Here is a 71397-nt window from a genome sequence, read left to right on the forward strand (position 1 = left end):
CAAGCACTGGGGTTCATGGAGCCCTGGTGGTGGCATAGTGGGGGCCCTTGGAACCATGGCTGTGGGGGAGACTCAGGTTATAGATGGGAAATGATGCCTAAGGACATGAATGGCCTTCTGTCAAGATATTACTAAACTTGACCAGGACACGGGCTTTGTTTTTATTCCTGATACAGAAGCTTAAACCATGTAATTTTGAGCCCCAGCTATGTGTGAAACTCTAGAAAACCCATAATCCTGCACTTCTGTTATTTCTTTATGCGAATTTGTAAAGCCCATAATTAATTCGGTCTTCTGTCCCTCAGGCTTTAAACAATGTACTTCTACCAAGGCAGTTTAGCACAGTAATAGTTCCTGCCCCAACATTCCAAAATACATTCCCTACTAGCACAAATTCTGTTTTTATTTTCTGTGGCCAGTTTTATAGGTCAACTGACTCCATCTCTGAGCAGACTTAAAGAGATCTCCATATGAAGCCATATGCCAAATGACCCTGATGGTGACCACAGTCAGGTCTGTTTTCCTGGGCAGTTCTGCTGAACTTACTGACACTGTAGAGTCTGTTTTTAGTTGAAAGGAGGTGCACTTGACTATCATCCTTTGGGATATTTGAGATGTTGGAAAATTGCCAGATGTGCTGTGTGACAATATTGGTTTTGATGATAAAAAATGTTGCTTTAATGATTTTACATCCTGTAGAGTAAGAATGGCTTTATTTATATGATAGTCATTATTAGAGCTGTATACTTTACTAACAAAATATTAAACAGTGTTTAATGTGGCATTAGGGTATTAATTTTGAACTTGGAGTTATTGGAACCACAGAGTACTTAGTTATGTCACTGAAATGCCTGGGAAGCAGAGTCCCCCTCTGACAGAAGGGAGAGGTATGAACTGAGTCTTGGGCACACGTGTGTGCACTCTGTTGGCTAGCCCTATTGGGCAGACATAGTTGAACCTGGAAATTCAGTGTTGCCAGTGACTTGATGCTGATAGGAAATGCATAGTAGGTATAAAGATGGGCTGAGAGATTTCATTTCCTTGGTCCAATTTCTGTAGATGCCAGCTTTGTAATCACCTCAATTTAGGTAATCCTAAATCAAGAAGTTAGTTGAGGTGGAAGAAACTTGTTCAGGTGTGAGTAAGCGTTTCACTTTCATGTGTACTTCAATATAATGTGCCTGGAAGAAGTTGGCCACTGACATTGCACACATGCCAAGCTGATTGGTTTTTTTAGTTACTGGAGTGAACTTCAGGATCCTAGGTTGTAAAGAGAAGGGAAAGACCAGTGGCTGTGTTTCAGATGATCATCCTGAAACAGGCCAGACCTGGACCCAAGACCTGGATCATAAGAAGGAGTTCCTACAGTTGAAATGAACGGCCCAAGTTTATTTTCTACATCAGTTACTATCCTGTTTCATTTTTCTTTCTCCTTCCCAAGTTTATGTAGACACAGGCACGGAATGCAGTTCTATTTCCCACCTCCCCTAGAATTGATTTTCTGATTGCTTTCCTCTCATGTTCTCTAGTGCCCACAGAACCTATTTTTTCCTGTATATGCAAATTGTATGTTTAGAAGTGAAAATGTTAATACATTAAATGATTAACCTAAAAAAAAGAAATACAGCGCAATGAGATTAGGAAAAAGATACAAGAACAAAATGAACTCTTTACAAAAGAGATTAAATAACCATTAAAAAACCAAACAGAAATCCTGAGGCTGAAGAATTCAATGAATGAGATGAAGAATGCAGTAGAGAGCCTCTGAGGTAGAGTAGAGCAGATGGAAGATAGAATAAGTGACTTGGAAGGAGAAATTTTGAAATAACAATATCAAGAAAAAGAAGAGAAAAGAATAAGAATGAGGGGTGCCTGGGTGACTCAGTCGATTAAGTGTCTGATTCTTGATTTTGACTCAGGTCATATTCTCATGGTTCATAAGATTGAGCCCCTCATCATGCTCTACCCTGACGGTGCAGGAACTGATTGGGATTCTCTCTCTCCCCCTCCTTCTCTGCTCCTCCCCGATCATGCTCTCTTTCCCTCTCTTTCTATAAGTAAGTAAGTAAATTTTAAAAAAGGATAAGAATGAGCAAATGCCTTCCCCCACAAAACCTGTGTGATCAATGAGACTCAATCAAAAAGGCAAACATTTGAATAATTGGGATTCCAGAAGGAGAAGAGAGGGAGAAGAGAGCAGAACATTTATTTAAAGAAATAATAGCTGAAAACTTCCCTGGGGAAAGAGTGAAACATCGAAGTTCAAAAAGCTAATAGGTCAAACACAGGCAGCAAATTCCTTGACCTCAGCAGGGGCAACTTCTTACTAGGCATGTCACCAAAGGCAAGGGAAACAAAAGCAAACATGAACTATTGGGACTTCATCAAGATAAAAAGCTTCTACACAGTGAAAGAAACAATCAGCAAAACTAAAAGGCAGCCTATGGAATGGGAGAAGATTTTTGCAAATGACATATATGATAAAGGGTTAGTATCCAAAATTTATAAAGAACTTATAAAATTCAACACCCCCCCAAAAAAACAACCCAGTTAAGAAATGGGCAGAAGACATGAACAGACATTTTTACAAAGAAGCATCCAGATGGCTAAGAGACATAGGAGAAGATGCTCAACATCACTCATCATCAGAGAAATAGAAATCAAAACCACAATGAAATACCACCTCTCACTGGTCACAAAGGCTAAAATTAACCACTTGGCAAACAACAGATATTGACAAGCATGTGGAGAAAGGGGAACCCTATTGCACTGTTGGTAGGAATGCAAACTGGTGCAGCCATTATGGAAAACAGTATGGAAGTTCCTCAAAAAATTAAAAATAGAACTACCTTATGACCCATCAATTGCACTACTAGGAATTTATCCAAAGGATACAAAAATTCTGTTTCAAAGGGGCACATGCACCCCAATGTTTATAGCAGTGCTGTCAACAATAGCCAAATTATGGAAAGACCCAAAATGTTAATTGTCTGATGAATGTATAAAGAAGATGTGGTATACACACACGCGCGCACGTGCACACGCACGCACACACACACACACACACACACACACACACACACACACAGTGGAATACTACTCAGTGATGAAAAAAATGAAATCTTGCCATTTGCAACAACGTGGGTGGAACTGGAGGTATGCTAAGTGAAATAAGTCAGTCAGAGAAAGACAAATATCATATGATTTAACTCGTATGTGGAATTTGAGAAATTCAACAGGTGAACATAGAGTAAGTGAAGGAACAATAATATAAAAACAGAGAGGGAGGCAAAGAGTACATTAAAATAATTCTTTTAATGTACTGTTGAATTTGATTTGCTTGAGATCTTGAGATCTTGAGATCTTGTTGAGAAATTCTGCACCCATGTTCATCAGGGATATTGGCCTGTAATTCATTTTAAAGTGGGGTCTTTGCCTGGTTTTGGAACCAAGGCAAATCTGGCTTTGTAGAATGAGTTTGGAAGTTTTCCTTCTATTTCTGTTTTTTGGAACAGTTTGAGAATAGGTATTAACTCTTCTTTAAATGTCTGGTAGAATTCCCCTGGGAAGTCATCTGGCCCAGGACTCTGGTTTCTTGGGCGATTTTTGACTACTGATTCAATTTCTTTGCCAGTTATGGAGTTTGTTCAAATTTTCTATTTCTTCCAGTTTCAATTTTGGTAGATTGTGAGTTTCTAGGAATTTGTCCATTTCTTCCATATTGCCTCGTTTGTTGGCATATAATTTTTCATAGTATTCTCTTATAATTGTTTGTATATCTGTCGTGTTGATTATGATCTCTCCTCTTTCATTCACGATTTTATCTCTTTGGGTCCTTTCTCTTCACTTTTTGGTAAGTCTGGCTAGGGGGTTATCAATTTTTTTAATTCTTTCAAAGAACCAGCTCTTAGTTTAACTGATATCTTCTACTTTTTTTTTGTTTATATATCATTTTTTTTCCTGCTCTAATCTTTATTATTTCCCTTCTTCTGCTGGCTTTATGCTTTGTTTGCTGTTCCTTATCTAGCTCCTTTATGTGTAAGGTTAGGTTGTGTATTTGGGATCGTTCTTGCTTCTTGAGATAGGCCTGAATTACAATATATTCCCTTGGGATGCCCAGGTGGCTCAGTCTGTTAAGCATCTGACTTCAGCTCAGGTCATGATCTCGTTGTTCATGAATTCGAGCCCTGTGCTGGGTTCTGTGCTGATAGTCTGCTTCAGATTTTGTGTCTCCCTCTCTCTCTGCCCCTACCCCACTCATGCTCTGGCTCTCTCTCTCTCTGAAAAATAAACATTAAAAAATTTTATACAATATATTTGTCTTAGGATTGCCTTTGCTGCATCCCAAAGGGTTTAGACTGTCGTGTTTTCATTTTCATTTGCTTCCATGTATTTTTAAAAATTTCTTTAATTTCCTGGTTAACCAATTCATTATTTAGTAGGATGTTCTTTAACCTCCATGTATTTGTGGACTTCCCAAATGTTTTCTTGTGGACTTCATGTTTCATGGTGTTATGATCTGAAAATATGAATGGTATGATCTTGGTCTTTTTGTATTTGATAAGGGCTGATTTGTAACCCAATATGTAATCTATTCAGGAGAACGTTCCATGTGCTCTTGAGAAGAATGTGTATTTTGCTGCTTTAGGATGAAATGTTTTGAATATATCTACTAAGTCCATCTATTCCGGTGTGTGATTCAAAGTCATTGTTTCCTTGATTTTCTGCTCAGATGATCCATTCCTTGTTGTAAGTGGGTGTTAAAAGTCCCCTAATACTCTGGTATTATGATGAATGAGGTTCTTTATGTTTGTTACTAATTGATTTATATATTTAGTTGTGCCAAGTTGGGGGCATAAATATTTACAATTGTCAGATCTTGATGGATAGACCCCTCAATTATGATGTAATGCCCTTCTTGTTACAATCTTTGTTTCAAAATCTAATTTTCTAATGTAAGTATGGCTACTCTGGCTTTCTTTTGATGTCTATCAGCATGATAGATGGTTCTCAATCCCTTCACTTTATATCTGCAGGTCTCTTTAGGTCTAAAGTGAGTCTTTTTTAGGTATAATATAGATGGGTATTGCTTTTTTTTATCCATTGTGATACCCTATGTCTTTTAATTAGAGCTTTTATTCCATTTACATTCAGAGTGATTAGTGAAAGATATGAATTTGGTGCCATTGTGTTAACCTATAGAGTTGGTGTTTCTGGTGATGCTCTCTGGCCCTTTATAGTCTTTGTTGCTTTGGTCTTTTTTTTTTTTTTTTCTTCACTCAAAGAGTCCCCCTGAAAATTTCTTTCAGGCCTGGTTTAGTGTTCACAAATTCCCTTAGTTTTTGTTTGTCTGGGAAACTCTTTACCTCTCCTTCTATTCTGAATGGCAGCCTTGTTGGATAAAGAATTCTTGTCTGCATATTTTTCCTTTTCAGAATATTGAATATTTCCTGGCAATCCCTTCTGGCCTGCCAAGTTTCAGTGGACAGGTCTACTGCTGACCATATGTCTAGTCTACTCTTGTTGGTTAAGGACATTTTGTCCCTAGCTGCTTTCAGAATTCTCTTTATCTTTGTATTTTGTAAGGTTTCCTGTGATATGTTTTGGTGTTGACCTGCTTTTGTTGCTTTTGAGGGGATTTCCCTGTAATTCTTGGACTTCAATGCTTTTTTTCCTTCCACAGATTAAGGAGGTTCAAATAAACCTGCTTCTTTTCCCAGCTCTTCCTCTGGGACTCTTATGCTGTAGATATTATTGTGCTTTATGTAATAGCTGGGTTCTACCTTCATGATCTAATAGTTTTTGTTCCGCCTTCTTTTCAGCTTCATTATTTTCCATAATTTTATGTTCTATCACCCATTCTCTTCTCTGCTTCTTCAATCCTTGTTGTGATTATATATCCAGTAAGCTTTGCATTTCAGTGATAGCTTTTTTTTTTTATTTAGGCCTGACTAGTTTTTAGGTCTTTTATCTCTACAGCAAAGGTTTCTCTAGTGTCTTCTATGCCTTTCTCAAGCCCAGCTAGTATTCTTATGACTGCTTTTGTAAATTTTTGTTCAGATATATTGCTTATATATGTCTTGAGCAAATCCTTGGCTGTGATTTCTTCTTGACCTTTCTTTTGGGGAGAATTCCTCTATCTTATCATTTTGGCTAAGTTTCTGTCTTTTGTGTGTTTTAAAAGCTTGTTATGTTTCCTGAATCTGAGAGTACTGCTATATTAAAAGGGGCCATACACTGCCCAGGGCCTGGTACTTCAGGAAAGTGTTTCTGGTGTATGTTGTGTGCACTTCGCTGTTGTGTTTTGGCTGCTCTTTCCCACTGGTCAGTCCTCTGCAGAGCTCCTCCTAGCTTGCAGTGGGGAGTATTTGGAACTTTAATTAGGTATGTTTTAATTTGTTTGTTAAAATAAGCCTAGAAAAAAAGGCCTGATTTCCCCACTAAAAAAAAAGAAAAAAAATAAGGAAAGGAATGAAAAAAAAACTAAACAGACTATTAAAAAAAAAACAAGTATAAACCCGATTCATAAGAAAAAGTAAGGGAAAGAAAAAGAAAAGAAAACAGAACAGAAAGAAAAAAGAGAAAAGGGGAAAAAAAGAGAAAAAAGGAAAAAAAAAGAGAAAAGGAAATGAACAAACAAAAAACTGTAAGCCTGGTTTCAAAGGGGAAAAAAAAGAAGTGGAAGAAAAGAAAAAAAATTAAGCCTTGTCCTATTTCCACCAGAACTGCAGGTGATGCTTTGAAGCACTCTATGGTAGTAGACTTGGTGCATGCAGGGTGCTGCCTGTGCTGATCTTCTGGAGAAGTCTGCTGCACTGGCTAAGAGTCAGACCTGCCCCAGTAAATATGCAGTTGCCAGGCACAGGGGTTTGGGATTTGGTGTCAGCAGGTCCCACCTCCACTGAGGGCTGCTCTGTTGCTCTCTAAAGTCCCATCATGTTGGTAGTAAGGGGGGAAATGGCTCCACCTACTCTCTCCTCCTTGGACAGAGGATCTCACACCCATTCTGTTCAGTAAGCCCTCACAGAATAGCAAGGGCAGTCAGTGTGTCCTGATCCACATATTCGGCATGGGGCTGGGATTCAAAACTTGAAATCTTTACCTGGCACCACTTGGGCCCACCCCCCTCCTCCAGAGTAGAGCCTCCCCACAATGCGTCTGATGTCCTTTGTCCAAGAAAAATGATCCCATGCCTGTGCAGTGCACAGAATCTATGGTGTAGCACAGCAAAAAGCAGCAACCAGGTTATCTGCCCTCTGCATGCCCCTCTGTCCCCTGCTGATGAAAGGCCTTTGGCTGGTGCCTGCAGGGTCTTTTGGCCTTGGAGAGGCAGTATACCCACTTCCAAAGGTACTCCAGGAAGGGAGTGCTATGCACTCTGGGGCCAGTGTCCTCCTTCTCCCCTGGAGTGCATGCCACAGCTTCACTCCAAAGTCTCACACTTCCAAAAGCTCAGAATTTGAACTCCAAACGTTGTTTGCAACGTGACACTCAGTACCTCTTGCTCCCTAGTCCGTGGTCTGGAGAGGTTTTCCTCTTGGGTGAACCCAACGCTGCACTCTCTCAACCCCTGTCTCTTTCTCTTCCTTTTGTCTCTCTATGGAATGGGTTCTCTCCCCTCCACAGTACAGCTGTTTTTCTCTCTCCCAATTCACATCCGTGTACCTCTACCTGCCATGCTGTCTCCCTCCAACTGTGGAGATCCTTCTGCCAGTCTGTAGATGGATTCCCTGGGTATTCTAGGTGGTCTGACCTCAATACTACTTTGCTTGAGGGACAAGAAAAGCCCAGGGTCTTCATACTTCTCCACCACCTTAACTCCTCTCCCTCTCCTCTTTCATTTCTGATTTCATTTATTTGGGTCTTTTCTTTTTTCTTTATGAGTACGGCTAAAGGTTCATCATTTTGTTTATCTTTTCACAGAGCCAGCTCTTTGTTTCATTCTTTTTTTTTTCTTTCCCTTTCTTTCCTTTTTTTTTTTCTTTTAGTTTGTTTGTTTGTTTGTTTTTTTCCATTTATTTCTGTTCTGGTCTTCGTTATTTAATTGTTTCCTTCCTTTACTAACTTTGAGCTTTGTTTTGTTCTTCTTTTCTAGTTTTGTTAGGTATATGGTTAGATTATTTACTTGAGATTTTCTTGTTTCTTCAGGTAGGATTTTGTCATTATAAATTTCACTCTTAGCACTACTTTCACTGTGTCCCAAAGATTTTGGACTGTTATGTTTTCATTTTCATTTGTCTCCATGTATTTTTTAAAATTTCTTCTTTAATTTCTTTGTTTACTCATTGGTTGTTTCATAGCATGTTGTTTAGCCTCCACATGTTTGTGTTTTTTTCCAGTGTTTATCTTGTAATTGATTTCTAGTTTCAAAACATTGTGGTTGGTTGGGATGAGCCCTGGGTGTTGCGTGTATGTATCACATGAATCTACTCCTGAAGCCAAGAGCACACTGTATACACTTATGTTAGCTAATTTGACAATAAATTATATTTAAAAATTAAAATAATAAACAAGGATATAGAGTCACACAAAAAAGCATTGTGGTTGGAAAAAATGCTTAATATAATTTCAACTTTCTTAAATTTATTGAGACTTGTTTTGTGGCCTAACATGTAATCTATTCTGCAAAATGTTCCATGTGCACTTGAAAAAATTATATCTTGCTGTTTTGGGATGGAATGTTCTGTATTACTTATTAGGTCCATCTGGTCTAATGTTTTGTTGAGAGGAACTGTTTCCTTATTCATTTTCTGTCTGGATGATCTATCCATTGATTTAAGTGGGGTGTTAAATTTCCCTGGTATTATTGTATAACTGTCAATTTCTCCTTTTATATCTGTTAATATTTGCTTTATATTATTTAGGGGTGCTCCCATTTTGATTGCATAGGTATTTACAATTGTTATATCCTTTTGCTAGTTTCACCTCTTTGTCATTATGTAGTGCCCTTTCTCTTGTTACAGTCTTTGTTTTAAAGTCGATTTTGTCTGATCAAATATTGCTACCAATGTTTTCTTTTTTTTTTTTTCACTTCCATTTGCAAGGAATATCTTTTTCCATCCTTTCATTTTCTGTCTATACTTGTCTTTATGTCTGAAATGAGTCTCTTGTAGGCAGCATATGGATGGGTTTTGTGTTTTTATTTTAATCTAGTCTATTACCTTATGTCTTTTGATTAGAGCATTTAGACCATGTAAATTTAAATTAATTATTGATAGTATGTACTTATTGCTATTTATTGAATTGTTTTCTGGTTGTTTTTGTAGTTCTTATTTGTTTTTTCCTTCTTCTCTTGCTCTCTTTCCTTGTGATTGATGACTTTTTAAATGTAATGCTTGGCTTTCTATTTATTTTTTGCTATCTATTGTATGATTTTGTTTTGTGGTGACCATATGGTCTATATGTAATGTCCTTAGTATATAGCAGTCTATATTAAGTTGATGGTCACTTAAGTTCAAACTCATTCTACCTTTTTTTTTTTTTAAGTAGGCTTCAAAGATAAAATAAAAAAATAATAAATAAATAAATAAATAAATAAATAAATAAATAAATAAAAATGGGCTTCACACCATGGAGCCCTATGAGGGGCTTGAACTCACAAACCTGAGATCAAGACCTGAACTGAGATAAAGAGTGAAACACCCAATCGAATGAGCCACCCAGACACACCCCAAACTCATTCTAAAAGAAGTCTTTTTTGCTCTCCTCCACATCTTATGTATATGTTATCATATTTTACATCATTTTATTTTCTGGGTCCCCTTAAGTAATTTTTTAGATATAAATGATTTTACTACTTTCATCTTGTAACCTTAATACTAGCTTCATAAGTGATTGCTTTACTACCTTTTCTGTATGTTAGCTTTTACTCATGAAATTATTTCCTTTCATAATTTTCTTCTAATTATGGCCTGTTCTTTCCACTTAGAGAATTCCATTTAACATTTCTTGTAAGGTTGGTTTAGTGGTAATTCCTTTAACTTTTGTTTGTCTGGGAAACTCTTCTTCTCTCTTTTGATTCTTAATTCTACCTTGCAAGGTAGAGTCTTCTTGGTTGTAGGTTTTTTTCTTTCAGCACTTTGAATATATAATGCCTGCAAAATTTCAGCTGAAAAATCAGCTTTAGCCTTATAAGGTTTCCCTCATAAATAAGTAGTTGCTTCTCTCTTGTTTCTTCTAAAATTCTCTCCTTATCTTTAATCTTTAACATTTTCATTGTTATGTGTCATGGTGTGGAAATCCTTGGGTTCATCTTACTTGAAACTCTCTGTGCTTCCTGAACCTTGATGTCTGTTTACTTCCCCGGGCTAAGGAAGTTTTCAAGTATTATTTCTTCAAATATTTTTTTGCTCCTTTCTCTCTTCTTTTTTCTGGAATCCCTATAATGTGAATATTTGTGTGATATTATCCAAGAGATCCCTTAACCTATCCTTGTTTTTTAAAACCCTTGCCAGGGGCGCCTGGGTGGCTCAGTTGGTTGAGCGTCCGACTTCAGCTCAGGCCACGATCTCACGGTCCGTGAGTTCGAGCCCCGCGTCGGGCTCTGGGCTGATGGCTCGGAGCCTGGAGCCTGCTTCCAATTCTGTGTCTCCCTCTCTCTCTGCCCCTCTGCCGTTCATGCTCTGTCTCTCTCTGTCTCAAAAATAAATAAACGTAAAAAAAAATAATAAATAAAACCCTTGCCCTCTTCAGAGGGCATCTTGGTAGAACAGCTGAAGCTGATGTGGACATGGCTGGGACAGTCCTAAGCTCTCTGTACTGAGGTTTGCACCTGTGTTACCTAGGCAAGATGGCTGGAGCTGTTTCAGTATGCGTTCCAGTATGCACCATGCCAGGGATTTTTCTAGTATGTGCCATGCTGGGACTGCCTTGGTAGGATGGCTGTGGTTGGTATGGGCTAGGAGCCTGGGGCCCACTGAGGCAGTAGACCAGCTAGGATGCCCAAACCCTACTCCTGTCCATGCTGTCATGGTGGAGGGAAAATGGTAATCATGGAACTCCTTAGTCCCTCTGATCCAGAGTGAGTTTCAGCTGCTCCCCTGCCATTTGGCAGAGTTCTAGGGCTGAATCCTTTATATTCTAGTTTCTCTCTCTCTCTCTCTCTTTCTCTCTCTCTCTTCATCTACAAAGGTAGGCTATGTTTATTTAGAGTCACAAGTAGTTGACTCAGTCTGACTCAAACCACGAGGAAACCATCCTGTTTCACTCCATTCTGGTCCTAGGGTGGCCAAGCCTGGCAGGAGTACTGCTTAGGGCCCATTTGAAGGTTTACAAGTTTCTCACTGAGGACAATCTGTGACCGTGTGAGAGTGGTCAGGTAGATCACCATCAACAGGTCATTGATGTTGCTATTGAGCATGGTCTCAAAGTTATCGGGAAATATCCTGGGCACTTAGTTAACCAGACTCATCAAGAAGTGGCCCACAGTATTGTCACCTGATACCTTTCCAGACAGCACATCCTCTGCATACTGCAACACTGTGCTCAGGGCATCCTATATGCAAGCCGATGTCCCTCATACTTGCTGAAAGTCGCTTGAGAGTCTGATCACCTGGTTGGGGCTAAAACAGGACTCCATGATCAGCTCAACTCAATGTGTTTAGTCATAATGTGCATATTTCACTAATAGAGGTATGAACATCACCCCCTTGGTCTTCCCAGGGACACCATTAAAGTGCTGAAATAGGCCTTGATGCTCACATGGCCAATCTCAAGGCTCATGTCCACAATGAGGTGAATGGGGTTGGGGGCTTCCCCGTGTAGTACTCATGGATCAGCACAGAGTCCTCTGTAATGTCATGGCCTGAAGCATCCCAGGCTAGGATGAGCTCATTTGGGCTTTCTTATATGATTCATACATGTTCTTAGTGAATTCCAAAAGTCCTCTATACTTTTTTGAAGCCCAGCGATTAATTTTACGACTATTATTCTAAATTCTTGTTCCGTTATATTGCTTAAATCGTTTTTTGATCAATTCATTAGCTGTCACTACTTCCTGGAGTTTCTTTTGAGGAGAATTCTTCTGTTTCGTCATTTTGGATAGTCCCTGGAATGGTGCAGAACTGCAGGGCTCTTCCCCTGTGCTGTCTGGAGTAACTTGTGTTTGCAGGCGGGGCCGCAGTCAGACCCAATGTCTGTCTCCAGCCCACCGCTGGGGCCACAGTCAGACTGGTGTGTACCTTATCTTCCCCTGTCCCAGGGGCAGGATTCACTGTGGAGTGGTGTGGCCCCTGTCTGGGCTACTTGCACACTGCCAGGCTTGTGGTGCTGCTTTGATGGGATCTGGCATATCAGCCAGGGTGGATCCGCAAAGTGCACAGGGGTGGGAGGGGTAGGCTTAGCTTGCTTTGCCCTTGGTGGTCCCCAGCGGGAGGGGCCCTGCAGCACTGGGAGGGAGGCAGGTAGACCTGTTGGAGGGATGGATCCACAGAAGCACAGCGTTGGGTGTTTGCGTGGTGCAAGCAAGTTCGTGAGGGGAACTGGTTCCCTTTGGGATTTCGGCTGGGGGATGGGAGAGGGAGATGGCGCTGGCCAGAGCCTTTGTTCCCCCACCGAGCTGAGCTCCTCCAGGGCTCAACACCTCTCCCTCCCAGTGTCCTCTCGCCCTCCCGCTCGCTCTCCGAGCAGAGCTGTTGACTTTTAACATTCCAGATGTTAAGTCCCGCTGGCTGTCAGAACTCACGCAGTCCGGCCCCTCCGCTTTTGCAAGTCAGACTCAGGGGCTCTGCCTTGCCAGGCTGGCTGCCCCTCCACCACCCCAGCTCCCTCCCACCAGTCCGTGTAGCTCACACTGCCTCTCCACCCTTCCTACCCTCTTCCGTGGGCCTCTACGCTTGGCTCCAGAGAGTCCGTTCTGCTAGTCTTCTGGTGGTTTTCTGGGTTATTTAGGCAGAGGTGGGTGGGATCTAAGTGATCAGCAGGACAGGGTGAACCCAGCGTCCTCCTATGCCACCATCTTCTCGAGAGCCCCCTTGAGATGCCAATTTCAAGTCTACATTGTTACCTGTGCTGACTGGCTATAAATTGGAGGTTCCCACGACCCCCTCCTTAGGTTTCATTAATTTGGTAGAGTAGCTCACATAACTCAGGAATAACAATTTACTTACTAGTTTAAGGATTTATTACAAAGTATACGAATGAGCAACCAAATGAAGAGATACATACAGTGAGGTCCAGAATAGTCCCAAATGTAGGACTTTCTGTCCCTATGGCGTTTAGGGCGTGTCACCATCCCAGAATGTGGATGCATGCTGGTCTACGAGCCTGTAAGCTATCCAAACTGGCAGTTCAGGGATGTTTTTGAAGGTTCATTGCGTAGGCATGGCTGATTAAATTACTGGCCATTGGTGACTGGATTTAATAATCTCCAGGTACCACCTCACCTCACCTCACAGCAGGTCAGGGGTGGGGCTGAATGTTCCAACCCTTTAATCATATGGTTGGTTTCCCTGGCAACCAGCTTCCAAACTTAGTTACTTAGAGGCTGTCAGCACAGAGCCTGAGGTGGGGCTTCAACTCACTGACCGGGAGATCATGACCTGAGCCGAAGTCAGATGCTCAACCGACTGAGCCACCCAGGTGCCACCCAGGCCCCCGCCCCCAGTTACTTTTTGCAGGTAAAAGTCTTGATATCTTTTTATGTACTTTTGGAAGGCATCCAGTTAATTTGCTTCTGACTAAATTTCATTACATTCAGTGACACCTTTAAAAGTGGCTGCTCCCTTTTGCAGGAGTTACTAACTGTATTTATGAACTCAGAGGAGAAAATACTTACATTGTAATGCATTCCAATTCAGAATAATGGAAAATATACAGCAAGAGCCTTGGTCTTTGCCAAAGCCCCACGGAAAGCATTTTGAGTTCTTTCTGTTTAAGTATTCAATATAAGAGCATTTGCCCTGTCTAACCCCAATTGAGGCTCTGTTCAAATGCAGGCACAGTTATACTTTAGAGCTCTTTCTCACCAACAGTCTTCCTTTCTTATTAATTTCAATAAATATTCACTGACCCAAAACTCTGCTAAACCCATGGGGGAACACAGAAATTTTTAAAACTGGGGTCTTGTTCTCTAGTGTAAGTTAAGCGAAATAATATGCAAATTCTTATTTCTGGTATTTGAAGTAGGGCTTGGGGCTGAAGAGGTCATGGCAGTCAGCCTGTTAACCTTGTCAGTTGTCAATCCCAGAACAGAAAGACAGACAGACCTCTCTTTTTTCTTCTTAATGTTTATTTTTGAGAGAGAGAGACAGAGAGAGAGAGAGACAGAGAACATGCAGAAGCAGGGGAGGGGCTGAGAGAGAGGAAGACACAGAATCTGAAGCAGGATCCAGGCTGTCAGCACAGAGCCCAACACAGGGCTTGAACTCATGAGCCATGAAATCATGACCTGATTCAAAGTCAGACACTTAACCAACTGAGCCACCCAGGTGCCCCAGGACAGATCTCTTGGAGAAGTCTTCCTTAAAGCAAGGTTACACGGCTGTAGGTATGTTTGAAATCTATGGCATCCCACTGAAATCACTTTTCAAATGCACTTTGTGTTTATGTTTGGACAGTCTGCAGTTATTAAACCATCTGAAATTGATTTGAATGCTGGTATGGCTTAACAAACACTTATCTTTCTCATATTTTCCTAAGTATTTATGTCCCCTGGACCAAGTTGTATATTATAAGAGAAATGTGCGATAAAATAAATAAAACAATTATCACTTACTAGATAATTCATATATTGACCTTATGTTTGTTTTGAGCTTTGGGCCTTAGTTCTTAGGAGCTTTTTATATGTCAGAAAATTAGCCTTTTGTTTGATCTCAGTTGTAAATTTTTTTCACATTTGTCATTCATTTTCTGACTGTGCTGACGGTAATTTTTGTGAGGTTGAAATATTTTTAAGTATGAAAATTTATTTACATTTCTTTTGGGCTTCTGATTTGTCTTTCCATACTTAGCAAGGACTGCTGCAGTCCAAGATTATAAGGAAAATTTCCCATAATTTCTTCTAATACTTATGGTTTAATATTTTATATATATATAAATATATTATATATATACTTTAATGTTTATTTATTTTGAGAGAGAGAAAGCATGATTCGGGGAGGGGCAGAGAGAGAGGAAGAGAGAGAATCCCAAGTAGGCTCTGCGCTAATCAATCTGGGGCTTGATCTCACGAACTGTGAGCTGAAACCAAGAGTTGGACACTTAACTGGCTGAGTCACCCAGGCGTCCCTAATATTTTATATTTAAATCTGATACATTTAGGATCTGTACTGCTCTAAGGTATGATGTATGGCTCAAACTTTTTTCCTAAACGACTACTTATCTCAATAACCTATGATGAGTAAACCATTTTTCTGCCCACTGACTTAAAATACAACTCCTAACCAAGACTAGGACTATCTAGAATTGTTTTATTTTGGGAATTATCCATGAAAAAATAAGAAATCTCCTTTTCTATGTGTGTTACAAAAAATCTAGATTCACTCTTGCTCTGATGAAGCATTCGTGTGGTAGCCCTGTGATAAAAGTAACATTTTCCTCCATTTACAGAGTAGGAAACTCACTGAACCAGAGAGAAACTGAAAACTTGCTCAAAATCATAGCACTGGTAAGTGACTGAATCCAAGCTATTAATCACTATGATACAGGCCAACTTAAAGACATATCAAATGATGTTGTGTTCAGTGCAGTTATTCATGGCTTCTGTAAAGTGGGGATAACAAACTTACCTGTGTGCATGAATTGCTCTGGAGATTAATCATTCAGGCCATGTTCATACCAAGCACTCAGTGCTAGCTATTTATATTCATTTAATGATTTAGGGCTTCTGTAGCTAAGAGCCATATATTTCTATACCACCAAACAGTGAGACCTAAATCTAGGTGTGAATCTCAAACTAACAGCCATCTTCTCTGAGTCTCCTCTGCATCTGCAAAATGGGATCGGTGGCAATACTTACTCATAAATATTATTTTACAGATTAAATGAGATAAAATATGGAAATGGCCCCACCCAACACTCTCCTGCATGTTCTGCCTTGCAAGCCTACAGACTTTCTATGTTGCTGATCACCTTCCTCAGATAATCAAAGCAGGAAAACCCTTCATTCAGTCTTGAATGGGCAGCTAAGAATTAAAAACAGTTCAACCTTAGACTTAGTCAATAAGAAAATCTTACCTACAAATGTCTACTGTACCCCATAGTCATAGTGTCTGGCAGGAAACTGGGCTGAGTGGGTACTGGCCTCAAAACAGACCCCAGAGACCAATACTCTAATTGGCATGGATTTCCCTCCCCTGAGGAGGGAAATATGCCTCTTCCTTCTGCCATGGGCTGCTTGTCTTCCAAGATACTGCTGTTTTTCCCCTTCTGGTCTCTGGAGCCAAATGAACTGGCTGGTGAGGCCAGTTTATACTCTAAATGACACCTCAAGTTTCCTCTTTTACCAGCAGCCTTGGGTCTCCCTTCCTGCCTCTTTCCATAAAGGTCAGCTCCAATTTCTGCCTGACAGTTTGGACTCCAGGTGATGCTGGCCTCCCGTTCCCCATTAAACTGGGGAATCCCTAGGTTTCTCTGCAAATTCCTGGCTTCTGCTGGTTCACTGCATCTTGTGCAGAGACCTTACAGCACTTGACAAATTAAGTCCAATGCCAGCAAGCACCAAGGCAAGTTTCACTTCCTTTTACCAACACTCAAAGGGCAAATGACTTGTCTCAGAACCAATATTGAATACAGGGGCCCAGACATGATTATGGTCTAACATTTATCAAGCATAAGCTCCTGAACTAAATCTTTATATTCTTTTACTGAATTCTCACAGTAACTGTGAGCGGTGTGGGTGTGGCTGGGCAGGTGGCAGGTGGCAGGTGAAGGCCTCAGTGGCCCATGCTCATCACAGACACAGGATACTTTCCAATAGCTTTGGAAGGGCACTGTGCTGGGGAAGAGTGGCTGGGAATCCACCTGAATGAACTAGACATTGTTAGGAAGATAAGATGGAGAGAGAGGTTCACAGAGCAAGATCAGGGTTTAGGAGCATCAAGTATAAATTTACTCTTGTCTTTCTGTCCACCTGGGGTTGTCTGGTTTAAAATCTATCTTGATGAAGGACTGTTTGTTTTGTCTGGGTGGCTCATTTTTGTCTGTCCAGCTGGAGATCTCTCTGGCTCACAGAGTGTCTACCTGCCTAGTTGGAGATCTGTCTGGCTGCAATCCTTCTGGCCGAGGGTCTGTGGTTGTGTCTAGCCAGGGGTATTCCTGAGGATCTTGTGAAGTTGAGATTCAGTCTGTCTGGAGTTCATTTATCCAGCTATCTACTTGGAGGTTTATCAGCCGATCTGGCTACAGACTGATCTGTCAGTCTGGGGTCAGTCCATCTGTCTGTGAGGCTAGATGTCTGTCTCACTAGCCATAGATTTGTGCCAAACTGGTGCATCTGGCATCCAGTTCAATGACTGGGGGTCTGTCTGGCTAGGGGTCTCTGTGAGCAGCTCAGAATCAGCCTGGTTTGGGGTCTTTCTGTCTGACTAGGGTCTGTCTAAATAGGGTCTGACTTGTTGGGGGTGCATTCATCTCTCCAGATGGGGGTCCACCTGTTCCTCTGGTTTGGGTTCTATCTGTCCAGCTTGGCTTGGGGGTCCGTTTATCTCTGACTGGGCATAGTGTCTCACTGTCTGGCTGGGGCCATCTGTCATGTGTCTGATTAGAAGTTCATCCATCCAATGGGGCCCTATCGGCTAGCAGGGATCTAGCCTATTCAAAGGACCTGCTGATTTGCAACGTACACCCGGCTGGTAGATGGTCTGGACAGTGGGCCATCGGTCTAGCTTAGGATGCTTATCTACCTGAGGGTCCATCTACTTTTCTGGCCTGCTGACTGCTTGGGGATCTACCTGGAAGTCTTCCCAGATGGTGGTGCATCAATCTGTCCGCTAAATTGTGGGCTTTGTGGAATTGATGAGTTGGTGGGGACTAACCACTTGTCTAGAAGTCCACCTATCTGCCTGGTTGGAAGGCTGTCTGTGCAATCAAGGGTCTATCTGGCTGGCTAAGAGTCCATCTGGCTACTTGGGAGTCTGTTTGACTAGGTCTGTCAGTCTGCCCACTTGGGGGTGGGTCTGTCTAGCTAAGAGGATGTCTGTGTGTCTGTTCAGCTAAGGATTTGCTTATGTCTGTCTGGGAGTCTGTCCACCTAGGGGTCCATCTGACTGGTATCTGGCTAGCTGCCTATCTGGGAGAGGGGTCTTTTTGATGGTTTCTCTTGCTGGGCGTGATCTGTCAAGGTGTTGGTTGATTAATCTGACTGGAGGTCCATCCATCCGGCTGTGGACTGTCCTCTGAAATCTGGCTGTCTAGGTGCATGGTTATGTATTTGTCCTGATTGGGGGCCCATCTGACTGTGTAACCCATCTGGGGATTTTTTACCTGTCTGAAATCAGTCTGCTTGGTTATTATGCCTGGCGTGGATCTGTCCAAATGGTGGGGGGCAGGGAGGAGCAGCCAGCAGTCCTTTTTAGGGCCCACCCATTTCTCTGTGTCCAGCTGAATGTCTGAGCGAGGGAAACTCAGATACTGAGATGACTAGTCCATTATGTGGTGATGGGGGCAGTTTCCAGAAGCCCATCTGTCCATCTTCTCTTTCACACCTGGGGGAACTTGCCTAGTACCCTGGGGTTGGGCCCATCCTGATGTTTATTATTGAATCTGTTCAGTGTGGTCTCACTAGCCATTATCTCCCAGCTACCTCCCCCAGCCTCAGGCCCTGAATGCTATAATCACTGGGGCAAAGCCCCATATTTCCACCCTGAGAAACTTTTATTTTGATCCAGGACCATCATTCCCATTCCCAACACTTCGCACAGCAGAGAATGGCCGTCAGCAGTCCAGGTGCCCATGTGGGGCAACAGGCAGGCAGGGGTGCAGCACTCACACCTGGGTCCACTCAGCAGGGGGGTCCCGGGGCCCTTTAGGCCTTCCAATGCGCAGGTTGAAGCCTGGAAGAAGGGCACCGTGGGTTTCGTGGAGAAGCTGAGGTGTGGACATGTGTGGAAGGTCATCCTCAAGCCTTCAGGCCCTTGTGATTTACTGCAGCCACATCCACAGGACTCGGAGAGTGGGAGCCCCATGCCACTATCGCTAAACCCCCAACACCTGGTTTTCAGTCCAAGCTGCGGTATCCCAGCAACCCAGGCTTTGACTTACCTAGCCCACCGGTCTGAGCTCCATCCACCACGTCCTCGTAGGCGTCAGGCCCAGCGGGGCTTTGGTCAGCCAGAACTGTGGGCAGAAAACCACCCCCCACCCCCACGGATCGATTCAGGCAGCCCCGTGGAGCTCTGGAACCCACCCGGGGCAGAGCCTCATCCTCCCAGCTCCCAGGGGTTGGGGGTGGGGGCCTGGGGGCCGGCGCGGTAGGGGCGGGGCCAAAGGCCACCTCCGTCCGGACGAGCTGGTGTCGCCAGAGAAACGGACCCAGACTTAGGTCCACGGCTAGGCCTGGGGCACTTCCGGCCGAGCCGGGGCGGGCAACAGTCCCAGAGGCGCGGCCGGAGAGGCACCGACGTCAGCCTTGGCCGTGACCAGGCCGGCCTTAGGGGCGGGGGTCCTCGAGGCCGCGGGGCCCTCCACACCGGCCACACGCCGTCTGGCGCAGGAGCAGGCGGGCGCCGGCCCTCCCAGCCCACACCCCGGCGGCCCGGACTCACCGCGCCCGGGCGGCGCCCCCTGCGCCTCCTCTGCGCGCGCCTGCGGCCGCCGAGCGCGCGGCAGCACCTGGCTGTAGAGCGGCGCCTCCTCCGCGCCGCGCCCCCGCGCCCCCGCCTCGGGCCCCGGGGGCGCCCTGCGCTTCTGCACCACCGCGTACGTGTCGGTGTCGGCCATAGCGGGAGCCGGGGACCCGGGCGCCGAGATGCTCCTGCGGGCGGGGCGGGCAGGCGGGCGGGGAGGAAGTGAAGACGCCGAGCTCGAGGAAGGAGGGGGTGGGGAGCGCTCGCGGCGCGCAAACCGCCCGCTTCCTTCCCGCCCGAGGCTGCTGGCGGGTCGGGAGCGGGGGAGCGGGCGGGTTTCCGAGGCGAGAGGGAGGGGCCTCTGGGTGAGGGGCGTCTCGCTGTGCGTCCGGAGGGCCCGGCTAGTTAGGTGGATGGAGGGAAGGGGCCAGCCTGGCGGGTGGAGGGCGCAGCGTATTGGTATTGCGGGGTGGTCCTGTCGTGCAGATGTTTGAATAAAGGAATGAGGAAGTGGCTTGTAGAGGGGAGGGAGGGACGGCCTCAAGATGGAGAGCTAGTCTTAAAGAGGAGGGGTGACATCTCTGCTGCAAAGGAAGGTTGGGTCTGTGCCCCCAGCACCTGACACGACGCCTGACAAGTGGGCTGCATCAAGAAATATTTGCTAAGTTAATGACCGGGGAAGCAAGGAAACGGCTAACATTGAGGCGAGCCTTAGAAGCAGAGGCAATGAGATCTCTGGGATCAAAGTGTCGTCTTGGGGCAGGTTCCCAGAGTGCAGGCAAAGAGCGAGCCAGTGAATGTTTGGTAAATTGAACAGCAGGGAAGGGGCCGGTGTTGAAAGGGTGAGGAAAGGGTTACCTTGGGCATGAGAAATTGGAAAGGGAAGAATGAGGAGATAGGGCTGGGTGCCTGAGGACCTCACCAGGCTAATGGCGTGTGGTGGGAAGGATCCGGAAGGAAAGGGCGTCGTCATAGAGTGGGGTACAATTCTGGGGAAGGACAGGAGGGGAAGGCTGTGAGGCATGGAGGAAAGTTGCCAGACCCCTGATGGAAGTCACCATGGACTCTGGGGGGTAAGCTGAGGCGGAGTCTGATAAGGTCACAAGGAGGAGAACAAAGGTAGTTATCATAGTCAGTCCCTGCTCCCAGAGGGAGTCCAGGGGCTAGATGCTGCAGTGATGGTGTCCACAGACCTCTGCTCTGGTCCTAGTCTCTGAGGGTGTGTGATGGTGGACAGGAAGACAGTAGGCAGGAGGCCTCGGTACCTCCTTGAAGTTCTGGTAAAGGGGGCTGGAGGTTTGGAGTGCTGAGAAGAACTTCTGAACCACCAGGTTCCTTTTCCTGTACTCCTCCTCGTGGGGGAAGAAGAATCATCAAAAAGGGAAGACAAGAGGAAGAGGCATGTGTCCTTGAATTGAGGAGACTAAGGCTCTCACCTTTGTCTGCACAGCTACAGGCCGCTGCTTTCTCATCTCCAAGACCACACCAAAGAGGCTGCAGTTAGGTGGGATCATGTGGGGCGGAGAAGGAGGACACATGAGCAGGACCTGGTGGCCATGGGGCCTGCACTGCACCCAAGCACACATGCCCTATTCATACCTGGGTCAAGAGCACCTGTTTAATCCACAGTGCACGGGACACCTGTTCACCCACAACCTGCACTGACAAGCAAGAATAAGAGTAAGCTGGGTCAGGACCTGCCCACAACCCCTCTTGTATGAGGCATTTGGGGTTTTCAGTGAGGGTCCTAACTGGGGATCCCCTGCAGCACATTTTGATTCTCAGAATCCCCCAATTACAATTTAAAAGAAAACGCTTTTTAATTGTTTACATTTGTTGAGCATCAACTGTGTGCTTACTCCCCAGCAGGCAGTCGGTGCCCAATAAATGCTAAATTTCAGTTGATGTGGTGTGAGCAGTGTAGCCTCAGGTTTCTCAAGAGGCACTCAGTGCTGATGCATAGGGGCACTTGTACCCCAATGTTTATAGCAGCACTTTCAACAATAACCAAATTATGGAAAGAACTTAAATGTCCATCACCTGACGAATGGATAAAGAAGTTGTGGTTTATATATACAATGGGATCCAACTTGGTAATGAGAAAGAATGAAATATGGCCTTTGGTAGCAACATGGATGGAACTGGAGAGTGTTATGCTCTCTGTGAAATAAGTCATACAGAGAAAGACAGATACCATATGTTTTCACTCTTATGTGGATCCTGAGAAACTTAACAGAAGACCATGGGGGAGGGGAAGGGGGGGGAGTTGGAGAGGGAGGGAGCCAAACCATAAGAGACTCTTAAAAACTGAGAATAAACTGAGGGTTGATGGCTGGTGGGAGGGAGGGGAAAGTGGGTGATGGGCATTGGGGGGGCACCTGTTGGGATGAGCACTGGGTATTGTATGGAAACCAATTTGACAATAAATGTTGTATTAAAAAAAAAAAAAAGAGGCACTCAAACTGCAAGACGGGCTCCAAGTTCTGCACTGGCCTCCCTGCCTCCCTCCCCCACTCCCAATCACCTCTGTCTCACCAGACTCCCATAAAACCCATTTCTTGAACCTGCAGTGGACACAGAGGGGCCTGGGGCCATATCCCTGGAGGTGATGGGCTTCCTTCGCCATGGTGAGCACATGTTCAGGATTGCTAGTGACTCCTCTGTCTGGCCAGGACATATATTGCAGCTGGTACACAGATCAGCATTCTTGAAACACAGGAAAAGAGGGACAAATAATTAAAAAAAAAAAATTTATGAGTACCTACTACATGTCAGGCTCAATTCTAAACATCTTTCATTTAAATCCAACAGATAATAACTGAGAAGATAAGTACTATTGCTAATGCCCATTTGACAGATGAGAAAATGGAGACAGAAAACAGCTCTCCCCATATGGGAGCCTCCTCCTCCCTTTTCAGTACCTTCTGAAAGGTGACCTAAAGTGCCCTGAGTATGATGTCTGTGTTCAGCCATGTCTCCCTTGTCTGAGGATGTGGGGCAGGTGGGAAGAGAAGGGAGAACAAAGACTACAGGTGCCAAAAGACATTTACAGAAAACAAAACATTTCTGATTAAAAGTCAAAGTCAAACAACATTATTTTTAAAAGGCATTCAGCTCAAACATCCCCCATGGCTTTCCTGAAGGAAACATTTGATGGAGGAGGGAAAGAAGAAATATGATTAAACACCCCAGAAAGCTCCTTTATAGTGAAAAAAAGAGATTTCTTTTGTTCTACAAGAGTTTTATTGCACTTCTCATGTACCAACTGTATGTATGACTTGAGGTGACAGATTTTCCTGACTTTTGAAATGTTAAGGGAAATAAGGATTTTAAGAACTTAACAAGGCACATTTGTATAACAGAGATAATCATGCTCATAGTTAAAATGCAAAATGAATGCATGTATTGAGTTCTGACTATTTGCATACTAATAAGTGTGAGGGGGCTGTGGGAAAACTGTTCATCCTTTCAGGCTCAGCCCAAAAGCCTTCCATCCTGAGAATCTTCTGTGAAACCTCCCTAACATTCAAGACTCCATAAAACACTGTTCCCACCTCTGCTCCAGCTTACCAGCACGATGCAGAATAGTCCAATCTGTAGTGGTTCCTGTTCTTGGTCCCAGTAACGCTCACACTTTTTCTTCAAAAAGGTAAGGGAGAAAGGGCAAGGAATGAAGAGGGGCAGTCTGCTTTAGAGTTCTAGCTCATTACGTCCACACTCCCACAGGACACCTCAGGCATTGCTGCTGGAAGCACAGACAGCTGCAGCTATAGTGCAGGCCAGCTGGCAGAGCCTTGTCAGATTAAACACACACAGACATAGTGGTGACTTGAGCTTCTGACTATGCAGGAGGAAGACAGGCCAGAATATTCTCATACTGTAAGCAACTAAAAAACTGGATATGTTTTTTATGAGCCGCTGTTTTCAGACATTGGACCACAGGCATTGCAGGATTGTGATCACTGAACAAAGGGAAACACATGGGTTAAATCTTATGACTACTCCAGCTTACTCCCTAGAGGCAGTCACCAGGCTGCAGGACATGGGGAGTCCAGAGATCCCACCGAGTTGAGGAGCCAGAGATTATGGCTAAGGGAGGAGAAGGCAGCTAGAATTTGAAGGGCAGAGTCCTGGAAAGAACAGAGATATGCAAACAAAAGTAAACAAACAAACCTCCAGAAGTCTGCATATGGTCCCCTTGACTATTTTTAGCTGAGTAATAATCTGAGCAAATATGTCATGAAACTAGGCAAGAATAACTTCCCAAGAAAGGAGAATAACTAGGAACCTATAAGATGAACATTCCCTGCAATGTTCATAATGGGACAGAAATAATTTACATTCCTTCCAGCCTGAGTGGAGAGACCTGACTGACTATAAGGGCATTCAGTAGGGAACCAAAAAAAGACCACACTTTAGGAGTAGAGTGAAATTAGTTCCAGAATAAAGGCCACTCTAGACCTGCCCTACAAAAGCTTAAAAACAAACCTTAAAATGATCAAACATCAAAAAGTAACTACCCTCCAGAAAAAGTCCAACACTTTTTAAAGGAAGGCAATAAAATCCAACAGTGACCTGTGTAAAATTAAAAATGTCAAGCGTCCGATAAAAATTTACTAGACACACTAACAAACAACAAAATCCTTAACCAGGAGAAAAATCAGTGAAGACAAGATCCGGTAGGGATGAGGAAAGAATAGACCTTTAAACAGTTTTTAAAAACATTTTAATTATACTTGAAGATGAAAAGGCAAACATGAACATGATGAAAGTGAAACAAAAGGTATAAAGAAGACCTAAATGGAACTTCTAGAGAGGAAAAATAAAATACATAAAATAAAAAATTCACTGTCTAATAGATTAGACATAGAAGAAACGGTTAAAAAAAGACCATGACGACATAGCAATAGAAACTATTTAAAGTGGAAAAAAGAAAAAAAGACTGGGGATAAAAGGAACATCAGATAACAAAAAGAAACAAAAGTCAGCCAAACTGGCAAGGAAGAAGTCAAACCTTCACTATTTGCAGATGACATGATACTCCATGTAGAAAGCCTGAAAGCCTCCACCAAAAATATTGCCAGAACTTATTTCAGCAAAATCACAGGATATAAAATCAATGTACAGAAAACTATTGCATTTCTATACACCAATAATGAAGCAGCAGAAAAAGAAATCAAAGAATTGATTCCATTTATAATTGTGCCAAGACCCATAAGATACCTAGAAATAAGCCTAACCAAAGAGGTAAAAGATCTGTACTCTGAAAACTATACAAGGCTTATGAAAGAAATGAAAGAGGACACAAAAAACTGGAAAAACACTCCATGCTCACAGATTGGAAAAACAAACATTGTTAAAATGTCTATACCCAAGGAAATCTACATATTTAATGCAATCCCTATCAAAATACCAACAGCATTTTTTCACAGAGCTAGAACAAACAATCCTAAAATTTGTATGGAGCCACACAAGATCCCAAATAGCCAAAGCAATACTGAAACAGAAATGCAAAGCTGGAGGCACCATGATTCTGGACTTCAAGCTATATTACAAAGCTATAGTAATCAAGGCAGTATGGTACTGGCACAAAACAGACACAGAGATCAATGGAACAGAATAGAAAACCCAAAAATGGGCCCATAACTATATGGTCAACTAATCTTCAACAAAGCAGGAAAGAATATCCAATGGAAAAATGACAGTCTCTTCAACAAATGGTGTTGGGAAAATGGGACGGCAACATGCAGAAGAATGAAACTGGATCCACAAAAATAAATTCAAAGTGGACGAAAGACCTAAATGTGAGACGTGAAACCATCAAAACCATAGAGGAGAATACAGGCAGCAATTTCTTTGACCTCAGCGGGAGCAACTTCTTACCAGACAAATCACTGGAAGTAAGGGAAACTAAAGCAAAAACGGAGTATTAGTGTTTCATCAAGATAAAAAGCTTCTGCACAGCAAAGGAAACACTCAACAAAACTAAAAGGCAGCCTAGGAACGGGAGAAGTTATTTGCAAATGACATATCTGATAAAGGGTTAGTATCCAAAATCTACAAAGAACTTATCAAACTCAGCACCCAAAAAACAAATAATCCAGCTAAAAAATGGGCAGAAGGAATGAATAGACATTTTCCCAAAGAAGACATCCAGATGGCTAACAGACACATGAAAAGATGCTCAACACCACTCATCATCAGGGAAATACAAATCAAAACCACGATGAGATGCCACCTCACACCTGTCAGAATGGCTAAAACTAACAGCATGGGAAACAACAGATGTTGGTGAGGATGTGGAGAAAGAGGAACCCTCTTGTACTGTTGGTAGGGACACAAACTGGTGCAGCCACTCTGGAGAACAGGATGGAGGTTCCTCAAAAAGTTAAAAATAGAACTACCCTATGACCCAGCAATTACACCAGTAGGTATTTACCCAAAGGATACAAAAATACATATTCAAGGGGGTACATGCACCCCGATATTTATAGCAGCATTGTCAACAGTAACCAAACTATGGAGAGAGCCCAAATGTCCATCGACTGATGAATGGATAAAGAAGATGGGGTATATGCATAAAATGGAATATTATTTGGCCATCAAAAAGAATGAAATCTTGCCATTTGCAATGATATGGATGGAGCTACAGTGTATTATGCTAAGTGAAATAAGTCAGACAAAGACAAATATCATATGATTTCACTCATGTGTGGAATTTAAGAAACAAAACAGATGAAAATAGGGGAAGGGGGGAAAAGAGAGAGGGAAGCAAACCATAAGAGATTCTTAACTATAGAAAACAAACTCAGGATTGATGGAGGGAGGTGGGTGGGGAGATGGGCTAAACGGGTGATGGGTATTAAGGAGGGTACTTGTTATGATGAACACTGTGTGTTATATGTAAGTGACGAATCACTAAATTAACTCCTGAAACCAATATTACACTATATGTTAACTAACTAGAATTTAAATTAAAATTCAAAGAAAAGAAAAAGAAATGTCTGTTTATGCCTTCTGTCCATTTTTTAATTGGATTATTTGTTTTTTGGCTGTTGACTTGCATCAGTTCTCTATATATTTTGGATACTAACTCTTTATTGGATATGCCATTTGCAAATATCTTCTCCCATTCAGTGTAGGTTGCCCTTTAGTTTTGTTGTTGTTTCCTTTGCTGTACAGAAGGTTTTAATTTTGCCACAGCAATCAGAAAGAAAAGGAAATAAAAGGCACCCAAATTGGTAAGAAAGAAGTCAAACTTTCACTATTAGCAGATGACATGATACCCTATGATCCAGTAATCGCAGTACTTGGTATTTGAGAATATGAAAGAATATGAAAACATTAATTCAAAATGATATATGCACCCCTGTGTTTATTACAGCATTATTTACAATAGCCAAGTTATGGAAGCAGCCCAAGTGTCCATCAATAGATGAATAGATAAGGAAGATATTCAGCCACAGAAAAGAATGAAATTTTGCTATTTGCAACAACATGGATGGATCTAGAGGGTACAGTGCTAAGCGAAGTAAGTCAGTCAGAGAAAGACAAATACCACATGATTTCAGTCACACGTGGAACTTAAGAAACAAAACAAATGAACGAAGAAAAAAAAAGAGAGAAACCATAAAACAGACTCAAATATAGAGAACAAACTGATGATTACCAGAGGGGAGGTGGGGAAGGGGGAATGGGTAAAAGGGATTAAGAGTATGCTTATCTTGATGACCACTGAGTAACGTATAGAATTTTTGAATCACTATGTTGTACACTGTAACTAACACTGTATGCTAACTACACTGGAGTTAAAATAAAAAATTAAAAAATTAAGTAAAAGATAACCTAAAGCAAAAATAATAGCAGTGTATGGTAGAGTATTTCATATTTAGAATTAAACCCTATGGCAACAATAACGTGAAGCATGGAATGGGAAAATTGAAATATGCTACAGTTCTTATATTTTAAATGAAATGGTATAATATTATTTGCTGTGATAAATTAGACCTAACTTGTAAACTCCAAAGCCACCACTAAGTACATAATACAAAGAGGTATAGCTAATAAGTCAATAATGACTATGAAATGAATTCATAAAAATTCTCAGTCTGAAAGAAGACAGAGAAGAAGAATGAAGGGACAAAGAACAGATGGAACAAATAGAAAACAGAAAGATGGTAGGTTTAAATTCAACATTACTGATAATTATATTAACAACTAAATACTCCAATTAAAGGCAGAAATTGTCAGACTGAATACTAAAGTAAGTCCCTACAATATGCCACCTACATGACACTTTAAAAATAATGATGGGGGTGCCTGGGTGGCTCAGTCTATTAAGCATCTGACTCTTGATATTGGCTCAGGTCATGATCTCACGTTTAGTGAGATCAAGTCCACAGTGGGGCTCTGCGCTGAGAACTCAGGGCCTGCTTGGGATTCTCTTTCTCTCTCTTTCTGCCCCTCCCCCATGCACGTGCACACACTCTCTCTCTCTCTCTCTCAAAATAAATAAATAAATAAACTCAAAAAAATAAAAATGAGGATGAACATAGATTTTTTTAAAAAGTAAAAGAATGGAAAAAGATATGCACACCTGAGTAACTTAAATGGCTGTATTAATATCAAAGTACACTTCAGAAAAAGGAATATTACCAGAGATAAAAAGATACCTTACATATTGGAAAAGGGATTGATTCATCAGGAAGACATAATCCTAACTGTATATGTACTCAATTACAGATTTTTAAAATAACTGAAGCAGAAACTGACAGAACTGAAAAGACAAACCAGATAATTTTAAAATTAGAAAATTTCAATATTATTTCAGCAAATAATAAGGCAAGTAGACCCCCTCCGAAAAGGCCATACAAAACATAAGACTTAAATAACATTATACTAATTGTCAATTATAGAACAGCTGGAGACTTCACTCCTCTCTCAGCGATTGATAGAACATTTAGAGAAAAGTAATCAGTTAAGATTTATAAAACAAAATGAAGATACACAAATATTAAAATGTCTTTCAACAAAGACACAGTAAATTTGACTGACTTGATATTTATAGATCATTCCGCCCAACAAAAGCAGAACACACATTCTGAGTGCCAGAGTATTTACCAATATAGACCATATTCATAGCCATAAAACAAGTTTCAGTACATTTAGAAAGATTGAAATCATATAAAGTTGTTCCTTGACCACAGTGGAATTAACTAAAAATAACAGGAAGATATATGGGAAAATCCTCAAATATTTGGAAACTAAGAACAACTGTGGTAAAATACCACGAGTCAAAGAAGAAATCACAAGGGAAATTAGAAAATATTTTGAACTAATTGGAGAAGACACAACTTATCACGTTTGGGAGATGTAGCTAAAGCTTAAAGAAAAGTGAATAACACTAAATGCTTATACATAAAAAAAAGAAAAATTTCAAATCAATGATGCAAATTTAAGAAATTAGGAAAATAAGAGCAAGTTAAACCTAAATAACCTTTAGGAAGGAAAAATGAAGAAGAGAAGATATTAATGAAATAGGAAATGAAAAAAATAAAGAAAATGAGTAAAACCCAAAGCTGCTTCTTTGAAAAAAAATTAATACAGCTGATAAACCTCTGGCCCAGAGATGGCTAACATTTCCTATAAAGGCCCAGATAATACATAACTACTTTACACTTTGTGAGCCATTCAATCTACCCATCTTGAAACTACTGAAATCTGCCATTGTAGTATGAAAGCAGGTACACATGATATATAAACATATGAGTGTGGCTATATTCTAACACATTTTATTTACAAGAAAAAAAAAGAAAAAGGCTGCAAGACAGACCTACTACAACAGCTAAAGTTTGCTCATCTTCACTCTAGCCAGACTGACTTAAGGAGTGGCAGACACCGACCACAAATTACCAAAGTCAGGAATGAAAAATGGACGTCACTACAGATTGTGCATACTCCATGATCAGCCATTCGCCCGGGGCAGTACTTACCCACCCCACAACCCTGTCCATGCAGGCCAGAATGCAGAATCATGTGCCTTCGATGCTGATATATGTTTACTGAGGAACTAATTTATGCTAACAGGCAAAATAAAGATCCCTGCCCTCCTGGACTTTCCTTCTTATCAGGAAGATGGAGAATAAACATTGTGTAGATTACCTTGTATGCTAGAAGTGGGAAGAACTGTGAGGCAAAAAGGAAAATAGGACAGGGAAGGAGAGTGGGAGTTCTGGGAGTTTTAAATGATGTAAGATCCAGGAAGGTCTCATGGAGGAAGTAGCCTTGAATGTTCCAGGCAGAGGGAACAGCCAAGGCACAGGCTCTGAGGCAGAGCCATCCCTGACACATCTGAGGAACAGCAAAGGCCAAACTGGCTAGAGCAGAGTGAAGGAAGGAGAGGCAAAAAGACATCAGAGCTGTACCAGGGAAGCCAGAGTATAGGACCTGATGGTCTATGGTGCAGATTTGGGGTGGGAAGCCCAGCAGTAGAGGGGTTGTGAACACTGCAGGGATAAGCACCATGAATAAGACGAAAGACAGCGACAAAAAAATTAAAGAGCAATAGTGGAGTCACTCCAAGAACTGGGCCTTTCAGTACTAGCATTAGGGAGGTGCTAGCAAGATTTCTCTCACCTTCTCCCTGCACAAGGAAATGCATCCTAGAGAGCTGAGAACACCTACCTGCCCATTCTCCATTTCTCGACATGCCTTTAGGATCACGGAGACACGAAAGATAAGGGGAGAGAGGAATGATTGGGGACAGGAAAAACAAGGCCAAGGGAGGACTCAGAATGTTAGCTCCCCCCGCCCCCCCAAAGCTAACCTTGAACCCAAACTCCCAGACCAGGCGCCAGAAGTCTAGCAAGGGGTGAGGCAGGGGTCCCTGTGTGGTAATATAGGCCCGGCTTCTGTCTGCTCCCTGATAAAGGCTAAGTTCACCACCCAGATCCTGTTGTCACCCCCACCATGTCCACCCTGTCCCTGACTCCCAGCCTGACTTGGATGAAGTTGCCATTGATGTAGTGGCCGTGTCCCTCCTCCTGGAGCAGGGACAGGACCACTGGTGCCTGATCATCTGCCAGTGGGAGAGATGAGAAAAGGCACCAAGCCCCTGACAGCCTCCGGGATGAAAGCCAGCAGGGATGTTGCACACGCAGCAGGGGTCCACCTAGGTACACTCATGAGCTGCTCAGGAGAAAGGCAGCCACGGGAGTGCCTGGGTGATTCAGTTCATTATGCCTCCCGCTCTTGGTTTCAGCTCAGGTCATGGTCTCAGAGTTGGTGAATTCCAGTGGAGCCTGGAGTGGGGCTCCCACAGGTGGCAGCATGGAGCCTGCTTGGGATTTTCTCTCTCTCCCTCTCTCTCTCTCTCTGCCTCTCCCCTGCTCACACTGTCTCTCTCAAAATAAATAAAAATAAACTTAAAAGAACAAAAGAAAGAAAGGCAGCCACTGCAAGGATTGGCAAGGACCTGGGAGGGAGTGCTCTGGGAGCAAACTGGGGTGGACTGGACTGTGCTGCGGTGAGGGGTGGGTGCAGAGCCCCATCTACTCCTGAAAGCCCCCGACTTACATGGAAGCACATCTTTGTGGTGGTTTTTCCTCACATTCCCTGGCCGACTGCCAGCCTGGGTGGAGTGCACAGGCTCAGTCTTCCATGTGGCTAAGCAGGCCTGGATGTCCTGGTTGGGAGGCACACCAAGCAGACCAGGGGAGGGAGAAGGAAAAGAGGAACCAGATCAAAGTCCTAGGGCACAGAGTGGCTTGTAGGGACACAAAGCACGTGGCCTGTGAGAGGCGAATGCAGACTTTTCCGGAAAGCACGGTGCAGGGCTAATGGTAGTGGCCACGCGCCTTCTCTGTGCCAACGGCATTGAGTCATCGCCAGGTCTTCCCCAAGTGGATACGTAGGTATCCACCGCGTAGGTAAGAAAGCTGAGGCACCACCACATGGTTGAGTGACTTGGCAAAAGTCCCCTCCCCCGCCCCACCCCCGGAAGCGGCACAGTGAGGGCGGCATTCAGACCTCTCTGCATCTACCCTATACACCCAATTGTATTGTATTGCAAACAGTAACTGTAGCGTAGTATGTATTTAACAAGCATGATATATGATACATATAACAATATACACTGTATACGAATTATAACGTATAACATTACTTATGTAACAAAATATTACAGATACCTTGTTACTGTTAGATTGTTATTAGTGGCGACTGTATTACTATCCTCCTCAGCTACTCATAATCAGAAGATGATAAGTAACACCTACCAAATGCCTACGATGCTGCATTACCGTTCCCTACGCACGGCTTGCACCTCCCCCCTGTAACGTTGAGAGTGTTTATAACTAGTGACAAAGACGCCTACAAAGTGAGCGCTCAAGATGTGCTAGGCGCTCTTTTAACCTACACCAGTTCCTCACGCCCCTTTAGTCGGCAAGGGCCGCATTTCACCCGAGGAGAAACCAACGCCAGAGGGGCCACGTGAAGCACCCGAGGCCACAGCGTCTATCCGAGCGCAGCGACCACACCCGCCTCAGCGGGGCCTCTGCGCTCTTCCCCCAGCCGTTTCCTTCCCAGAGAGGCCCTGGTGATCAGCTTCCAGCTTGAGCCTGCGCCTGCCTGCCCTTGCTGCGCCGTCTTCTGCTGCTGCCCAGCCCGGCAGTGGGACGAGGTCACGGGAGCCCGGAGTGTGCGCGGTTCCGGAGCGGGACGCTGTCACGAGAGCCAGGGGCGTGCGCGGTTCAGAAGCGGGACGCTGTGACGAGAGCCAGGAGTGTGGGCGGTTCCGGAGCGGGATGCGGTCATGGGAGGCAGGGGTGTGCGCGGTTCCGGAGTGGGACGAGGTCTCGGGAGCCAGCGGTGTGCGCGGTTCCGGAGCCGGACGAGGTCATGAGAGCCAGGCGTGTGCGCGGTTCCAGAGTCGGACGCCGTCACGGGAGGAAGGGGTGTGCGCGGTTCCGGAGCGGGACCTGGTCATGAGAGCCAGGGCCGTACGCGGTTCTGGAGCGGGACGAGGTCACGGAAGCCACGGCTGTGCGCGGTTCCGGAGCGAGACGCGGTCAGGAGAGCCAGGGCTGGGATGGGCGCGGTCCAGCCAAGCCAGTTAGTGGATTCGCTTTCTGGGGCCCTGCAGGCGGAGGGCGAAGACAGAGACAGGGGAGAGAGTGACAGAGCCGTGCTGGGGAGAGAACAACTTACCTCGAGGCCGGGAGACAGCCCCGGACGCCGACAGAGGGAGAGACGGAAGGAGGGCAGACCTCCAGACAGTCCAGGACTAGGAGCCGAAGCGCACCGTCTGGCGGTCCGCTCTCGCCCGCTCACGCTGAACTCGCCGGCAAGGGCCACCCCCTCCCGGCAGCCCGCCTCCAGCTGCTCCCGGACGCTTCGCTCCGCGCCACGTCCCACCTGCGGCTCAGACGCCGCGGGCTAGCTACGTCGTGTCGGAGGACTGAGCCCCGAGCCAGTAGCCAGTAGCCAGCATGCTGGAGGCGCGGCTGGCGGCGGAGGCCCCGCCTCCGGCCTTGCGACCCAATGGAATCGCGCGACAGCCAGCAGGGCGCGCCCCTCGGCCAAGGCGTCCCGGAGCTCGCCCTGGTAGCGCCCGCAGGCCCCGGGACCCGTAGCAGCCAGCGCGGCGGGTCGCCTGCGGCTGTGCGGCGGGACCGAGTCCGGCGCCCGCGCCTCGCTTGGTCTGCGCGCGGGGCACGTCGGGTGACACCGCACAATCCCGCGGACGCTTCCTCTTGCTTGGAAGCCCGGGGCCAACCTTCCGAGTGCCCGCGTTCGGTAGATGGCCATTCGTTCTCGCCTGGCCTCCCCCGTCGGGTCTCCCTGAGACATAGACTGGGCTCCGAGCCGGAGTGGTGCTGCAGTTGTGAGTGGACACGGTCGCCGAGATCGAGCTGCCACTCTTGCCTCGAGGACCCTGGGTTGGGGGTGTTCTTCGCCCGTGCGCTCTGGCGGGGCCCGAGAGAGGTTGCAGGAGGTTGCGGGGGGGGGGGGGGGGGGGGGGGGGATGGGTGACACCTGTGCACCCGTGCTGTGAGAAAGACCTAATGGAAGTGGATGCTTCTGTATCTCCGTATTTCCTGAGGTTCCGTTTTCTGGGTCAGGCTAAGAGGAGCTGGGGAAGCAAACAACCAGTCTTAATTCAAGGATCTCAACCCGCATAAACCTGCCGGGAAACAGAACTGACCACATAGAAGTGGGTTGGAGGGGGAGGGAGGGGAGATGTTCTCAACGCTTTCAAAGAGCTTCTCCGTTTTGCCTCACCTTCAGAAAATAGGCAGGAAAAGGCCAAAGGACAACTTGGTGACCCAGTTCCCTGGGTCACCAAGGCGAGGCTGGAGAAAGCAGAGAGGGGCCTAGGGGTCCCGCCTGGGTAGATGAGTTAGCCCACCCTTCACCAAGGTCATGGAAGGAATTTCTGGGGGTGTCATTGGAGGGGGTATCTCAGGAGTCCAGACTGAGGTCATCAAGCTCTCAAAGGGTAACGGATAGGGTGAGGTCTTTAAGTCATTGAGGGGTTGACAGGGTCATTGGTTCAAGTTGTGGATTTAATTCATTAGGGGATTATTAGAGTGTTGTTTATGTTAGGGATGGGCATACTTTTTTAAAAGTCTTTTTGGTCTTTGGTTTTGCTGGCTCTGGTCTTGTTCTAGCTACCAACTCCACCATGGCAGTGTGAAAGCCATAGGCAACATGTAAAGGAATGAGTGTGTCTATGTGTCAATAAAACTATTTGCGGACACTGAACTTTTAATTTCATGTAGTTTTCATATGTCACAAAACATTCTTGTGTGTGTGTGTGTGTGTGTGTGTGTGTGTGTGTGTGTGTGTGTGTAGCCTCAGGCTGTGGTTTGCTAACCCAGGTTTAAGTGACAGAAGTCAAAGTGGATGATCAGTGGGGATGTTTCATTTATTGAGGGATTACTGTGGACTCAGTATTTATCAGTTTCATCTCTAAGACTTCAAAGATGGTCAGTAGTGATCACTGAGGATGGGCATTGATAGTGAATTAATTGGAAGTCAGTTGAGAGTTCCTTGGGTGTTCATGGGGCATTGTCAGTGGATGTTACTAGCAGTCGTTGGAGGTCAGTGAGACACAGTGAAAGTAGCTGAGGGGCTGTTGGGATTGGGAGTGGTAGTTTAAGTAACTGAGAGGTCAAAAGAGGGAAGGTCACTGAGGGCTCCTACTCAGGGCACAACAGTGAATGCCAACGAAATCACTGAGATTTCCTGGACAGTTATTGGTTTTTGGAGACTCAGGGAAGTGGGACACAGAAGTATCAGGAACTTTGAGAATATATGGATGTTCAATGGAGGACTCATGGACACTCTTGAATCCCCGAGTACTCATGGATGCTAATGGTAGTTATTAGGGACTAGTGTATACCAGAGTAAACGAGGAAGAGTCACTGTGGGATCATGAAGGGTCTTTTGTGGACCGTGGTGTTAGTGGATATCATTGGAGGTCAAAGGTCACTGGAAACTGGTGGTACCTGAGGAGTAGGTGCAACACTGAGGGGTCATTGGGCCATCCATATCATCTATGATGGTGACTGGGAGGCAGGGAGGCTGACCCAGAAGCTGGGGTCTGGCTAGCTGGAGATCTTCTGTCTGACTAGTGACTGAGGGTCTGTTTGTCCAGCATGTGTGCGGGGGTGTATCTGTCTGTCTACCTGACTTGACAGTTGTCTGTCCATCCAGCTGGCTTGGTGGGGATGTATCTTTTATCCTGCTGAGGGCCTGGCTTTTTCATAGGCTGGAGTCTGTCTTTACCGGCAGAACTTAAGACTGTAGAAGCTAAAGCTGAGGTTTGGCTGGCTAGTTGATTGGGTAGGTGGGTATCTCTCTGCTGGGGTAGTGTCTGTTTGTCCGTTTGTGGGGAAGGTGTCTGTCCTTGAGGGATATTTTCTTTCGGTTGGCTGTGGTCATCTTCCAAATGGCTGGAGCTGGGGGTGTCCATGTGTCTGACCACAGGTCTTTCTGGATGTCTGGCTGGGTGTCTTCCCGTTTGTTCAAGAATATGTCCATTTGTCTGGCTGTCTGTCCCTCTGGAGTCTGTTTGTCTCCCTGGGATTTTGTCCATCTAGAAGTCTGTCTGTCTATCCAAGGGTCTGTATGTTTGTCCGTTTGGGGATCTTTCTATGTGGCTTGAAATCTTATGGCTTCTGAATAGAAGTGGCTGAGACTGTGGCCCACCTGACGTGCTTCCAGCTGGGTTGGCTGTCGGTCTTTTTGGCTGCACTTTTCACCCCCACTCCATGCCCCCCTGTCACTGTTGAACTTGCCTGGCCTCCCGACCGTCTCTTCCTGTCTCTCCAAACATCCAAATGCTCCTGGCTTGCCAGCTGCTCAGCTCAGGCTGGGTGTGGAGGGTGGGAAGACCCGAGAGCTCCTCTGGTAGCCCTGCCTCACCTCTCTCTTCCCCCAGAGCATTGCACACGCTGTTCTTACAGTGGGATTTACTGCTGCTAGTGGCCCTTTTGTTCACGCTACTGGTCACAGTCCCATGCAGTGGGAGCAGATGGCAGTGCCTCTGAAGGTCCCGAGTGTTGCGACGCCCACATGCCACATGCGGGTCTGCCGGTTTGCCAGCTCAGAGTGCTCACTGACTGGCCACTCAACAGAGCTAAGTGGACTGGTTGCTGGAGGGTGCCTGCGGAAGTTTTCCTGACGCTGTGAGGAACCCAGGCTGAGCTGATGTTGCAAAGGGGAAAATGGTAACTTCACAATGGAGAAACATAGTGGATATCGCCTTAACCCTGGCAGTTTGGTGGCAGATGCACTGAGACTATTGATAATACTACTTTACAGTTCTTCTCTGGCTCCCTTTTGATAGGCAAAAAAAGGGCAGAAGACGTTGAAAAAATTCTCCCACTGCTCCTGTTAAAAACCTGCAGGGGCGCATGGGTGGCTCAGTCGGTTAAGCAGCCAACTTTGGCTCAGGTCATGATCTCGCGGTCCATGAGTTCGAGCCCCGCGTCGGGCTCTGTGCTGACAGCTCAGAGCCTGGAGCCTGTTTCAGATTCTGTGTCTCCCTCTCTCTGACCCTCCCCCGTGCATGCTTTGTCTCTCTCTGTCTCAAAAATAAATAAACGTTAAAAAAACAAAAAACAAAAAAACAAAAAACCTGCAGGCTGGGTGGGCTGACCTGTTGGTCTAGCCACAGTGTGGCATTTAGCAAACAGGAAAAATGACACTGTCTCCAATGGGAGGGGCAGCTTGTGCCCACCAGTGACTGTAGCTAAGTACCTTTGGAAGGGCTTTTGTTAGTCTCCTTGAACTTTCCTCAGCGGTTTTGGATTTCATTGTTCTGAACTGAGGATCTCTCCTGGTCCCTTTATGGGGCAAAGAGCAGCAGCTCAGAGCTGAGGAAACACAGCCCAGGGAGAAAGCCACCTTATCCTTTCTCAGTCCTGCTGCCAACCCACATGATCTCTCTGTGGAGGGCTTGTTTTTGTCCTCGGAACTGCCCTGCTGTTCTGCTTTAGAGAGGGAGGGGGGAAGCCCTCTTCCTCATCTTTAAAAATGACATCCTTAAAATGTTTATACCAACTTTCCCAGGCCAGCCCCACTTCTTCCAGGACAGAGCCTGGTTATCTCCATCACCTAGAGTGATCTCCAGATGCTAGTGCATGTCTGTGGAGGAAATAAACTCTGCACACAGAAATCACTTCCCTACATACTAGCAAAAAATGAACTTGAAATTATAATGCAAGAAAGATTTCATATTTACTGAAAAATAGCCACCAGGTTTGAAATCTCTAGTGAATTAATAAAGCTAGGCAATGATATTAATGTCTGCTAACATCAAAAAAAGACACACGTTATCAGCCTCCTGGTAAAAGAACACAAGCATTCCTGCCAACAAGATTTAAACCTGTATCTGACCGAACCTTTAGATCTAGATGTTAATGCAAAGGAAATATAAAGGCATAGGAAAATATTAAGTGACACAGCAGGAACAAGATCAGACTGTGGAAACTCTACAACACAAATAAACCAGTGTCCTAATTGAATAATTGAATATATTTCAGAGAAAAGATTAAAAACAGGGAATCCTATAGGTTACTAGAGACTTAGGATGTATACACAAGTATTTATGGCGGCACTATTCATAATAGCTCCAAAGTAGAAACCACCCAAATTTCATAAAGTGATAAATGTGGCATACACATACATTATTCAGCACCAAAAAGAAATGGAGTACTGACAACAGGGGTAAACTTTGAAAGTGTACTGCTAAATAAAAGAAGGCAGTCACAAAAACACCACATGTTGTATGATTCCATTCATATGAAATACCCACAATAGGTCTATGGACCAAAAGTACATTAGTGGTTGCGAGGGGCTGGGGGTGAAGGGATGGTTGGAGGGGAATGGGGAGTGACAGCTTATGGGGACGGGGTTCCTTGTTGGAGAAACAAAATGTTCTAAAACTAGAGCGATGGTTGTACAACCCTGTGAAGATAATAGAAGAAGTTTAATTGTATTTTTTAATTGTATACTTTGGGTTAACTGTGTGATGTATGAATTATATCTCAATAGAGCTGTTTAAAAAAAGAATGACAAATGACTTGTAATCATTTGCAACGAATGGGCCTAATGTGGATCCTAGTTCAAACTAACATACTGTAATCAGGGAAAACTGAACAGTAACTGGATATTTAAAATAACATATTTGGAATATATAAAATATATATTTGGAATAATTGTTTTTTTAGGTATAATATGGTATTGTTATTCTTGTTATCTTTTAGAAATATATGCAGAAATATTCATGGATAAAATAACATGGTGTCTAGGATTTGTTTCAAAATAAATGAGTGGAGTGGATATAGGGAGTAGGTGGGGCTACAAAGGAAACCAGACTGGCCAACATTGAGAGGGGCTACGATATGGTCCTCTCTTGCTCTTACGCTTGAAATTTTGCACAATTAAATATTTAAAACAATCAATACAGAGGTGAACAGTCATTTCTATAGAGAAGGAGAGCTAACAGTTCACAGAGAACACACACATACAAATTCCCAATAGTATTTGACAAGATGCACAACACCTGTCATAATTAAAGAACTACAAGTCATTTTGCATCTAGAGTTTGGCTTATGTTGATAAGTCTGATAGTACTCAGTACTGGCAAGGACACAGAAACAGACCTACTGACAGTGGCTGGGACAGCCTCGTGGGGGACAATTCAGCAGCATCTATGATCATTTTAAAGACAAAATTCCACTCGCAGGAATTTATTCATCAGATATACTCACATAAATGTACACAGAAGTATGTTCAATGATGTTTTGAAGCAAGATTTCTGAGAGTAAAAATAGGAAACAACTTGAGTGCGCATCCATTAAATAGTAAGTGGATTCACGTGTACTGGGTATCTCTGATAACCTAGAGGTATCCTAAAGAGATTATTAAAGGGAAAGACACCAAGTTTCAGAATGGTGTGCACAGGATGATCCCTAGATATATATGTCTATATATAGATATATAGGTATATAGACGGTAGACAGATTATATATATATATAATATCTATATCTATCTATATAATATATAACACATATCTATATAATATGTATATTACATATATTAATAATATATATTTTAAGGCAATAGTCAATCGTTTCTGGAGAATACGGCTGGATAGTTGGGGTCATGGGGAGTAGGAAGGTGGCTTATTTTTCACTGTGCACTTCTGTATTTTTTTTAAACATGAGGGTGTGTTCCTTTTACAACTTAAAGAAGTGTCAGTTTTAGAGAAGTATTTCCAACATCTTTAAACTCCTGAAGCCAATCAGAACAAATCAAAGTGCCTCTCCTGCACTCCAAAGAAAAGTGGGCAGGGAACCCAGAAGGGAGCTCACAAAAGTGGTCAAGAAGTAAATGAAATGTCTACTCACAGCACTGAAGTAAAGTCTCCCTCCTCCCTGGATCCCAGTGCACTGGTTCCCTTCTGCAAGGCACCATTTGAATGTTTACCCTCCTAGAGATAATGCAGTTCATACACCAGCACAGGGCCCTTGCCCTTTATTTTGCAAACCCGTAACATATCACATATGGCGTTTCACCATGCTTTTTACTTAACACTCTATCTTGAGGTGTTCTTCTGTGGCTGCAGTGTTTCACTCTATGGATGCATCCTAATTTATGTAAACTTAGTACTACTGATGGACACCTAGGCCGTTTCCCTGTGCTAGAAACAATGGTGCAGATGGTTGCATGGTGACCACTGTGCACAGGGTGTGCAGGTCAGGCACATTCCCAGGTCTGGCCACTGGATCAAAGTCGAAATTATGAAATTTCCCCCTAAAGCTTTGCATCTATTCAATACTCAATTCCCCACAGTATGAACCATACTGAAACTTTTTCATCTTTGCCAATCTGGTAAAAATGGTCTCCTGCTACAAACTTTCTGGTAGCAAATATCAAAAGGCTTACTACACTTATGCATCTCCTTGGATCAGAAATTCCACTTCTAGGAATGTGCCCTAAGGAAATAAGGGAGAATAAGGGAAAGTGGGCATGATGTTCACTGCAGCCAGTCTGGTGGACCAATGCCTAAAAGTGAAAAATGAATACATTCTCTCTCCTCTTCTTCCCCACCCCTTGGCCCTCTCCATGGCTTTCAATCACCATTACTGTTTAGCATGTCTCTTTTGTTAACTTTAAAACTGCCAGTTATTTACCAACAAAAAATGGGTTTATCTGGGAATAGTAGGGAACCGTAATCCAAGACAAGCACGATCGGGCAAAACCATAGGAAAGTCCAGAGAACAAAGGAGAGGAATGGAATGCTCTTTTACAGAGGAAAATGGGAAGTTGGGAGGGGTGTTCTAAACAAAAAGTCCATGCGAATAAACTGGGAGTTCAAAGTATAGTGGCTTTTCATTGGCTGAGTTGTGACTGTCTCTCATTGGCTGGGCTGTTGCCAGGGTAGTAGAAAACCTTTCTCCTGCAAGAGGATGGTGGGGAATAGCAAACCAGCAGCTAAAGTAGCAAGGGACTTAAAAGGTTTTTCTTCCAGTTGGGTCTGCAGTTAACAAGGAATGGTTGGGGGTGAGAACACCCCCTGCTGGCCTATTAACCTCATTGTATCTGAAGTTACCTTTTATTTTCACACCTCAATTTTTTTGCTGGAAGATTTTCAATAACTTAAAAATATGCTTTAAATAACAACAGAAGGCATTTTTAATTATTTTCCTTTTAAGCCTTTACTGTGAAAAATTTGAAACATACAACAAAGTAGAAAGAATGTAACAAACCCTCTGCTAAATATGACAATTAGTATTTTGTTTTAGCTACTTTTCCCCCCTCTCCTGAAGCATTTTCAAGCAAGTTATCCAGCTGATATTTCACCTCCAAATACTTCACCATGTCTCTAAAAACTAACGAAACATTTTCTAAAGGAACTCCAATATTGTCATTCAATAAGATTAGCAGTAATTCCTTTAAAACTTCTACTTTTGAAATGTCTCATTTATATATAAAAGTTACAAGAACAGAGCACGGATCTCTCATGCCCTTGACTTGGATTTGCCACATGTTATTATTTCTGAATATTGAGAAGAATACTAGAACATGAAGATCAGTTGCAGACATGAAACGGCGTTTCCTGAGCCCAACAGCCCTCTGCTCTCCCTGGGCCACTGCTCCCTGGCCAGGAGAGATGCTCCAAATGGTAGGCACCAAAAGCCCACACCCACTTCTGCCTCCTCTCTTGTCCTTCACATTTCAAAACTGTATAATTTATTAACTGATTTTCTAGAAAAGTCAAACAAAAGATGCACAAATATCCCTTTAATTGCTGTACCATGCCTCAAATTGAAGGATCCCTGAGTCCTCAGATATTATCTGTGCAATACACAAGTGCTACAGTGGACGTTTCCCCTAACTTGTCTCTTGCTTTATTTTAACTACTGTTATTTTATTGACAAACTTTACAAGCTCCCCTGGTCAAACATCCAGGTAAAGCTGTCCAGGCCTAACATTCAGGCCTAAACTGTCCTCAGCAGCATCACAGGGACCATTTTTGACCCTAGCATGGTGACTCAAGAAGTAGAACCACATTTTAAATGCTAAGAAACCTACCAAACTGCCATCTGAAAAGACTTTACTCACAGGTTCTTCCACCAGCACAGTATGTTTTTCCAGGGAAAACAGGACTTAACATTAACTTGGATTATCCCCCCATCTGCAAAGACCTTTTTTTCCCCAAATAAGGTCATATTCACAGGCGCTAAGAATTAGGCTGTGGCCATACTGGGGGGGGGGGGGGGGGGGGAGGGGAGAGGGAGGGGGTGCCATTCAAACAACTGCGTGTCCTCATGCCTCACCTTCAGTAGGTGTGGGGCTCCTGCCCTTCCTGTTTTCTGTATCTCCCTGTACCTCTTGCAGACATGGCAGGCCCGAGGAGGATGCCTCCCTGCTTACTGAGTATCCTCCATTAACTTGGATACTTAACATTACAAAAGTTAACATTTATACCACTCATCCCAATGGCTGAATGCAGCTGATAAGCAAAACACACACCCAATGGTCTAAAGCCCTCCACTACCAGTGAGCCTGTGTGGATTTTCTCAGGAACTTGAAACAATTACACTTGAAGGCTAATTTTAGCACAGACAAACTCACAATGAAGGGAATACTAAATACTTCGCATCTTATTTTCTGCCTGTCCCTGGCTGAAAATTGGCCCTCAGCACAAAGGCAGCTGTTCTAAGTGAGACTTCTGTGCTATTAAAAAATAAGGAGCACCTGGGTGGCTCAGTCCGTTAAGCATCGGACTTCAGGTCATGATCTCATGGCTTGTGGGTTTGAGCCCCATGTCGGGCTCTGTGCTGACAGCTGAGCCTGGAGCTGCTCCGGATGTGTCTCCCTCTCTCTGTCCTTCCCCAACTCACGTTCTTTCTCTCTCAAAAATAAATGTTAAAATAAAAACTTGATTTTCTGATGGGCTATAAATCCAATGACAAGTGTCCTTATAAAAGACACAAAGGACACGGACAGTAGAGATCATGTTAAGACAAAGGCAGAAACCACAATGCTGCAATCACATGCCAAAGAACACTAAGGATTGTTGGCAGCCACCAGAAGCTGGAAGAGGCAAGTAACGGAGGAGGGGTTGAGAATACAACCAACACCTTAATCTGACTTCTGGTCTCCAGAATTTAAATGAATTTGTTGTTTTAAGCCACCCAGTTTATGGCAATTTGTGACAGTAGCCCCTGGAAACTAACATAAAATATTATACTACTCTGCTTTGTATATATTTTGGAATTTCTGTAACTTACACAAAAATTTTAGTGGCATATTCTTCATGAACCGAGGCGATGGCAAGGTGAGAGAGGCTCCAGAAGCCTCTGGATTCACGAGTGGAGCCAAAAGCCACAGACATCACGTGAGGTCCTATCACCAGCCCCCCTCAAGCCCCCCCCCCCCCCCCGCCCCCAACTAGGCCACTCCTGCTCCTGGGACCCTCATGAGTACGTCCAGCTCAGGGTCTTTACAGGGATCATCCAGATGGCCCCTGCTGCTTCACGCTACCCTGTAGCTCTCCACTCTCCATGCCCCTGCCTGACTTGTTCTCAGGCCGCCCCATTGTGGTTTGATGGATTTCTCTCCGAAGGTTGTTGCTTGGGTGCATGCTGTCTTCACGAACATTCTGTGTAAAACCCGTACCACTGTCCATCCCCAGTCTGAGATGAGTTCTCAGAGGGCCTCTGACTTTCCAGTCACAGCAGCATCAAATCTCCCAAACCTTCCCTATGGCTAAGGTACAAGCCAGCAGGATGGGCCTGCCTCGTCCTACACACAATATCAATACCAGGCCTCAAAATGTCCCTGAGCTGTCAGGTTCCCCCCGAGGGGACCCCAGGAACACTGTCCCTCACATTCAGCCTGACAGTGGGCTTGTCCTGACCACACAGAGACAAATGTGGTAGTGTGGCACACAGACTTTATTCTGACCCCTCCCTTCCTCCAGGATCCAGGTCTATGTCCTTTTCAGTGAGTGGGCTCACTCAGCACTCAGAAAGACCCTCTTGCGTGCGGTGTTGGTATACGGGTGCCAGCGCCACTCCACATCTGCGGTGGCCTCCTGCTCCAGCGTGCCCAGGCGAATCATATACACTGGGGGGATGGAGATTGGAACATTGTCATCTATACTGCCAGACTTCCTCCCCATCCCTGACCAGAAGTAGAGTAAAGCCCCAAACTCACACTTCAGTTCAAAGCGAGGCCCAACCTCAGTCAGCTCCACACTGCGGTGGTTGGTCTTCCTATATACATGGTGCCTGGGGCGAGGGGAGGCAGGGCAGGGATGAGGGGAGACAGGAGGCAGATGTGGGTCGACAATAAACAGCAGAGGGACACAAAAGTCAGGACACCATTCTAAGGCCAGCCCATGGACCCACCGGAAGGAGATATAATCATCTTGGTTCGCAAAGGTGATGACCCGGTGGCTGTCATCTTTGGGCACAGGGAACAGGTAACGGAGTATGTCAGAGACCTGGGTCAGAGGGAAGGAGAGTGGCAAATGCCCAGCCTGGAACTCCCTGCCCCCAGCCCTCACCCTTTGGACCCAGACTCACCCGCTTGCCTAGGCGGGAGGAGAAGCCATGCATGATGAGGTGAGGCTTGGCCTCTGACACGGTTCCCAGGTCAGGGATGTCATGCCGCATGACCACATTGCACAGTGTGAAGTAAGCAGTGGGGCCGAAGGGCAGGTGGCTGACAATGAACCCCACTGGCGGGGCCAGGCAGGCCGTCAGAGACCCACTCTGCTCTCAGACCGTCACCCCAGCAACCCCAGCAGACACCTTGGTGCCTGCCCACCAGACTTACCAGGTGTGCCTCGATGCTCATGGACAACCAGCAGGTCAGTGACCCCGTTGGCTTTGCAGGCTCGCACCAGAGCCCCCACCTCATGCCGGCCACGGTTCATGCGCTGGGCACCCGGGAACACCAACTTCAGCTCCTGCACACGAACACACTAGAATTAGGACTGGGACCACTAGTGCCTTAGCATCTCCCACTTGCTCCCCACTACTGGTACCTTTGCAAACATCTTCAGGCGAGAACTGGGATCTCGAGAGGTAGTGATCATGACCTTAGGATCCTCAACCCCTGCCCATCGATATTCATCATCCATGTGGTTGGTCACACCTGTCAGGAGCATGAGGGGCAAGAACAGTACATCGCCTTGGGAAGTAAAACGCTAACTTGAGGGAGCGTGAATCTGTCTAGAGCAACACTGTCTGGTAACACCTTCGACAATGAAAATGCTCCACACCTGCACTGGGCAGGAAGGTGGCTCCCCAGCCACACTGATCACAAACACAAGTGTGACTGAGGCACTAAGTTTTTAAATATGATTTAATTTTAGTTCATTTTAATTATATTTATCACACAGGGTTAGTTGCTACCATACTAGCACAAGTCCAGATTGTTAGGCCAAAGGTAACAGACTCCTTTCCTTCATAACAAAAATTTATGTCTTTGATACCTTTATTATCTGTTGAATAACGCAACGAATGAAACATGTGGATGCCAAGGAAGTACCAGGAGCCGGGGACATGGCAGTGAACAAAATGGACACTGTCTTGCCCTGGCAGAGTTCCTATTCTAGTAAGGGAAACAACAGACAAAACAGAAAGTGGGATAATATTGTGTGTGTTACATAAATGGAATTGGGAGCAGTAAAGAAGAGCTGTTCTGAGGTGCCATCTGTGCAGAGCCATGAGGGCACTTGGGAGAGTTTTGGGAGCAGGAGCTGCAGAGCCTTTCCTTCAAGGTGTCTGAGGAATGACATGGAAGCCAGCAGGCTCAAGTGCAGGGAGAAAAGCTGGCCCAGTGTCAGGAAAGTTCACCTTCACCACCGGCATCATCAAACTCCAGGGATCCCTGTAAGGCCAGAGCCTCCCTGCGTAACTCCGTAGGAATCAGGCGGTTCTCTGCAGGGGGAAGACAGAGGGGCTGAGTAAGACACAAGCATGGATCCTTTATTTGAACAACACTGTGGCTTACAAAAACTGTACAGACTTGATGAAAAAGTACCTTTTTTACTCCTTTCTGTGCAGAAAGAAGATTCATGATTTTTTGGCAGGAGGAAGGGAAAGACAAAACAATTTGTCTTACATGCCAACCCGTTAACAATGGTTACAGGTTGTTTCTTGTTCCTGAGTTTCATGGTTTGAGGGCTTTCTACAAATATTTAATCGCAAGTATATACTGTTTTTGTAATTAGAAAAAAATTAACAAACTAATTTTTTTAAAGAATAAATCCAGAGTGCTCTGTACAAAGGTGGACCAGAAATCCTGAAACCCTCTGGTAACAAGACTGCTAATCTTGCAGGGTCTGCATACTCAGTGTAGAGCCTGAGGTGGGACTGGAACTCACAGACTGTGAGGTCATGAACCGAGCTGAAGTCGGATGCTTAAATCCGACTGAGCCACCCAAGTGCCCCCAAACTGCTAATCTCGATGCTTTGGGTCAGAGGTTTCTTCTGTGAACTAAAGCTGTACTTGGCAAAAGGGCTGGGCTGTAGGCAGAGCTGAAGTACAGAATATGAACATGCCCTTGGACCCAAGATTTCTTTCCAATATGCCCTGGAGAAATTCTTGCACATGGAAGAAAAGGTTCATAGCAGCAGTGCTGTTCTTAACTGCCCCAAAGTAAAAATAAGCTCAATACCAAGCACAGGGAAATGGGAGCCCCCACTACACTCAACTGATCTTAGAAACTATGCTGAGTGAAAATATAAAGCTGTGAAAGAATACATACAACCTAAAAATTACATTTAAAACTAAAAATCGAGCCATATGATTTAGGGATACAAACAAGTATGACATAAGCACAAAGAAAAACAAGGAAATGGTTTATTTTCAAACACTATTCAATATTGTGGTTATCTGAGTTGGGGTAAATATTCTTGAATTTCAATATATTGAGCATTTTTAATTTGTAATGTGGGCAGATAGGTCACAAGTGTTTAACACAATGCTTAATGCAAACATATATATACAAAACATACGCACTTTCTGTCTAAACCATAAGAAAATCAAAGTGAATTTAAAATAATTAGAGGTATTAAGCTAAAGTACTATCAGAATAGAAAACAAAGTTCCATCCACACAAGAACCAAGAAAATAGGGATGGATACGGGACTTCCCATTAGGCATCTGTAACACTCTTCATTAGTATGACAAGTAAAAAGCAGAGAAAATACTTTTTTAGAAAAAGTGGAGAAAATACTGCAAAGTTAGATCCTAATTAACAACTCAAATAAAATTAAGTTCTCTGCAATTTAACAGTTTTAAAAAACAAGGGAATCATAACAATACTAAGACAGTAAGATATTCTTGCTACCTTGTACTGAAGGTAGCAAAAAGAAAAATAAGGGCGGTGGGAGCGGGAGGTAAAATATCTATAGGACAACGTAAAGAATTTAAATTTGGTAAGAACACACTGTAAACAAAATTAATAGGCAAACTGTAAAATCTGGATACTGCAGCACAAATGTAAGTAATTCATACCATCACGGAAGGGGCATCTGCAAACCAACAGGAGACCCAACAGGCAAGGAAAACGGCCCAGTGTTTTAGCCACACTAAGAAATGCTAATAAAAGGGTTTTATTCCGTTGGGTTTTAAAATGCAAACCAATGGTCTTTATAATGACGTGTTTAGAGCTGCCTGGGGGCGGCGACCGGCATACCTTCGAGCGCGCGCCGAACCTTCTCTTTCTTCTCCTGGGCGGCTCGCTGCGACTCCTCGCGTGCCTTGCGGTACAGGTACTCCCGGCGAAGGCGGGCCTCACGACGCAGCTAGGGAACAGCGGGTCCGGTCGACCTCTTTCTAGCCACACACGGCCGGGCCCCGAGAGCCACCCGCCCCAAGTCCAGGAACCATCCCCAGCCCTCCGCGAACCCCCAACATCAAAAACAGGAGCTCAAACATTCCTCCTACCATTCTGAGCGCGGCTTCCACGTGGGTCCCGGAGAATCTGCCGGCTCAGCCCGCGCAGCTCCACCCTCGATTCTGCCCTCAACCAAGAAGGTAGCCAGAAGCTTCACTAGACTCTGCTACTGCTAGAAGCGCCCAATGTTAAGATGGTGAAGGGTGGGGTGGAAGTCGCAAGGCGATTGGCCAGTCTGGAAACGCATGCTCACTGGAGCAGCCAATAGGCTGGCGTCAAAGTGTTGTCCCACAGGATAGCAGTTAATAAAGATGTCTATGTGTGGCTTCGCTACTTTTCACTGCTGTGCAGGATGCCCAATTTTAAGATGACGAACCGTTAAAATATTCATAACTGGCGGCCTTAAATGACCCAGCAACTGTAAAAGCAGCACAGCGGTAGACCAGAGGCTCGCCTCCGGGTTCCGGGAATTGAAACCCTTCCTCCCTTAAAATGGCTGCCTCGTCCATCGCCACAGCTATAGCCCTACTTTTAAAATGCAGCCGTCGCCAGAAGGAACTCAGAACTACCCATAATTCTAGCCGGCTGTTCGGTAGGCTGGCCTACTTCAGAGAAACCGGCTAATCAGTTCCGTGCCGCTGCTCTAGGCGCGCTTGCCTTTAGAAGCGACTACCCTGCAACCTCTAAACGTCGGGAGACTAGGCCCACGTCTGGGAACGCCCCTTGAAGGTGGGTCTCGGGGGCCTATTGGCTGTCATGCCGGCATGGCGAACGGCGATTGGACGACCTGGGAAGAGGCTGGTTCCAGACCTCAGTAGCTTGGGCCCATGGCTGCGCCGGACCTACGAGCGGAGTTGGACTCGCTGCTTCTGCAGCTGTTCCAGGACCTGGAAGAACTGGAGGCGAAGCGGGCGGCACTGAACGCTCGGGTGGAGGAGGTGGGAGGCTGGGGAGGGAGGGCGAGAGGGCATGCGGAGGTAAACTGAGTTTCACCGCTCTCCTCTCATCTCAGGGCTGGCTCTCGCTCTCCAAAGCTCGCTACTCTATGGGTGCCAAATCGGTAGGTCCCCTGCAGTATGCCTCCCTCATGGAGCCCCAGGTCTGCGTCTACACCAGGTGAGGAGCTGTGCATGCTGGAGCGGGTGGGCGCTGGGGTCCAGGCTGGGTCCAGGCTGGGGCCTCCAAATGTCGACCCTACCTTCTCGTTCTTCAGCGAGGCCCAGGACGGACTCCAGAGGTTCTGGCTGGTGAGAGCCAGCGCCCAGACTCCAGAGGAGGTGGGGCCCCGAGAGGCAGGTGGGTCCCCCTCCCTCCCCCGCTTCTTCCCGCCTGGGCGCTCTCCAGATGTCAAAAACAAAATGTACAGGATAATTGAGGAGATGATTTTATTAAGGGTGTTGCGATGGAGAGAGCGGCCCAGATTGGAGGATCAGAATGTCTCAGCAGGGTAGACAAGTTTTAGATGAGGTCCTTTACAGTTGTGATAGTTTTGCAATCAGGGTAGGTTTCAGTCAGTTGGACAGAAAATGTTTATATGTCTAACTACCTTAGAGGGACAAAATTCTAATCGCAATCACTTATGAGAGGAATGGGGAGTTGGAGGTTCTGTCTGGCCTTTCAGCATGTTCAGGCAAATGAGAAAAGTCAGTGTGTGGTTCTGTCACAGGTTAACAAGGGGGTCATTTGCTGATGTTATGAGAGTCTTGAGAAAGAGTGGTCAGGGCCTCTCATCTGAGTCACAAAGGGAAGGGTTGTTCTTTATGGTAAGCTGCTTTCTGGAACATAAATGGTTGGGGGAATTTTCCAACCATCGGTTTTTGTCAGGATCATGAGCTCAGATCAAGTTCAACATTGTCACTGAGAAGACAAGGAATACTTAATGAAACCCCCAACCTCCAGTCTTTCTTTACCCAGCTTTGCGAAGACGCAAGGGTCTCACCAGAACCCCAGAGCCAGAGTCCTTCCCAGCCCTCCGGGACCCTCTGAACTGGTTTGGAATCCTGGTTCCTCACAGCCTACGGCAGGCCCAAGCCAGCTTCCGGGAGGGTGAGTGGATCCTCTATCTACTGGAAGGACTTGAGCACTAATGCCATGACACGGCTGCGCTTAATCTGCAAAGGGTTTTCCAGATTTTCTCCAGCAGACTTTTGTTGTACACCTGCTGTTTTTTCAAAAAGCATTTGCTGGCTGTTGGTAGTGTTCCAGGCCCATGCTAGGTGCTGGGGATACAGCAGGAAACAAAAGGGATAAACACCCATCATGGAATGTTTATTCTGTTGAGGGGAGAAAGAGAACATGCAAGTAAATAAGTAAGCCCTATACATAATACCAGGTAGGGGATTGTTATGGAAAAATAAGATAGGGTACAGTGGATGGAGTTGGACAGGAGTGGGTAGAGGAGTTATTTTATGAAGGGTGGTCTGGAAAGGCTTCTCTGAAGAGATGGAGAGAACTTTGTGGGTGATCTGGGGGACTGGTGTTGTTGGCAAAAGTATTAGCCAGGGCAAATGCTTTGAGATGAGATGGTGTTTGAGATGGCAGAGAGGAAGCCAATAGGTTGGAGTGGAATTAATGCAAGGGGTAATGCCAGGAGCTGAGGTCAGAGGGGGGCTGGGCCAGGTGATTTGAGGCTGTGTAGACCCTGATGAGGACTTTGGCTCTGAACAGAGGGAGGTGCACTGGACCCACAGAGTGGTAGGAAAGTTGTGGGTACTGGGTGGGAAAAGACAAGAGCAAAGGGAGGAAGCAGGTGCCAGGGAGCAGCCATGCTTGAGATACAGGTGAAGGCTGTGAAGGAGGGGGTAAGTGGTGGGAACCTGTATGTTTTGAGAGTAAAAGCCATAGGATTTGCTGATAGATCAATCTGAGAGTAAGGGAAGGAGAGGAGTGAAGAATGAGCCCCTAGATTCCACCTGGGGATTCCACCTGAGCCAGACCGCCTGGGGACTGAAGCTGCCCTCACCTGTTGTGAGAGGGCTGCAGAGTTGCAGCAAGGGTAAAGTCAGGAGTTGGGTGTGAGTGTGTTCCCAGTGCTGGGTGGTGGAGACTTTGATCAGGTGTCTGGGCACACGCAATCTGGAGTCTGGAAGAGACCTGGCCTTGAAAGAGCGATTTGGGAGCCCACTGCATGACACTGGTGTTTAAATTCTCAAGCTGCTGACACATGGCATTAAAGCTGAGATCAGCAGAGGGCCTTGGAGTGTGGAGAGGAGATGGGAAGAGATAGGGGAGAAACCAGATGAGGAGACTGAGAAGCAGTGGTGAGGCAGGAGCATCACCCAGAGGGTAAGGGACCCCAGAAGAAAAGAAGAGAAAGTGCTTCCTGGAGGGAGGTGATCAGATGCATGGCCAGCTCTGCTGTTAGGCAGGTAGGCTGAAGACTGAACTGGCCAGTGGACTAGGTAGCATGGAGGACCCAGATGACTTAATAGAGGCGTCAGGCAAAAGCCACCTCGATGTGGATCCAGGATGTGGAGCACTCTTGGAGGCAGAGAATACAGATAGAGGGAGAGAACAGTGAAGTACTGTGATAATGAAGGAAAGAAGGAAGGAAATGAGGGCATGCAACAGTGTTATGATCTGTGAATTTTTAGTTCTTGATGGGTGATAGTAAGGGGGTCAAGGAGGTCTGTTGAAGAGGTAGAATTTTGTGTGTCTGGTGAAGTTCTGAAGTAGCCAATGCAAGGCTCTTCCTGGAATATTTTAGGAATAGCATGGAGGCCAGAGTTCTGGAGCCTTTCCAGTCCCTGGGGATGTCCCCTGAGTCATGTGTCACATCACAGATACCATGGTGACAATCGTATCTCTTCATTTAGGCCTGCAGCTGGCTGCAGACATGGCCACCCTTCAGATCCGCATTGACTGGGGTCGAAGCCAGCTCCGGGGGCTCCAGGAAAAACTCAAGCAGCTGGAGCCTGAGTCTGCTTGACCTGTGACCAGAGACAGAGGAGTGAGCGCAGCTGTTCCTTCATGTGGCTGGCTACCTTATCTCAGGCCTTCCTCCTTCACAGATTGCCCCTGCCCCTATTCCCAGCTAATCCCTACTACTTAAAATTTCTCTGGTTTGCATGTTTTCAGCTTTGTTAGATGTGAAAGTTTGAAGAGGCAAACTGATTAATGTTGAAAGTCACTACTGTGAAACCACTTCTAGGCTTGTATTCTCCTAGGACACAGTCATGTGGGGCAGAGGGCAAAGCTGTTAGGTTAGTTCATATTAGTAAATAACCAGAACATCCTCGTGGATATATCAGCTGCAGTTTCTTTACAAGATGCAATACTATCCAGCTAGTGGCAGGGAAGGGCAAAAAATAGGTGCTTCAGTTTCACTAGATTCTCAAAACTGATTTTGATGTAGGAAAAAAACCCAAACATGGATAACAGATCAGGACAGCATGATTCCATGTCAATAAAAAACACAAACACCTGACTAGATAGGCAGTCCTTGACAGGTTTTAAGCCAGAAAGTAAAAAAGATTTGACTTAGATTTTCAAGGGAACTCTAGGAAGGGAACTCCAGGAAAAGACCTTTCAGATTTTTAAAAACCTTCCTTTATCTTTACAGAAGTGAGACCAACCCTCTTAATTTTTGAAGGTCCAGTTGTATTTCCTGTGATGGGAACTGTGTCCATGCTTCATTTTCCTGCTGGGTTGTTGGTATTTTTAGCAGTTTCCAGGAGGTAATCTTTATGTTTGGGGAAAATTAATCCTTTGTTCATATACGAAATATAAATATTTTTCCCAATTTGTCTTTTAACTTTGCATATGGTGTCTTTTTAAAGCCTTTATTATAAAATAAAACACATTAAACTGCACAAAATAATTGAATAGCTTAATGAATAACTAAGGTGAAAGCTGTAGTAACCATCACCCAGCTCTTGTATTTTTCTTTTTAGTCAGTTTTCTTAATAGAGTTGAATTGATCAATCAGCTGTTTTATGATTTCTGGACTTGGGGTTGTAATTGATGTGATAAAGGAATTCTCCAGTGTTTTCCTCAAAAACTTTCAGTTGAGGTACGGAGTGAATCTTGCAACCAATTTGTCTTTTCTACCATAGGTCTACATACATATATACATTATGTTGATTAATCTACCCCTACCGCTTTGAGATGCCACCTTTTATTCTTTCACTTAATCCCAGTGTATACCCCTACCGTATTTTGGACTTCTATTGTTTCATTGATCTTACTGTCAGTTAATAATCCTTGAGCCTTTCACATATACTTTAATCGCAGTGGTCAGATTTGTGATTGGATTGGGGAGAATGTTTTGTTTTGTTTTTGTTTTTGTCACTTTGAGCTTAAACTGTCCGTGAAAAGCCTGTTGGAAGCACTCAAAAGTAAAGTAGAGAAATTTCAGAACAAAATACGACTGCTACCAACGAAGAAGCTAAAATAAGATACCATAATCCGTTTTTGCTTTTCACGGAAAAGATATCAACGTGGAACTCCGGTCCTAGAAGGGGTCCTTTATTTTAGATGTCAGTAAATGACCGTTTATTGTTTGGAGTTGGGCTTCAGGTGTGCCTGCAAACGCGGACTGTGAAGACCTAAACGCTCGGCAATCTGCCCTGGCCCTAGTCCTTTAGATTTCCGGGACCAGGAGTTCCCGCCCCTGAGGAGGCCCGGATGTTCCCACCCGGGGGCCGAGTCTTGAGAAAGGGGTCTTGAAACTGGGGCTGGTGGAGCTGCGGTCAGAGCGAATCTCCATGGGCGGAGCGAGCCCGGTAGTGCGCCGCTGTTGTGTGGGAGTGCACATGACAAATTGACAGAAGTGATGTATACGAGATGAGAAGCAGGTTAGCGCTGACTCCCATATGGTCTAGCGGTTAGGATACCTGGTTTTCACCCAGGCGGCCCGGGTTCGACTCCCGGTATGGGAAAAGAGGTGCTGTTTTGTTTCTTCAATTGGCTGGAATTTTGTTTCTTCTCCCAGTGGAACACCTCAGATAGAACTGGGCATTTCTCTCTATTTAAACCTGGAGAAATTGAGGCCCAGGGAGCTCTGGGCCCCAGCTTTCTGTATTTTGAACGAAGTGTCAATTTTCACCATATCAGTAACTGTTTTCTCTATCAGCAACTTATTAATTATAGAAGATACCATATACATTATAGAAGTGAATACTATTATATTTAAATATTAAATAATATTTAAAATATTCAAAATTTATTGTCAATCTCAGTGGAGGGTGACCACTGTCTGGCCCCTCCCACACACCTCTGGGTAAGGACACCCTCCAGGAGGAAGGAGGGGCTGGGTGGAATCAAGACACTTGCAGCCTCTGCTCCAGAGACAGTCCAGAAGCTGGGCTGCAAGGGTTGGAGCTGAGTCTCTGGAGGAGCACAGGATGAAGTGCATGAATGGACTGGAGAGAGCCAGTTGGAAGAAGTCTCTGACAATTTAACTTTCTCTGGTCTTGTGGCCGCTTCGTTTGCCGAATGGTCCAGTGGTTAGAGTTCCGTTTTTTTTTCACCTGAGCAAGCCGGTGTTCCCCCTACCCTTTATGAAAGTTACTTAAAACTTTAAAATAACCCCTCACTCAGCCCCCCCCCCCGCGCACGTGCACAATTCCCATCAAAAACTACAAACATGAGTCACTAAATGCCTTCCTCAATTTTCCACCTCCCTTTCTCTGGTTCACTTAGTCAATCCAGGGAGGTTATGTGCAGGTCCTGCCTTCAGGAGTAGACCACTAGACTAGTTTATTCATTCACACATTTTGGGGGGAGAAATTATTTCTATCATCATATTACTTTAAAATATTACATGTTAAATATTAATATTATATATAAATAAAAATATATAATTAATATAATATTAACATATTACATGTTAAAATAGATACAATGGAGTTTGGAAGTCATCACTCCTGTCTTCACAAGAAAAAAAGCTGAATAAACTAAAATTTAACAACTCTTCTCAGATCCATGAGAAAACTGAAATCACAGGGCAAATTGCTGCTTTGAAACCTGGAAAGAAGAGTGAATACAGAGAGTCATAGTATACCAGGCTCGGAAGCCGCTGCTGGAGCCAGCAACAGGTAGAAAAACTTAAAGGCTAGTTGACCCTGCTGAGAAAAAAACTCTCTAAAGGCCTGATATACAAGGGAAGCCATTTTATTTTATTTTATTTTATATTTTATTTTATTTTATTTTATTTTATTTTATTATTTTAAATTTTATTATTTTACTTATTTTGACACGTTTAATATTTATTGTACTTTTGCAGAACAAGAGTCCTAGGTAGTTGCTACCTTGGTGGCTTAATTTAGACAAAAATAGCCAAGAGGCATCAATTTATTACTATAGCAGATTTAACAGTGACTCACTAAATTATTTAACGGAAGCATTTTCTAGAAAGTATGGATCTAGTCACACGCATACTAGAATAGGTGAAATATAAGAACACCATATACATTTTGTACAATGCGCTTTTAGTTCTCCACAGTTTTGTTTGGTATAAAGCAAATGTAACTTGGCTCTGATATAGACCATTATTGATATGATTTTCAAGTTTTTCAGTGTGGGAAAGTGTGGCCCTCCTCAACATGGAGCCCATAACACCCCCTGGGCAGGTTCAGATTCAACTCACATATCTGTAAATAGACTAGAAATAGCCAATCAGGTGAATGCTGGTTTTCCTCAAATGAAAACTGAAAAGAAGAAGAAAAAGATTTTGCCAGTTGCATCAGTTTGCTACTCCATTTGGAATTTAGGCATGGATCCACTGGCCATGAAACTCAGAGTCAGAGCCCTCAGGAAAACTGGAAGAAATTCTTTAGAGACAGCAAAATAACCACACAAGTCCCCCCCGTCACACACACCACAGACACTCCTTATTTACCACACTCACACACACACATGCACACACACACACATACACACCACATGCACTGCCCAGCTCATACATGTCACACAGAAACACACGTTCACCACACCCACACCAGACACATACCGCATATACATCACATATATACCACACACGTGCACACATACCCTGCATATCAAACTTCCATCACATATACACATACATATAGTACACACACTCTTACTAATACACACCACACATACTGAACACACAGGCATACCATACATATACTAGAAACACACCAATATATACCACATATATACTACACAAAATAGCACACACTCACCAATCATGACACATATACACCACAAATATTGCAAATAGCACATATATAACACATGTACCACATATATGCCAAACATTCACATGATATACAACTCACAAACAACAAATACACACACAAATGCACACCAGCAAATCTGCAAAACAAACATCAACACCACACATATCCACACACCATACGTAACACACACACACACCACATATGCATGGCACACATACACAACACAAACACCACACAAATACCACACACAGCACGCATGTCACACAAACACCAAATAAACACACACTACATATGGAGAATAAACACGCCAGAGATACACCACCATCACAACTCACATCCCATACATACAGCACACATGAACACACATAAACCTTCTATATAGCACTGATACACCATGCACACTCCACACGCACCACACAAATACCATTAGCACACACACACCACACATATGCCACACATATCATACATATAAAACACAGAAAAACACTTAAATCACAGCCACTTTAAACAGACGCCACACACACCACACATATAACCATACACCGACACGCCACACATTTACCAAATGAGATATCACATAGATATACCACACATACATCACACAATAACCACACATACAGAACACTCACTCCACAAGTAAAACACACCAAATAAACTTAACAAATCCATACCACACACTGCACATGCCATACATATACTGCAACACAGCACACACATCACATATACACCACACCTATATTTCACACACACATTCTGCATACTTACAACACAAAAGGAACTGTTACATCATGTGTATCCTGCACACGCACCACATAGTCTGCCTTCACACAACATGCATCACAAATATACCAAATATACAGACTACATCTATACTACAACAAGCCACACATATACCACACATGCAGCACATATCACACCTTCACCACACATACAATACACATATGCCACAAATACACACACAAACACACTTCAAGTACAACACACTCACACTATTCAGAGATACCACAAACACACCCCACATTCCCCACACAATAACCAGGTACTTATAACATTCACACACACACACACACACACACACACACACACACAATCTTCCACATGCAAATCAACACACAACTCATACAGCACTGCCACACCACCCATATACCCCATACACCACCCATATACCCTTCACAGACCACACATAGACTCCACACACACATACACACACACACTCCAAGCACATACATGACACATGCACTACACAACCCCCAACATATAAAATAACTATGCACCCAACACAACCCACACTTGACAAAAACACCATAAACACACCACTCACACACACATCAGAGACACAACATCTACAGCATACAGACCACAGGCTGTACATACCATACACACAACACAAACCAGAAATACCAGAAACAACCCCACGAAACACAAATCAAATACATACCATGGAGACAACCACTATTATCATGCATATGCCACACTCAATGTACACACACATGACACAGAACACACACAGGCCAAATGTACACCACACAGATAACACACACACGAGATATATATTACACACTCTGCACACGGACCACACATTTACCCCACACACAACCTACACATACACCACACACAGGCAATGTACATATTACACAAAGACTGCCACAAAACACAGCCCTCACAGTCACCACAGACACACTACACATATTCCACACACAAACATACACCACACAAACACCACTCACACCACACATATGCAAAACTCACAAGAGGATACATGCCCCAAACACAACATAGCTACACTATTCATGCACAACACATGTATCATACACACGCACTACACGCACACGTAGAACTATTAGGATGCACACACCACATATGTGTCACACACACAACCTGAACCCACACACCAGGTAACACTGCACATGCAGCACACACACCTGCACACACAACACACATCAACAACATGCCCACATGCAACACATGAACACATGCGACACTCACACTGCATACATAACACACATACAACACACACCACGCACACACGCCATGGACCCCCAAGCCAAGCATACACCACACACACACCACATACAACACCCTTTCACCACATACCACACGTACATTACACATTCAAGACGCATATTTCAGAGACACCACACACACAAAAGACGTGCAGCCCTTACACCACACGTACCACATGCACCACGATTTCCACACGTATGTGTGACACATCGACCACGCACACATACCTCACATGCACCGATCCTCACCACACAGATACTACACGTACCACATATACCACATACGCACACCGCACATAAACCACACACATGACATACAAACCACTCAACACACGCAGAACACATATTCCACACAAACTCCCACACATATTTGCCACCAAAAACTATACATAACCACACGAACGCCACACATCAGCCACCTGACACCACACATACACCAGGCAAATATTAGCACATGCACCACACACTCACCACACACACTGCACTGCTAACACATACAACACATAAAAGACACAAAAAACCTCACACATACACTATATCCAAGTGTATACCACACACAAATCATAGACCAGCTTTTAACCAAAAATATACTGGGCACACACAAATAGCACGCGCACACTTCATATACACCACAAAGACCACTCATGTCTCACACGCCATACGCACAACACGCATATTCCACACACACAATACACACATATGTGACACACATTTGCCATGCGGACGCTACACATACATGACAAGGAAGCCACATACATATCTCACAAATACCACACATACCACAGTCAAGCCACACTCACATGACACGCACATAATACACGCACCATGCCTATATCACACACCCACACAAACACATACACACACACACACACACCACAAGCCATATGGCACATAATGAACTCAGCACACACACCACCCTCACACAAACATAAGCACTAACGACACATATAATGCACATATATCACACACGCTCCCCACCCACACACCACATAAACACCACAGCCATCACAAAAATACCAAACACACATACCAAATATACACCACACACAACAAACACATTCATCTCTCACACTCACACCACACATGCAGCACACACCCCAAAGACACAGACCACACATACAACACACACGCACAGAGCATGCCACAAAAATACCACCAACACACACACAAAACAGATACTTGGCAGACGCCTCACATATAACACTTCCACAAACACACAAGTGAAACCAAAGGAATATGTCACACACACACACCACGCATATGCCAAATATATACCACACATGCCACACACACACACAAAACAGTCAACCCACAACTCCACACATATACCATACTCACAGCGCACTTTCACAACGCCACACACTTACCATATACACACATAGTAAAGGTATATCGCACACTCAGTCACCACAGAGATACCCACACACACCAAACATACACCACACACAGACACCAAACACCATACATACATCACAACTGGCATTTAAATAAAAACTTTAAAAAACATTCTCTACTAGCCATAGGGAAAGGCCCCATACTTAAGTGCCCAAAGCATTATTGTGCTTCAAGTGACAGTCTTGTCCCTCATAGACATATGGAGTAACACTTTCCCCACCGCCTCTCTGTGTAGATACTTGTGCTTTACTGCTGAAAAGTACCCTTTGCTGCAAGAGGGTTTTAGAAAGCTTCTTGGGGATGTGTAGTCAGAAGTATTCTTAAACACTTGTGTAGAAGCACCAGGAAATGGCCTAGTGTTAGGTGCCTAAAAGTACAGTGGCATTATTCATGCAGCTTTCAGTGTAGATCCAGTAGGAACTTTTGTTCAAACCCTCTGTATTTGCACAAGGCAACGTCCATGTTCTTAACTCACAGAAAAACACTTTTCTTAAAGCATTTGTGAATTACCTTCTCAAAGGCAGGAAGAAGTGTGCTTACACCCATCTGTTCAAGCACTAGGGAATGTCCATGTGATGAGCTGCCTGATAGTTGTGTTCTAAGTGAGTATTTCAAATTCCTTTTAATACATATAATTACAAGTGTTCTTCCACCTGTTTGGATAAATGCTATGGAAGAGACTTCTTTTTGACCGCCTAACTATGCTGTGCTTAATACATCTTTCATTTGGCTTTCAACGTGCATCTAGTTGGGTATTTTCTCTAAAATCTGTCTATTATCATAAGGGAATGGCCATGCACTTAATTGCCACAACACCATTGTGGCTAGGCATCTTTACATTAGTCTTTTAGAGTCATCCAATAAGAGAATGTGCTTAAATCCTTCTAAATGATCACTAGGGTGTGTATAGGTGCTTAACTGCCTGAAACAGCCATGCACTTGGTGAAATCTCCAAATATTTTTAAAATACATGAAGTGACAAGTGTTCTTAAATCTCTTTATAGAAGCACTTAAACTTAATGGCTTAAAACTACCCTGTTTCAAGACTGGCTGATGACTTTCAATATATGCGAATAAACTTATCAAAACATTCTATATGAGGAATAGGAAATGTATGGGAGATGCAGGAGAGAAGCATCAAAGGAAAAGACTTCCAAAGGGAAGGGCTGGAGAAGGTGCAAGGCCTTAGGACACGTTTACACAGCTGAACGCGGCAGAGGCTCATAAGGAACGCCCAGAGCCATTAACATTGTCCAAGGCCGGATCCTTCTTCACACCTGACCCTTCCTAGTGTTATAGAAACCATTTAACTCGAAATTCAATCTTTAAAGGCTGATTAACACACTTGCTTAGCTGACTTTATGCACATAATCTTTAGCAATTATCCTAATAAAAAGAAGCTTCATTCTGGAGTCGGGGCCTCATTCCGACTCCATTATGAGGACCTTCACTTAACTGCACTTTGCGGACTCATCTTTTGGGACTTCGGCCATACTCCCTGCAACAGAACTGGCCAAGTGCTTCACTGCTTAAAAGTACAGTGTTCTTCAAAGGGCTTTCATGTAGAATTTCATGTACATGGAATAGGACCATTTGTTTAAATACTCCATATTTGCGAGAGGGTAATGGATCTGCATGTATCTTCCTAAAGGTAGAGGTTGTGTTTCAAGTGTCTTGCATAGGCCTTTTACACAGAAAAGATGTGCTTATAGTAAGGCACTAGAGGATGGACATGGCCTTAACTCCCTGAATCTGCAGTGTGCTTAAATTCAGTTAACGTTTTTGGTCAGTGTTGGAGGAAGTGCTCCTAACTCCTGTGTATACAAACTAGGGAAGGGCCTACTGCTTAATTGCCTAAAGCTACTCACTGCTGAAAGTGTCTTACATGTACCTTTTCACAGACATCTCATTGGAACATCTGTTGCAACAGTGTATATGAGCAATAGGAATGGCCACGTGCTTCACTGCCTAAAACCACACTGTGCTTCAAGTGGCTTTCATTCCCCCCCTTAAAGGTTTTTTTTTTTTTTCATTTTCTTATTATTACTTGAATTCCCTTAGTTAAAATACAATGTGATCTTAGTTTCAAGCATATAGTAGATTGACTCAACAATTCCAGGAGCACCACTCAGTGCTCATCTTGTAATGACAAGCTTACTACTTAACCTGTCCCTCCATCCTGTCCACTCCAGTAACCAGTAGTTTGTTCTCTATAATTTAGAGCCTTTTTTTGGTTTTCCTCTCTCTCTCTTTCCCCTTTGGGGGTTATTTATATCTGTTTCACTTAGATCTCTGCTTGTTCTTTCATTTGGGATAAATTTCTCTGTCTTCTCACTTTCTCCAAGTCTCCGTGCCTGTTTCTGTGCCAAAAAGTATGTGTTCACAATACAGAAAGGCCATGTGCTTAACTGCTGGAAAAAACTCTACCAGAAGCATCTTTGAGTTAGTTTCTTAGATTTTTCCCATAAGGAGGGGGCTTAAATAATTCTGTATAAGACACAGGAAATGCCTATGTGGTTACCTGCCTGAAAAAGCTGTGTGCTCACTGAGGATTCCATTCACTTGTAAGTTCATGCAGTAGCAAGTCTTGCTAAACTTCTTTGTATACATAGAATGGAAGGGCTTTATGCTTCATGGCCTAAAACTACACTGTGTTTAAAGTGTCTTGAGAGCCTGTCTAGACATTGTTCCAATGGCCGTGATCATAAGAGCCTAAAACTGCACTGTGCTTAAAGCAGATGTCAATTAGTGTTTCAGATGAATGTAGCAAGGAGTGTTTTTAACCTCTCTGTAAACTCTAGGGAGGGGGTTTGGGCCTAAGTGTCTGAAACTCCATTGTGCTTATAGTATCATTCATGTAGCCATCACATGCACAGCATAGGATCTCTTGTTGAAACACTCTCTATTAGCAGCAGAAAATGACTGTGTTCTTAACTGCCTTTTACAAAAGGAGCTTTTGTTCAAACATTCTGTTAGCAAAGGGAATGACCATGTGCTTCTCTGCCTAATTGTGTTTTGTGTCAAGCCTAGTTCAAAAAGATTTTGGATACACAGTCATAACTATTCCGATTCTGGTGTAGAAGCACTGGAAATGCCCTAGCTCTGAAGTATCTAAATCTACATGGTGGTTAATGCATCTTTTGTGTCACTCATAATGGACATCTAGTATAAACTTTTGTTTAAACCCTGTGTTTTTAGCCTTAGGGAATGTTTTTATGTTTAATTGAGGACAAATGCTCAATTAATGCTTAAAGCATTTTTGAGTTAGTTTCTTGTATTTATCCAGTAAGAAGTGTGGTTAAATCCTGGTAAGCACTAGGGATTGCCCATGTGTTTGTTTAACTACCTGAAATCCCTGTGTTCTCAGTGAGGGTTCCAAATGTCTTCTGAATAAAATGTTCTTAAACTTCATTAGATCAACAATAGGGAAGGGCCTTCTATCCAAGTGCCTAAAACTACACTGTACTTCAAACATTCTTTATTAGCCTTTACACTGATCTCATAGGAAACTTTGTTGAAACACTATATATTAGCAATAAACAATGGCCATGCACTGAAGTGCCTAAAACTATACTGTTTTTCTTGTCACTTGCATGAACCTCTCACCATTTAGTAAAACGTGCACCTGGGGTGCCTGGGTAGCTTAGTCAGTTGAGTGCCTGACTCTTGATATCAGCTCAGGTTGTTATCAGTTGCTGGGATCAAGTCCCACATCAGACCCTGCACTGATAGTGTGGAGCTTGCTTGGTATTCTCTCTCCCTCTGTCTTTACCCTTCACACCTTCCCACACTTGCATGTGCCCTCTGTCTCTCCCTCTCTCTCTCAAAAATAAACATAAAAAAGTAAAAAATAAGTCTTTGTAAAAAGGTGCTCCTTATGTGTACTCCATAAATATTATAGAAATGCCTTGTCTTTTTTTAAGTTTACTTACTGAGAGAGAGAGAGAGAAGAGAGAGAGAGAGAGAGAGAGGAGAGCATGCACCCGTGGGGGCAGGGGCCGAGAGAAAGAGACAGAATCCCAAGCAGGCTCCACTCCGTCAGCACAGATCCCAAGGCCATCAACACAGAGCCTGATGTGGGGATCGAATGCTTGAATTGTGAGATCATGACCTTAAACAAGATCAAGAGTCAGATGCTTAACCGACTGAGCCACCCATGTTCCCAAGAAATGCCTTGTCTTAACTGCCTTGAACTACAGTGTGCTTAAAGCAGCTGTCAACGAGCATTTTAGATGAATGTAGTAAAAAGTATTCTTAACCACTCTGTTTAAACCCTAGGAAAGAGCTTTGTCCTTAACTATCTGAAGCTACATTGCACATTAAGCATCTTTCATGCAATGTCTGAAACAGCCAGCTTGCTAGGAGAATCCCTTCATCCTCACCATTGTCCAATTCTCATCTCTCATAAAGAACGCTGGTCTTCCATGTATCCATTGTCACCACTTTGCTAAATTTACGGGGGAAGTTATCCCTAGGGTCCATTCAGAGTTGGGCTCTGTGAGGAATATCCCCTGCTTGGAAGTGGGGAGTCTGGCGATGTCCCTGTAACTGTGGGGTAAATGTTGCACAACAGTCCCTTTGAATTCTGTTTCAGAACAATTTGGACATCCAGAGGCCTAGGCCATGTGAAGGTGCCTTGTGTAGGTTTGTGGGTAGGGTGAGCCAGAGGTTTCGGAAGAGAGCTGGTCTCTTTTCTGGGGTGAGTGGAAATTAAATTAGACATCTTCTTTCCAGTTTGATTCCATTCCCATTGAAAATGTAGAATATTGGCCCTCCTGGGGGCCCTCCCTTCCCATCACTGTTTTTTCTAACTAGGTCTTTGCTCACACTTAGGAGCCATGGGGCTCTCACACACTCAGCCAGCACCCAGGAAGAGGCAGGGAGTTTCTACGTTGGTCCTGTGTTCAGTGAGAGTGACCAGTGACAAATATCCAAAGAGAAGATGGTCTGTTAGTCCCTGAGCACGTGGTGCTTAGCCAGTTGTGCTATGGAAGGTGAAGGAGAACCAGTTTGCTTCATTCCCCTGGCTGCTTGAGATGCCCTAATTTTCACTAGCAGACAGTTCACACATGGGCAGTATGCTCCAGAAGCTGGTGAGTGCAAGAAAAGCCCTTTCCAGGAAGACAATACCAGTTTCTGGTTCCAGATGCCTGAGCAACAGGCAGGAGCACCCAGCAACTACAGCTCCACCACTGCTGTTTCCATCCACTGATGGCAAAAGTGGGAAAAAGAGACAAAGCCAGGGATTTCAGGGTCCTGCTGCAAGAAGAATTCAGGACAATTGCTGACAGGGATCCCAGGTGTACCTTGTAGAGGGCTCGCTTTGCTTAAACTCTCAGGCTTTTAGTATTGGTAATACAGTCATACTGCTAGGATATTGTGCTGGGTACTTCATTTTCAACATTCCCCCATTAACATTTCTAGGGAAGAACTCTGGCCATCTGTGGTTTCCCTTTATACACCATTGTCTTTTCTCGGGAAACAACGTTCTGCATGGAATCCAAACAGAGATAGTGTCTCAGAGTCATATTTTATGCTTCCAACTTGGGAGTCTGGTGGTATCCTTGTGACTGTGATATGGATTTGGCATTGGGACTTTCTCAATTTGGTTTCAGAACTATGTGGACATACAGAGGCCTAGGGCATTTGAAGTTACCCAAAGGAGAATGTTTGTATGTAGTCTAATTCAGAGGTCTGGGGAGGGAGCCAGGATTCTGCATGGGGTAAAAAGAAATGAAGATATATATTTCCTTCCTGAAGGAGTATATGGACATCTAGAGGCCTGTCATTGAAAGAGGTCCAGTGGAGAATGTTTCTATGCTGGACCAGAGGTTGCTAGAGAGAGCTGACCTACTTTATGGGCTGAAAGGAAATGAAGTGAGACATCTGCTTTCCAGATTGATCCTTTTCCCATTTGGAATGTCAAGCTTTGGTCTTCCTCCTCCTAGCAATTGCCAACCCATTGCTGTGTTTCTAAATACAGTTTTATTCACATATAGGAACCACGGAATTGTCACTGACTCAGGTGGCACCCTGGGGTAGGCCACATACTCCCATTCTGTCCATGTGCAGAGTCTGATGTCCCAGAAGACAGGTATCCCTCCTGTCTCTGAGCCTTCCATACTTAGCAGGCTAGATATCATGGGAATGGGTAACCACATAGAGCTCCTGCCCCTAATTGATGGTGATACCCTCTTATGGAAGAACAGACAGTCTGTGCTAGTGCAGCATGCTCCATGACCTCATCAGTGCACAAAAAGCCTTTTGAATAAATGGTGCACTTGGACCTCGTTCTCAACTCTTGATCATCAGATGGAAGCATATTCTTCATATCTCAGAACACTGCTGCCCTTACATGCTAATAGGATGGGGAGGAGCACACCAGAAGCCAAATTCCAATTCTCATCCTTCATGAATGACTATGGCCCTCAATGTATCAAGATTCATGGCATTGCTTTATTTCCCATCACGGTTTGACATGTGGCCCATAGAAACTCAGTCCTTCAGGGTACTACCTCTGTCTTCCTAATGTCCAATGTGGACTAGCCATTGTGACTGTGGGACAGGTGAAGGCAAAGGGGCCCTAGCATTTTGGTGTCAGGACCACATGGACATCCAGAACCCTAGGGAACTGGAAGGGTTCCAGCCAAGACCTGCCTGTGTGGAGGCTGTGCCAGACATATAGAAGGGAGCTAGCCCCCTGGCTGGGCCTAAAGGAAGAGAAAAATCTCCTTTCCAAATTGATAACATGCCCGTTAGATGGAAACATTGCACTTTGGTCCTTGCTGCAGCCATTCCCTCTCCCTTACTGTGTTTCTGACTGCCTCTACATCCATCCTTAGGAATGATGGAGCCATCACTCACTTAGCTAGCAACTCTGGGTAGGCTGCAAACTCCCACGCTGTTCCTGTGCTCAGTGAGAGCTATCAGGCTCTACTCTACCAAAGGAAAGGGTGGTTGGTGCTTGTCCTTCTGTGCTATGGAGGGTGAAAAGGAGCCTGCTTGCCGCACCCACCTGGATTGAGTTGCATTCATTCTCAGAAGCAGACAGTATGCACATGGGCAGTATGAACTGGGAGGGGGTCAGCATTGGAAGAGCCATTGCCAGGAATTAGGGAACCAAGACCTTGTTGCAGATTCCTGACCAGGGGCCATCAGGACCCAATAACCCCAGGTCAAACATTGTTATCTTCCTCAACTGATGGGAAAAGTGGCAGGGATAGACCAAGCCAGAAATCACTGGCTCCTAAAGAATGAATGCAGGCTTCTTGCTGACAGGGCTCCCAGGTGTAGTCCCTCAGAGGGCCTAAGGCACAGGTCTTTCTTATTCCAAATACAACCTGGTTGATAGGAGACTGCTCTGGGTAAGTCACTGCCAACTTTCTCCAGATCACATGTGTGATGAAGAACTCTGGCAGTGTGTGTCTCCATTGTCATTCATTAGCACTTTTGATCAAAGAAGGTAAAGTATTCTGAGACAGTGTCTCAGAGTAATATATTCTTGTTTCATCTTGGGGCTTTGGTGGTGAGCTTGTGATGGTGATAGAGGTACTGCATAGGGCCCTTCTCAATTTGGTTTCAGGATTATGTGGCCCTCTCCACACCCAGAGTGTGTGAACGTGCCTAGGAAGAATGCTTGTGAGTAGGCTAAGGCATAGGAAGTGGATGGATCCCTGTGTGGAACATGTGTGGAACATGGGGAAGGGAAGGTTGGGATCACCCTTCCCGGTTTCCCTCGTGCCCATCTGAATGCACTGTTTTGACTCGCCTTGTAGTCATTCCTCTCCCATTGCTGCTTTCCTAACTTGGTCTCAATTCACACACGGAGACCCTGTGTCTGTCCCCTATGCCAAGTGAGATCCCCGGTTTGGAGGTGAGTTTCCAAACCTTTCCTGACCCAATGCAGGGCTCTCAGAGGCTGATGTCCCAGAGGACAGTTACACCCCCTGTCCCTGATCTTCTGGTGCCAGTCAGGATACAGTATCATGGGAATGAGAGCCATGTGGATCCCTGCCCTTAACGGATGGAGCTACCCTCTATTGAAAGAACAGACACTCTGTGAAAATACATCAGGCTCCATGACCTGATAAGTGTACAAAAAGTTTTTTGAATAAATAGTGCACCAAGGCCTCGTTCCAACCTCTTGATTGTCACATGGAAGCACATTCTTCGTATCTCAGAGTCTCTGCTGCCCCTCTCGATGCATATGATGGGCAAAAGCACACCAGAAGCCAAAGATCCCCTCTATTTCTTAAGGGAAAATGTGGGCCCCTTGGTCACAGGGCTCCAAAGGCATCCTTTTGCAGCACTCCTGGAGCCAAAGCCCACAAAAGGTGCTTCTGATACCTGAGCAAGCCAGCTTGCAAATACATTGTGCTAGTCAGATTCTTCTAAACATGAAGAACTATGACCCTTGTTGTATCCAGTTTCATGATACTGCTTTATCATCCATCAAGGTTCATTTTTGTGTCCATACAAATTCGGTCTTTCTGAGTACTATCTCCACCTTGCAGATTTCTAATGGGGACCAGCCCTTATGACATTGGGACAGGTAGAGCCAAAGTGGCCTTGGCCTTTAGGTTTCAGGACTACCTGGACATCCAGAGTCCTTGGACATCAGAAGGGGTCCAGCTGAGAGCTGTGTGTCGGGGGGCTGGGTCACACGTTTTAGTGGGGAGCTGGCCCCCTTGCTGGGCCTAGGGGAAATGAAGATAAACATCTCCATTCCACATTGATCTCATTCCCATTGGATGGAAATATTGAACACCCTTTGGTCCTGGCTACAACCATCCCCTCTCCCTTCCTGTGTTTCTGACTGCCTCTTCTTTCACCCTTAGGAGTCATGGAGCTGGCACTCACTCAGCAGGCACCCAAGGACAGGCATCATATTCCCACTAGGACTGTAATCAATTATAGCCATCAGCATCAGATAGCCATCCCAAAGGAGTATAGCCCTCCTGTCCCTGAGATTGGTGCTAGTCTGTTTGTAGCAAGAAGTGGGGGGTGGGGTGGGGGGAGTGGAGCCAGCTAGCCTCTTTGGTCTGCCTGATTGAGGTGCCTTCCTTCTGAAAATCAGACAGTTCACACAGGAGCAGTAGGCTCCAGAAGCTGGTCAGCACAGAAAGAGCCTCTTACAGGAAGAGGACATCAATGCCTGTCTCCACACTTTTGAGCCACAGCTGGGGCATCTCCCAGCTACAGCACTTTCACTGCTCACTCCATTGAAAGATGAGAAAAGCAACAAAAGTAGACCAAGTCCCAGGGCTCTCTAGGTCCTTCTGAAGGAAGAAGGCAGGCCTGGTGCTGACAGGGCTCCCAGATTGAGTCCCTAGAGGGCGCTATTGCCTAAACCCTCTGGTGTTTCTCCCCACATCCAGCCAGGATGCCAGGAGCTGGTGCTGGGCACTCTCTTCTCCATAGAATTCCCCTTCCAAGCAATGAAGAGCCCTGGCCCTCCTCTTCTACCTTGACACGTCATTGCCCTTTTGTAAAAACAAGGTTCTTCACACATCTCTTTAGAATCAGTGTCTCTGATTTAGAGGCAGTGTCTCTGCCTTCCACTTGGGAGTCTGGTCCAGTCCTTGTGACTGGGGGAGAGATCTTGCCACAGGGCTCCTTCTTCATTAATTCTCTGGGTTTCAGAAGTATGCAGCCATTCTGAGCTAAGGGATTTGAAGGGGCCCAGCAGAGGATGTCTGGTATTTAGGCTAGGCCAGAGATTTGGGCAGGAAGTAGGCCTCCTTCTGGGCAGAGACAAATGAAGAAAGCCATCTTTCCAAGTGTATCCCTATTCCCACTGGAAATGGCAAGCTTTGACCCAGTGGCGCACATTTCCTTTCCATCATTGTGTTTCTCACAATGAATTTTTTTCTCCCTTAGGAGACATTGAGCTGTCACTCACTCAGCTGGCACCCCTGGGTAGCCTGCAAACTCCCACTCTGCTCCTGTGCTCAGTGAGAGCTATCAGGATCTGCTCTACCAAAGGAAAGAAGGCCTTGAGTCCCTGGGTGCTTGGTGCTTGGCCTGCTGTGCTATGGAGGGTCTAGGGGAGCCAGCTTGCCTCACTGACCTGGATGACTGAGGTGCCTTCATTCTGAGAAGCAGACAGCTTGCACATAGGCAGTATGAGCCAGGAGGGGTCAGCATTGGAAGAGCCCTTGCCAAGAATGAGGGAACCAATTCCTTGTTGCAGATTCCTGAGCAAGAGCCCTCAGAACCCTATAACTACAGCTCAAACAGTGCTGCCTCCCTCAACTGATGGGAAAGTGGCAGGGATAGACCAAGCCAGAAATCACTGAGTGTAAAAAAGAATGCCAGCTTATTGATGACAGGGCTCCCAGGTGTAGTGTTCAGGATGCTCCTGTGGCCTAAGCCCACAGGCCTTTCTTATTCAGGATACAACCTGATTGATAGGAGACTGCACTCGGTACTTCATTCTCAGCATTCTCCAAATCTCATGTCTGATGAAGAACTCTGGCAGTGTGTGTGTCCCAAGGCCACCCCTGAGCCCTTTTGTTTAAATAGGGTTTGGATGGGGATAATTCCCAGACAGTATCTTAGAGTAATATCATCTTTTTCAGATTGGGAGTCTGGTGGTGTCCTTATTATGGTGACCTCATATTTCCAGGTACCACAGAGTTGCACTGAAGTACCCTAGTCCTTCCTCTGGAGTCTGGGCCAAGGATGGCCCTGGATTCAGGAGAAACCTACCAATTTCAGGAATTTCTGGCCCATATTTGGGCCTTTGAGCATGCAGCTAAGAAAATGGATGCTGGTGCCCCATGGCAGAGCTCTCTCTGACCTCTTTCTTCTTTCTGTCTTGTCACTTCCCCAGTGTCTGCTTTTTCCTTTCAGTGTGTGTGTGTGTGTGTGTGTGTGTGTGTGTGTGTGCCAGTGCACATGTAGGGTTTTGGGTAGTAAAATGACCCCAAATGGAGAGCAAGTGGGCATGTTTCCTCCCAGAAAATTAAAGTCTTTCTTTTCTAAAGCAAACATGATGGGAGGGATTTGAGCCAGGGCCTATAAAGGCAGAGCCCAGCTTTATCCTCTGGACTCTTCCCACCTCCTGTGATCTGGGCCAGTCCTAGTGTCTTGATCATTTCAGTCACCCCACAGTACAATGAGAGCTTGGAAACATAACTACAAACTCCAGTTCTCAAGAGGGTGTGATGTTAGGCTCCATTAACACTGGGGAGCGTTCAGGTACACCTGTATACTAAGTATACCGGTTTATTTTAGACAGGTATAAAAAACTTCATAAAACAGGCAAATGTTTGGAGCTGATGAGGAAAATGTCAGGTCTGTGTCCACCACCAGATATGCAGGACATCACTAACCCAGTAGTGCATGAGTGTGCTCCCTGTCTTATGAAGTACGGTAAGGAAAGACTCTTCTCAGGAAGTGGGTCTTATGCAACCACCCAACCCCACAACCACCTACTGTTCCCAGTAGAGAGGGCATGGATATCAAACAGGAAGAAGCACTGTATCTCAGAATCAGTCTACTTCCACACCTGCCTCTGCTGCTCGGCATATAGAGATCTGTCCTTCAGGACATAGATCCTTTCCAAAGTCACACAGTGCTCCAATGATAAAGTTCTTGCTTTGGTTAAGGAATCAGATTTGGGAACCTGCAGTAGATGTCAAAGTAACACAAAGTGGCACAAACAGAATACAGATGTGTTTCTTCTTCGTATAAATGAACCTCGGATGTGGCTAGTTTATAACTGATTATGGATTGCCCACCATGGGAGATCACATATCATTGATCTCCCTGCTCTAACATCTCAGTATAAAATTTCCTATTATAAAATTTTAAAAAGCAGAATCTATACCTAATGCATTATATTGTCACTGGAACATCAAGTCATTTACATAAAAATTAATTGGTCCTGAAAAAATTTTCATTAATTATAAAATAAATTCAGATAAACTAAAACTGTTACATTGAGCTATATTTTTAATTTTTTAAATTTTTAATGTTTATTTTTAAGAAGAAGGAGAGTTCACACACAAGTGGGGGAGGGGGAGAGAGAGAGAAAGAGAGAGAGAGAGAGAGAGAGAGAGAGAAGGAGACACAGAATATGAAGCAGGCTCCAGGCTCTGAGCTCTCAGCACAGAGCCTGATGTGGGGTTTGAACTCACAAACTGTGAGATCATGACCTGAGCTGAAGTTGGACGCTAAACCAACTGAGCCA

General features: G+C 44.6%; 3 protein-coding genes, 1 long non-coding RNA gene, 1 other non-coding gene and 1 pseudogene across 6 annotated transcripts; 2 read left to right on the forward strand and 4 right to left on the reverse strand.

The window, feature by feature from the left end:
- Positions 1-10693: 10693 nt before the first annotated feature.
- On the reverse strand, positions 10694-18725 carry LOC109259105 (eukaryotic translation initiation factor 3 subunit F-like; annotated as a pseudogene).
- A 66-nt stretch (positions 18726-18791) lies between these two features.
- PTPN18 (protein tyrosine phosphatase non-receptor type 18) lies at positions 18792-31461 on the reverse strand (the record flags this gene model as incomplete). The annotated part of the gene is given in 14 exon segments (XM_053903985.1): positions 18792-18989; positions 19198-19272; positions 19701-20274; positions 20780-20787; positions 20893-21073; positions 21158-21279; positions 21342-21382; positions 22286-22421; positions 22636-22705; positions 23292-23360; positions 30405-30451; positions 30555-30642; positions 30722-30798; positions 31296-31461. Coding segments are annotated over 14 exon segments (1722 nt in total), but the record flags the coding sequence as incomplete, so codon positions are not given.
- A 334-nt stretch (positions 31462-31795) lies between these two features.
- On the reverse strand, positions 31796-33317 carry LOC128776539 (uncharacterized). The gene is made up of 2 exons (XR_008421676.1): positions 32987-33317; positions 31796-32856 (listed from the first exon to the last, which is right to left on the reverse strand). It is a non-coding gene; the product is annotated as an uncharacterized LOC128776539 (long non-coding RNA).
- Positions 33318-43679: 10362 nt separating this feature from the next.
- IMP4 (IMP U3 small nucleolar ribonucleoprotein 4) lies at positions 43680-48392 on the reverse strand. The gene is made up of 9 exons (XM_019436480.2): positions 47707-48392; positions 47456-47564; positions 45609-45692; positions 44795-44904; positions 44584-44716; positions 44331-44485; positions 44154-44248; positions 43960-44033; positions 43680-43869 (listed from the first exon to the last, which is right to left on the reverse strand). The coding sequence occupies exons 1-9, from the start codon at positions 47707-47709 to the stop codon at positions 43757-43759; spliced, it is 876 nt and encodes a 291-aa protein (XP_019292025.1). The 5' UTR covers positions 47710-48392; the 3' UTR covers positions 43680-43756.
- A 27-nt stretch (positions 48393-48419) lies between these two features.
- Positions 48420-52882, forward strand: CCDC115 (coiled-coil domain containing 115). Of its 2 annotated transcripts, none has more exons than XM_019436481.2 (5): positions 48420-48594; positions 48669-48772; positions 48870-48952; positions 49556-49702; positions 51472-52882. In XM_019436481.2, the coding sequence occupies exons 1-5, from the start codon at positions 48484-48486 to the stop codon at positions 51582-51584; spliced, it is 558 nt and encodes a 185-aa protein (XP_019292026.1). In that variant the 5' UTR covers positions 48420-48483; the 3' UTR covers positions 51585-52882. The 2 variants fall into 2 exon arrangements, with proteins under 2 accessions (XP_019292026.1, XP_019292027.1); XM_019436482.2 differs by having other exon boundaries at positions 48426-48594; positions 49571-49702.
- Positions 52883-53463: 581 nt separating this feature from the next.
- Positions 53464-53535, forward strand: TRNAE-UUC (transfer RNA glutamic acid (anticodon UUC)). Its single transcript has one exon. It is a non-coding gene; the product is annotated as a tRNA-Glu (tRNA).
- Positions 53536-71397: the final 17862 nt, after the last annotated feature.

Source organism: Panthera pardus, unplaced genomic scaffold (assembly GCF_024362965.1).
Source record: "Panthera pardus isolate Hobbes unplaced genomic scaffold, ASM2436296v1 HiC_scaffold_1, whole genome shotgun sequence".
In the NCBI taxonomy this organism is placed as follows: Eukaryota; Metazoa; Chordata; class Mammalia; order Carnivora; family Felidae; genus Panthera; species Panthera pardus.

Excerpts from the sequence above, each read along its gene's own strand:
- IMP4 (XM_019436480.2), bottom strand. Across the intron at positions 44,905-45,608 it reads TGATGATGCCGGTGGTGAAG|GTGTGACCAACCACATGGAT; the intron begins GTGAACTTTCCT and ends TGCTCCTGACAG. Across the intron at positions 43,870-43,959 it reads GCCTCGCTTTGAACTGAAGT|TGTATATGATTCGCCTGGGC; the intron begins GTGAGTTTGGGG and ends CCATCCCCCCAG.
- CCDC115 (XM_019436481.2), top strand. The coding sequence starts at position 48,484 with ATGGCTGCGCCGGACCTACGAGCGGAGTTGGACTCGCTGCTTCTGCAG. Across the intron at positions 48,773-48,869 it reads CAGGTCTGCGTCTACACCAG|CGAGGCCCAGGACGGACTCC; the intron begins GTGAGGAGCTGT and ends CTCGTTCTTCAG. Across the intron at positions 48,953-49,555 it reads GGTGGGGCCCCGAGAGGCAG|TCTTTCTTTACCCAGCTTTG; the intron begins GTGGGTCCCCCT and ends CCCAACCTCCAG.